Source organism: Sitophilus oryzae, unplaced genomic scaffold, assembly GCF_002938485.1.
Source record: "Sitophilus oryzae breed Bouriz unplaced genomic scaffold, Soryzae_2.0 scaffold_1307_pilon_pilon, whole genome shotgun sequence".
Classification (NCBI taxonomy): Eukaryota; Metazoa; Arthropoda; class Insecta; order Coleoptera; family Curculionidae; genus Sitophilus; species Sitophilus oryzae.
This window is the reverse complement of record NW_022145957.1, coordinates 1,032,609-1,094,045: the sequence shown is the minus strand read 5'-3', so window position 1 is coordinate 1,094,045 and position 61,437 is coordinate 1,032,609. Positions and strand designations below refer to the sequence as shown.

Here is a 61,437-nt window from a genome sequence, read left to right as displayed (position 1 = left end):
CGGGTAGTTCCAGCCATTTCTTTAAATAACATGTTTGCGACTTGCAATCGGGGTGTTTATTTTCCACTTTTATGGTAGGTAGGGACTAACCGGCCACTCTCGAAATATACTTCAAAGTGACTATTCTTTATAGAGTAACATTTTAAGTGGCAGAGTGGGCCTAAGAGCTATACTTTAGGGGCAGTGACATTTTAAGAAGGACTGGGAACTATATTTGCTAGTTGGGAAGTTAAACTTCACCTAAAGAAATGCGGGCTATATTTGTGACACTACTGACACTATATTATATAAACAATTCTACATCGATGTCTTGTTAAATAACCAATATATTAATAGTTACTTGGTTTGTAGCACAGAAAATACGGAATAAGCAAGTTTCAGTCTCTGAAAAAAAAGAAATGTTTAGTTAAATAAAAATATGAACAAATTTTGACTAACGTCTCAAAAAGTTTAGCCATCCCTGGATTAAGATCTATACAAAGAATGGTATCTCTAAACTATACGTTACATTTTGATCTGTTATATATTATTTTAACGTATTCGCTCTAATACTCTACATCTTTTCATTTTTTTATATGTGAATAGCTAATAATTAATTAAAATTAGTTTTTTTAAGCTTTGTCTTTATTAAATGTTCAAAAGATATAAGAGATAACTATAATATAACTTATAACGTTAAAGCCTTCAATTCTAACTAGAAGTCCTTTAGAATGTACGTTTATACACCCAGATGCAAAAAAACGCAAAGGAAACATTTTTGTTCAAATCTAAAGTGTTATATTTTTGTTATTTTTAGCCCTATTTTTATTAATTTTTTAACAAACTGTGTATAATTATATGAACTTTAATTCACAAACTAAGTGTTTTATAAACTTTAGTATTTGGCATATTATACAGGGTTAATTGAAGGGCTGCTTTTTTACCCTAACTTTAAAACACCCTATGCAATAATTTTGTTTGTAAATTTTCCTAAAGTATAATTTTACGGTCAGAACAATGACTCCTGAGTATTTTGATTTTTGATTCATATCAATATCAATACATGCTTTGGTTAATTTTTAAGAGCGAAATGAACTGATCACGATCAATTTGTAATTTTTTCCAATTATCATTATCTTTTGATGTAATTTTTTAATATGACGAGATGGTTTTGGTGACTATTGTCGTAATGTCAGAAATGTAGATACTTTATACTAAAAAAAAAGGAACTTTAACGAGTAACGATACAGTCCTGGTTTTAATAAACATTAATGACGATAACAGAACTAACAATATTAAAGAAAGCATCTGTAATACTCAAGTATACAAACAGAAAAAAAAAAATAAAAAGTACCCTAATACTTTGCATTGCTTCTCTTGGCTGCTATAACTGGCTGTATACATCCGTTCATACTGTCATTGAGGCTGCATATATCATATTGCGTTATGCTTTCCCATTCTTCTTTAGGAACCAAGCGGAGTTAATTAATGAAGCAACCTCTAACCCTCCTGCCAAGCATCCAAACGTTGAACATGATGGGCAGTTCAGAGCAGTAGGTATATAGTTCACAATAATTACCAAAGCCGGCTTATCATATTGAAAAATAACTTCAAAAAGAAATGATAATTGAGAAAATTGCAAATTGTTGGTGTCAAGTTTATTTCGCGCTTAAAAATTAACCAAGGCATATATTGACATGATCCATAAAACAAAATGCTCAGGAGACATGGTAACAACCGTAAAATTATATTTCAGGAAAATTTACACACGAAACTATTGCACAGAATGTTTTAAAGTTATGGCAAAGAGTAGATAAGACAAGAGACGACAGTGAACAAAGAAGTCGAATTTCGCGAGAGAGACGCAGATATTAAAATTTAAAGGTCCCATATTGGGTCCCATCAAGTCCCATTTTGTCTGTTGCCAAGTATATTTCTTCGAAAAATAAACCAAATTTCCTGAAAATAAATTAATAATATAAGAAGGATATAAGTAATGTATGGTAATACGGAAATGCAAATTTTTTGTTTAGGTTGGTTTAGGTTCTTTTTTCGCAATGTACTGATAATATCAAAGAAACAGAATGACTAAGTTGATCGATTTCAAAGATAAACAGATAAAATCTGACAACGGCGTATTTTATTTATTCTATCCAAATTCTAACCTATGATTTTAGGACGCTAATCAGCTGGGCTTATCAAGTTTAAACATAAACAAATCTGATTAGTTGTTTTTAAAGTGTGTTTTCAGAGTTTTTCAATATATTATAATTTTGAGAGTTTTTAAGGTTTAATTTTAGTATCGTTTTTGTTGCGTACTAATTTGTAATTATGTTAAATATGAATACCGAACAGGACACGAGTAGCAGGAAAAGACGAGTTGGTGGCAATGTGTGTGCTTATAAAGACTGCAAAAATAGGTCTTATTCTTCGACAAACATAATATTTCACTCTTTTCCAAAGGATCCTGAAAAGTATTTTTATAGAAATATACTATTTAAACTAAATGTAATCCATAGATCGAAGATATGGTTAGAAGCTTGTAATATATTTTTACAAAAAAAATTGAGCAACTCTATTTTTTGTACATAAACTCCACATTGTGATATTACACTTGTTCAAGTCCATATATAAAAAAAATACACGTAAATAAAACATTTCTTACAAATCGACTTGGTCACTTTATCTTTGTGTACCACGATATACAAAATATTGCTTTTATTATCTTTATTCCCCCACAAATATGTTTCTAATTATAATTTATTTTATATAATATTTAGAAAACTAATTTTTTTTCGTTTCTATTTATTTCTTTACCCATACAGTAACTATTTATAAGCTATACAGGCAAGTTTTAATAATAGTCTATTTCAAATTTCCCGCGAAAAAATTACGCAAATTTAAAGGGACAAGCGAGACGAGGTCACTCTCCCCACCACTCAAACATGAAAGGTACCGCGCGAACTGTCGTCTCTTGTCTTATCTACTCTTTGGTTATGGTAAAAAATCAACCCCTCGATTAACCCTGTATAATATGCCAAATACTAAAGTTCATAAAAAACTGAGTTTAAAATTGATATAATTATATACAGGTTGCTAAAAAGTTCATAAAAATAGGGCTAAAAATATCAAAAATATAACACCTTAAATTTGACCAAAAATTTCTCTGGTGCGTTTTTTTTGTATCTGAGTGTATAAACTTTCAAATCAGCTTAAAATACTTTTGGAATTGTAATTACCAGAATAATTAGAATAACTTATCGAATTTCGATTTTTAAATCTGGATTATCTTCAGCAATGGAATATAATATTACCGAAACAGCTGCATCCGTGGTAACTGGTCCAATGCCAGGAATCGTTATGGACAGTGGTCTTTGGCATCTAAGTAACATTATTTTAATCAAGGTGGCCGATTCTTTATCCATGTTGTACCAGTGTGTTTCGTAAATTGCCTTGGACAAAGCATCCGAACTCTAGAAATAAGTTTTGTCTAGCTATAGTTTTATCTAGAAATTAAGTGGAAGTCTAATTTGAATCATCCTATACAGGGTGTTCCAAGAAACATGTAATATTTATTCCTCAAGTAAAAATTATAGATTGCAGATTTATTGTTCATATCAACATAGCATAGGTCCGATTCTGCTTTGTTTCGGTGCTACAAAGCCTTATTATTATACGGACAATACAGGGTCTCAGAAATAAGTACAGATATTTTAAGGGGTGGTAGATCTCGATAAAAGAAACATATTTTCTCTTTACCGTTTTTCAAAGAAGTCCAAAATAACCGAGTTATTTTACTTTGAAACGAGGGGTAAACCGCAGAGGAATTATGGTGTACACTATGAAGGAATTCTACAGGAATTCCAAGGAATTACGAGGAATTCCAAGGAATTCCATAGGAATTACTAGGAATTCCAATTATTTCCGTAAGAATTCCAATGAATTCCAAGGAATTCCTTAGTTTTTTTAAATTTAGAGGAATTCCACAGGAATTAAGAGGAATTACAAGCAACTTTATAAAAAATTAACGAACATTAGTAAACCATGAATACTATAATAGGTAGTACTAAATTTAAAGAAAAACGTTTTGCAGGCGATTTTTTATTATCCGTTTTTCGTTTTCGCTTCCAAAATTTCCCAATATCAAATATCTACAGGTTAGATATTCTTTTAATTTAATATTGTACCCTCGATTATATATCTAAAATATTTTCCAATAGTACGGCCGAACCACCCCCGAGAGATCTACTTATAACGTTCCTTGATTTCGCCATTTTAAAGAAACCCTCATAAGATTTTTTTATTAAGTACTCAGAAAGTGTAAAGTTGATTTTTTCATTTCCTCGGAATAATACCTAGGTATAGGGAAATTAATACAACTGTAGGTTGCACTTCATCAATGATACCATGCGTAATCTTATGGAATTTACTGGTGATCGTATTATGACGCGCAACTGAAGTTTTATTAATTTCCTTTCCTATAGATACGAGTATAACTAGGTACCTATCATTTTCAAAAAATCCCGAGAAAAATTAATTTTAATAAGTAAGTGCCGACATATTTCCAGTATTTTTACCTCATGATCCCCTATTAGTCCTAAAATTTAACTAAAAAAACGTAAATCTCGTAATAGTACTTTTTATTGTTAGATCTAGTACTTATAGAGACATTAGACATTTATAAAAATCACCAGAAAATTCATAGCGGAACTGCGAAACCGAGGTGGCAACGCTGGTTCAGACTGAAAGAGTTACCGAGTTCCTACCAAGGAATTCCAAGGAAGACCTTGAATGATTGACCTTGACCTTGAAGACCAGGAATTCCAAGGAATTCCGAAGGAATTACGAGGGATTCTGAGGAATTATTTGAGTAAAAGGAATTACGGTGTACACTTTTCCCTCTGCGGTTTACCCCTCGCTTTGAAAGTTTTAAAAAAATGATTTTTTGGAAAGAAATTCAAATTTTCAATTTTTTTTTGCGAAAAAACCTCATAGGCGTGTTTCTGGGGTCGAAATATTCTACCAATTAAAATATCTGTACTTATTTCTGGGACACCCCGTGTAAAGTATTATACAATTTGACTTTGAAATAGATAGCCACATGTCTTCTCTTTATGTCACAGTGTTTGTAGCAATCACTAAATTTGATGTTTAGGATATACAAATTCTTTTGACAGGGAGTTTTTTTTCTCTAAAAATTTAAAATATTTTTTCTCAAAAACGGTTAATGTTAGATATAGGGTGTTTGATATCAAAATCATCAAATTTAACAGATAATTTAAATATGTAATGAAAAATGGGGGTATCCATTAAAATAAGAAAGTTCCTGTCAAATTCGGGTACGTTCGGAAGCGTCGTCATATTTTTAATCGACAGATCGTGAAACAATGATGTGCAATAAATCTCCGATGTAAATATTGTCGTTCTTTAGAAACTTCTAATGTATGCTCAGTCTGGAACACCTTGTATACGTACCTCAATTATAATTTCGTTTGCATTCCATGATAAAGTAAATAGCTGCAAAAAGCTGAGTATAAAGAAACTGGTATTGAACCATACCTTAACACCCTGAAATTTATTATGTTAATAGAAATAATAAAAAAAAATAAATTAGAAAATAAAATGATATATTTTTATTACTTGTATTATTTGCACTAAAATAGCTGCTAGCATTAACGAAGTAACACAGTACTCCAAAAGGACTATGTATCGAAAGGAATTGTTGAAATCTTCAACCCACCTAAAATTAAATCAGAATTATGTTAGTCTTATATTCATGCAGAATACTAAAAAAATAAAACTATTAAAAATAGTTTTGGTGATTTTAAAAACAGAACATTTTACGAAATAAACAAATATATCAAGATATGTTTTTAAAATCATAGACGCACATTTGCTATCCGTTTTGAAAATGGTTTCTAAGTTTAAAGCTTGTTGAAAAAAGTCATGGTCTTTATACAGGATGTTTCAAAACTCTGAGATTCCTCATGTAAAAATAAGATTTATTTTTTATATCAACATTGGCCCGTCCGATTCTGCCTTGTTTCGTATAGATACAGGAGGTTAAAATCTTATTTTTTTTTCCATTTATTATAATTTTCTTCCAAGTACTTTTAGCGATTCGAATTAAATTTTGAGAGTAAAAGTTACTATAAGTGCGACATATTTTAATGGTTAAAAAGTGTCGACATATTCACCATAGACGTGCATAGGGGCTATATATAAATATCAAGATACAACTTTTAATCGGTATTCAAGATTAAAATAAAAGTCAGTGGCGCACGTTTTTTTAGAAAAATATTCCAGTGATAACCCATATGCATCTCTATGGTGAATATGTCGAAAGTTTTTTAGCATTAAAATATGTCAAACTTATAGTAACTTTTACCCCCAAAATGTCATTCAAATCGCTAAAAGCACGATCAGAAAGTTGAGTTGTACTTTGACCTTGGCCTACTTCGGGTTATTTCGCGAGGACAGTTTAACAATATCCTTAAGTGACTGACAGACTGATTAATCACGATCCTGCTCAAACCACGCAACGTAAGAAGCTCAATTTTGGCATACAGATTGATTCTAGGGTGTAGAGGTTCGATAAGAAGGGATTTTTCGAAATTCCAGTTCTAAGAGGGTGAAACCACTCCTCAAATATTACAATATTTTTTACTTAAAAAACGGTCAAGTTTCCAAAAAAACGCTTAAACACGTATATTTTATTTTGTTTTTTTACAAATTTTAAGATGTTTTAAAAATGTATACAGGGTGTTTCGAAAAATCTGGTCATTGATTAATCACGATCCTGCTTAAAGCGCTTGATGTAAAAAGCTGATTTTTGGAAAACAGATTGACTTTATGGTGTAGAGGTTCGATAAGAAGGGATTTTTCGAAACTCGAATTCTAAGGGGGTGAAACTATCCCTATCCCTCAAATATTAAAATATTTTTTATTTAAAAACCGGTGAGTTTTTCGGAAAAACTCTTAAACACGTATATTTTATTTTGTTGTTTTACATATTTTAAGATTTTTTTATAAATTTATACAGGGTGTTTCATAAAATATGACCATTGAGTAATCACGATTCTGCTTAAACTGCTTGACGTTTAAAGCTGATTTTTGACAAAAGGATTGACTGTGTGGTGTAGAGGTTCGATAAGGAGGGGTTTCTCGAATCTCAAATTCCAAGAGGGTGAAAACGCCCCTCAAATATTACAATATTTGTTATTTAAAAAACGGTTAGTCTTTCGGGAAAACATATAAAATTGCATTGAATACTTACGCAGTAATTTTTTGATACTTCTTTATAGCAACCTTTAAACATTCCTGCATTGAAATTTTTTCATTTTCCTTGCGCTGCTCAACGGTGTTTATAATATGCTGCAGAATTCTCAGGTCTGCTTTTAGGTATATTAACACTAAAAACAATTTTTTTAACTAAACGTTCATTTTTTTTTATTGATTTGATTGGTGACACCCTAGATCATATCTATTTTTCTAGATGCCGCTACATTATAATATTTGTAAAATAAGTTTTCTTCATCTCAAGAAGTAACGAGAAATGTTTTGATGTACCTATACAGGGTGTCCCAGAAATAAAAATAAAAAATATTGTAACTTTAGCTGTAGATCGTGTCAAAAGAAACATATTTTCTCTTTTCTGTGTGTAGAATTATTGCATAAGTGCATCAAAATATCAATAACTTTGATTGGTAGGATACTAGCTAAAAGCTGCATAAGTCCATTTTAGACCCAATTTTTAAGATAACATGGCAAAAAATAAAATTAAGTGGTAAATTAAATTAAATTAAATAATAATACTTTTTAAACTAGGTTGATTTATTATAAAAAGTTAAATAATGCATTTTTTACCTTATCTATGAAAATAAGTATAAAGTATAGTATATTTTTAGAAAGCTCATAATAAAAAAATATTTTATTTGCCTTATAAAATAAAAAAAAAAGAATAATATACAGGATGTCCGATTTAAAAAAGTTTGAGTCATATTTTCAGAATGGCAGCTCTCACCGAAAAACTAGTTACACTGCTGGATTCTACGTGAAAATCTCTATGAAACTCAGTGTTCAACTTTTCTATAAATTACAGGATAACCGAGATACGAGAGTAGTCAAAAGAGCTGAGACAAATCTATGTGTAGCATCTTTAGCTTCATGAAAAAGTAGCGCAGTGATGTGAAAACTGCATATTTGTATGTCTACTTCTAAGGAGAAATCCCATAAAATACACGAAAATGGGACACCCTGTGCAAGAATTTAAATTTTAAGAAGCTAATAAACAAAAACCGCATCTCTTATGCCGGGTCCAGACCAAGGCAACAGAAAGTGAACACGTTTTTGAGTTTTGACACAAAAACAAGACAAACTGGCGACAAAAATGAGAAATTCAGACAGGACAAAAAATTTGAGACAAAGTGTCTATACCGCGAGGACAAAACTACAACAAAGTTCAGTATATACGAATCAGTTTTATTAATCATGTGACCTTTCTACCAGGAAAAAGATAAATATATATTACTAGCAGCCAGTAGTGTTGTCAGCAGACTCGCCATCCCATGTTGCAAAAAGAAACCCCAGATATATTTTTTTCTGTTTCTCTCGTATACTATACAGGGTTGTTCACCACATACGACACGGAGTATTGTAGCTAAACGATTAGATTTTTACAAATTGTAAGTTTTGGGTTCGTTGAAGAACTATTAGTTCTACAATTTAAAAATATGTTTACAATATACAGAGTGTCCCAAATAAGTAAAAAATATTATAGTTGTATTTTTTTAAATGGAACACCCTGTGTATTATTCTATTTTTGAATTCTACGATTGAAATAAAGGTAAATTTCATTAAGGTTTATCACACTTAAACCTTACCGTTTTGAAATATTTTCAATTTTATGAAATTGCAGTAAAAATGTTGAGGCTTCATTTCTCCAAGGGTATCAAAGTTTTTAATACTAAATATTTACTGAAGATTAATTCAGTAAAGATCATTTATTGATCAGATATTATGTAGCAATAATAAAATGTATCCAAAACTTACAATTTGTAAAAATCTAATCGTTTAGCTACAATACTCCGTGTTCCTATGGTAGGTTATTAAGATCGGCAAAAAAAAAATTAATTTCACTTAAAAAGAGTTATTTGACCTAAATACAAAATATTTTCATGGTGTCTGTCTGTCTGTCTGTCCGTCTGTAACGCGATAACTCAAAAACCGCTAAACCGATTTTAACCAAATTTGGCACAAAAATACTGTGGCACCCAAGAATCTGGCTATTAGTTTTTGGTGGGGGTGGCGGGTTGGTAAGGGGGAATGGGAGGGGGTTAAAAATTCTTTGAATAAGAAGACTAAGGAAGGAGCATAATGCTATCCATGTATTCATGCATGGTGGGCGGAAAAGCCACCATAAAAGCTCTCTAGGGTGGGGATCCTTGACAGTTCTGTTTGACGATTCATTTGACACATTTGAATTTGATTTGAAATGTTGTGGATTTGTCAGTTTTTACGGAGCTTATTTTATGTTATTTATTATTTATTCTACTACTGATAGTTGTATAAAGGTAGTAAATCTAGATGGAAATTGTGGCAGAACTTAAATTAACAGTGAAACTATCGCGATTTATCGAAAAAGACTCTAAAATAGTTGGTTGTGTAGCGTGCGGTAGATCTCGGCAAAAATTCAAATTTCAAACTTTTCGCTAGTAAGTGACTATATAATATACATACGTGTAGTAAACCGATCATTTATGAAATTCACTTATATTAACTAAATTATATATTTTTCTTGCATTTTAGCTTTTATTTATTACTTGTCAAAGATTAGATGTCAAAGAATTTAGATACGTTAATTTGACTTACCTGCTTCAGTAGCGTATCGGATGTTTGTGGTAATAAATACTTATTATAACTTATCTATTTTTATTAGAATTATATATTTTTATAACAATTTTAATAACTACCAACATTTATTCACAACATAAAATAAAACAACAAATTATTGAGTCTACCCCACGTCTACCCTACATCATAGTTTTACATTTTTTAAATAAAATTAGAACGACACTGATAAACCGGAATTTAAGTCGGCCATACTTGAGGCCCATCGCGGTGTACCTAACATTTTTGATATGCTCCTTCCTTAGTCTTCTTATTCAAAGTAAAAATTTTAAAAAATCGTAACTCAAAAATTACAGTAGCTAACGAAACGCGGTTTTTAATTTAAGATTAGGAATAATATTTGCAACAAAATTTGTAATAACATCAAAATCAGTCAAAGTCGCAGTTTTTGAGATAAAAAAATTGGAAAAATTCCTTTGCTTTGAAACTAAAAGAACTGCCTTCCAACTTTTTATTAACATATTTTAGTATGGGCGGTTATACGTGCCTCCCGGAGCCAATTTTTTTCTTCTTAACGTCATCAACCGAGTTTATATTTAATGCTAAGCAAATCTCCTCTAATGCACCAGCTTTCTGTAACAATTTTGTAGTCTTTGTTTTTACGCTCGCATAATAATAAATGCGCTCTATAAAGCTCTATTACCCAGAAAAATCCGTATAACATTTCAGCAGGTATTCTCCGTGTTCTACTATTCTGACATTTTTTTTATAAAGATGGAGCATTCCACCATATACCGTATGATATAAAAACGGCGTCCAGTTGGCTTGAAAATGACGATTCATGACATTTCCCATATAAAATGACAACGATCTTCATTTCATAGCCATCGCTGACTCCGTTTTTTTCGATCATATAGTACTAATGTCATATATTAGCAGTACAAGCACTCCACAGTACTGTAATGTAGTTCATAAAATTTCTGGGCCACCCTGTATATTGTGTTAATATTATACTAGAATAATAGAGACTTCATTTCCTTTTGATAATGACAGTCAATGTATTTTATTGTTAACTCATTATTGTAATGAACTTCATTAGTGTTCCTATTGTTGAATTAAATAAGTTAAATATTTAATTGCCATTTTGTAAGAGAGTTTTGATCGGTTTTGGTCGCTATAGTTTAATGCGAAAAACCGAACCGTTTGCGCCGCTCGCCCTACTCTGCTAGTGCAGGCCGAGTGGAGGGGAGCGTCAGTCGAGTACCTTGGCTGCAGCAGCTCCAGTTAGTTAGTTTGTGGTCGCACGCGATACAGTGAGGTTCGAGTCCGGAGTGCCCTGCCAAGTGATCGAGGGTAGGTCGTATTATTTTTATAGTTATTAAGCGTTTACTCGACTACCTGGACGTGTTATAGGGATAAGGGAGTTACTTGACAAGATTGTTAGGATATTAAAAGCGCGGGAGAACAACCATTGCCGACCAGGCAAAGAGGGACTACGCTGTGCTACGGGTAGGTCGTCATGAATGGTGGCCTTTTCTTTTAAAGGTTCTGTTTGACTATCTGCTCCGGTATGGTATATCCTTCGGGTGCGGAGACGAGAGTTTTTAGTTTTCTTTATTAATATTAAAAATTAACAGGGTTGCCGACCAGGCAAAAGGGGGACTACGCTGTGCTACGGATAGGTCGTCATGAATGGTGGCCTTTTCTTTTAAAGGTTCTGTTTGACTATCTGCTCCTGTTCAGTGTATCTCTAGGAAAAGCTAATTACGGGCTAATAATTAATTCATCTTCTTAAGGGACAGTCAGGGTAGTTCAGTAAACGCACGGGTCGCGAATGTTCATGGAGCTAGAACAAGATCTCGCCCAAATCCCGAAGCTGGTTTTGTAGCTCCCGTATTTTTCTAGGTGTGTCGTCCGGACGACACCCTGCTTCAGTGACGCTGGACGGGATCTCGCCGAAATCCCGAAGCGGTCCTGACCGGGCGGTGTGTGTGCGGGCTGCGCTCATCCGAACGACGTACAACTCGCCTAGACGTCGCTAACGTTAACGTCGATCCGGGACTTGCATTTGTATATCCCTCGGGATGCTGTTAACTTCGCGGTAGATCCGGGACTCGCATTTGTGTATCCCTCGGGGCGCTGTTAACTTCGCGATCGATCCAGGACTCGCGTTTGCGTATCCCACAGGACGCTGTTAACTTCGCGATCGATCCAGGACTCGCGTTTGCGTATCCCACAGGACGCTGTTAACTTCGCGATCGATCCAGGACTCACGTTTGCGTATCCCACAGGACGCTGTTAACTTCGCGATCGATCCAGGACTCGCATTTGTGTATCCCTCGGGACGCTGTTAACTTCGGGATCGATCCAGGACTCGCGTTTATGTATCACGGGACGCTTTTAACTCCGACACCGATCCGAGGTCCGTGTTTCGCTGTCAAAACGGACGCCGTTCCGATAAATATTTAGCTGTGACCATCGGGACGCCTGTAACGACTTAGCCGCCGTTTACAGTCGCGTCGTAGTAGAGTGTGTTGCTCCGGTATCTACCTGTCTATGTTCATTAGGACGCCGCTAAATTCGACGCCGATCAGGAACTCGCGTCGTCTTATTTAATAGAACGTCATTTCGGGAACGCGTTTTGAATTCGCGTGATAGAATCAGTCAGAGAGTTACGTATCGGGATTAATCGATCAAAACTCTAGAGGTACACGGTTGTTAGTGTAAATCTTGTGCTACGAGGTACTGAACATTTATTTCATTTTTATTCTTGTTACAATTAGAGAACGCGAACTTTCTTTGATTACTTTTGTACATAACGTGAACATAAAAATAAGTAATTTATTAAATAAAAACCTAGTGTTACGTTGTAGTTAATTGTGAGTTTTATTTTCTTTTCATCTCATTACTCCCTGGTATCTCCACTGTATAAAAGCTACCCGTATTGGCACTAGTGGTCTCTCAAACACTTTAAACGTTGGGGGTGGTGCCCGAGGAACCGAACCAAGGCAACTCGGCGTCCGTGAGCTTTCTCAAAAACGGGGGAGTTCTCACAGTACTAACTTTGTGTGATATTATTGGTTCCCTACTTTTGGCAACGCACGATATCTACACTGCGCCGACAACTTGTAAAATACACGACAAAACAGAGACTCTTTAAACTTTACCGAGACGGTATTTCATTCACAAGTTTCCGAATTTGGAAACAAAACAAAAATGAGACAAAAATGTCGCAGAAATGTATTGGATTTGTCGCATCTTTGTCGTAAAACATGAATGTTTCTGTCTTGGCTGCTTGGTCTGGACCCGGCTTTATTCGTAAGAGATGCGGTGATATCTGTCTTAGATCTTAAATGGAATTGGGTAGGATATGTGGCTAGTATAACAGATGAACGGAGGACAAAGAGACTTGTGGAATGGAGACCAAGATACGAGGCTTATACAGGGTGAGTTTCCTCCGATGTTCTCTATGGGTATCTCGGAAACTACTGGAGATAGAGAGTCGGTTAAATGGGGAAAGAATTGCAGTTTTGTAGGGTCATAAATATGCGTCTTTCAGTTATTTGAAAAAGTTTATCGCTTACTGGATGTTTCGAAAAAAAAAACAAATTTTGGCTATTTTAAAAATTTTCCATAATTCCATTATAATCAATTTTATAGACAAAAAGTTTTCAGATAAAAGTTGTAGATAATCACTTTCTTAATGAGTTTGTGTTCTCCGATTTTTTCTAAAGTCTGTCATCTTTGACATTCGACACAGACATGTTTTTTTAAAATGCAAACCATAGTTGACCATGACTTCATAAAAAGCGCCATTTTATTTTAGAGTTATAGCCAATTCTTATCTTTCTTGACTAATTTCATTTAGTTAGCCATGGAAACAAGTTCAATCGTTCTCTCAGAAATGTGAAACTGTCACATCAAAACTTTATAAATTAAAATAAACAAAAACTGTAAATATGAATTTTTCAAATGAAGAAAAGCGTGTAGGATTATTGGTTCAACTTTTCTTGGCCATACAGTTTCGAGGATACGTTACGTTTTTTAGAGAATGGTTTTATACCCGCGCTTAATAGAGTGATTCCAACATGACTTTCATTATGACACACCGAGAGGCACTCGAAGAGGCAATATAGGAGAAGTTTAATTAAGTCTACCGGTCGTTCTGTGAGAAAAGCTAGGAATTCAGTTTTAAAAAGTAAAAGATTAAAAAGATGCATTTATGTATTTTTTTAATTTTTCGTTTGTGTACTTAATGTAAATTGTAAAGAGTAAAGAGCCTCGTAAAGGGCCGTTTAATAATATAATATTTTGTCTTTTTATAAGTTTTAAATCATAACAAAATAAGAACACCATGCCAACTAAGTGAAATTAGTCAAGAAAGATAAGAATTATTGTCTATAACTCAGAAATTTTTTGAGAAAAAAAACGTATTATAGCTTATATCACTGAAAAGCTTAAAAATGGCGCCTGGCCAACTATGGTTTCCATTTAAAAGAACATATGTTTGTGTTATATGTCAGAAAATGACAGGCTTTAGAAAAAATCGGAGAACACAAACTCATTAGGGATGTGATTATCTACAACTTTTATCTGAAAACTTTTTGTCTAAAATATATTATAATGTAATTAGGGACAACTTTTAAAATAGACAAAATTTGTTTTTTTGGAAATATAAAGTAAGCCATGAACTTTTTCAAAAATTTCAAAGGCGCATATTTATGACCTCACAAAACTGCAATTCTTTCCTCATTTAACTGACTCTCTATCACCAGTAGTTTCCGAGATACCTGAGAACATGAGAACATCGTAGGAAACTCACCCTGTAGAAGCAGAGGACGACCTCCTAGTCGATGGACAGATATTAAGAGAGTGGCTGGAAACTGGATAAAACATTAAAAAAACAAAACAACACCAAAAACATTAAAAAAGTAATAGATATAGTTAACTTCGATCAGAATAATACCTGATATTATTAACTGTTGTGCAGCACTATTGTACACTACAGTTGATGTAATATGGAACACCTCGTAACAAATTGCTGGGTTATAATGTTTATTTTTATCGAATGGAAACCATACTGGTACTGGATGTGGTCTTGCAAGTAATGTCTTATTATAATTATATTCTTTTAAATATTGTTTGAGATATGCTTTATTTTCGATATATCCTAAAAAGCCACAGAAAAAAATATTTCAATATTATTTGAATTTTTAAGAGTTTTTCTTAATATTTTTTTTTGTTATGATTATTATATACTAATTAGGATAATCCATTTTACAGATATTTCAAACTCTTCTTTTCTAGAACCTAAACAGATAATTTAGTCTCAGAAGGCCACAACAAAACACGAGGAATTTTTTAACTTTGTATGTACTTAATTGTAACTTCTATACAGTACAGGGTGGCGCTTCTCATACGCCGCGGAAGCTCCAAGGAGAACGGTAGTTTATATGGAAATAAAATATTGGCAGCATATGTAGGTTAACTGAAAGCATTTTATAAAAATATATAGAATTATACAGGGGGTCCCCGAAAAAAAGTTACACATCAAAGTTGTGTTTTTTCTAATAACACCCTATATATTAATTGATTTTCGGATTCTAGGATAAAAATAAAGGTGAGTTTTATTAACGAAGCATATACCTAAAATCTAAGGATTTTGACATATTTCACGTTTTGTGAAAAGGAAGAGTAAATTTTAAATTTCGATAACAGCTATCTAAATTTTAGTTGACCTTGTATAGCCGGATATTTAATTACATACATTTGTATGTTAAACCAAATTGAAATTAGACCCGAAAAGTTATACAGGGTGAGACAAAATTAATATGGAACATTAGTCACTTTTATATATACCCAGTATATTTTTTCGGTATTCAATGGGGAATTTATATATTTTCAAAATATTATTAAGGATGCCTACCCCTCAGAAAAAGATTTTCCCAAATATTTTAATTTTTATGATTTTGCGTCAGTAAATCTTTATTATTTGAAAAAATCTAGGTGGCTGTGTGATATACCTTTTGTTATTTAACAAAAATTAAATATTGCAGAGTAAAATACTCAAGGGTAATAAAAAGATACACGTTTAAGACATATTTTAATTATTACAGAATTGAAACTAGATATAAACCTATAATTAAGCGACAAAAATTAGCTAGATAAAATCAAGTGCTCAAAATGATTCCTTTTCTGTCAACTGCCTAAGATTATTGTCTTTTCAAAAGGATATTTTCATTTAAAAGGCATATGTGGAGTTCTATCTCGAACAGCAGCTACAATAATTTCTCTCACGTTGTCGACACTAGTTGGTCGAGTTTTGTAAACACTGTCTTTAACATATCCCCATAAAAAAAACCAGACTAGATAAAATCAGGAGCACTTAAGTATTCTATTAATTGATAAATGCACACTGCAGTCCCCAACTAATAGAATCATATCAATTCTTTTTGATGTAGAATAAGTTTGCGTTTTCGGCAAATTTCTCAGAAATTTTTTTGTTTTAACTGACACAAAATTATAACTAGTTGTTAAAGTTGGACTAATTAGACAGCTATGTTGAAGTAATGTCAGACATATCACAGCCACCTAGATTATATCAAATAATAAAGATCTACTCAGATCAAATCATGTAAATGAAAATATCTAGGAAAAATCTTTGTTTGAGGGGTAGGTAACCTTAATAGTATTTTGAACAGACATTAATTCTCCATTGAATATCGGAATAATATACTGGTTGTTCCATTTAAAATAAGAGAGTAACATGCTTTTAAAGGTGACCAATGTTCAATATTAATTTTGTCTCACCCTGTATAACTTTTTGGATCAAGTTTTAATTTGATTTTAAGTACAATAGTTAGTTTAACTACATATTAGGCTATACCGGGTAAATTCCAATTTAGGTAGCTTTTATTGTAATTTATAAAATTGTTCATTATTTCTAGAAAATGTTAAATATCTCACAAACCTTACATTTTAGTCATATACCTACTTCTTTTATAAAACTCACCTTTATTTTCCTCCCAGAATCCGAAAATCAATTAATATATAGGGTGTTCCATTACAAAAAACACAACTTTGATATGTAACTTTTTTGGGGACACCTTGTAGGACTCTCTATATTTTTAAAAAGTGCTCTGAATTAACCTACGTATGCTCACAAAATTTTATTTCAATACAAACTGTCGTTCTCTTTTGAGCCTCCGCGGCGTATGAGAGGCGCCACCCTGTATATCCCCGGATAGTCTTTACAAGAGGAAAAACTTTTTTATTATAGACATTTTGAGAAAAATGCATTCTTCATAAAAAAATTGCTTCTTCTAAAATGGTTAATCCCGTTTATACTTTTCCAAATTTCTATACCGTTTTAGAGAAAACTAATAAAACAAGGTAATATATTTTTTTCAATGGTAATATAACTTCGTTTTCATTCTTTGATAAATTGTTATTTATAGAATTTTAATTAATGTAATATTTTTTGTTTTTAATTGTCAAAGAAGCACAAAATTTATTTAGTTGAATGCTATGGAAAAGGCGATGATGGTTATCGTAAGACTTTAACAACAGTAAAGAATATAACGTTAATCAAAATCATTAATAATAACCATCTATCAAAAAATGAAATCGAAGTGATATTACCATAGAAACGCTTTTTCATTTTAAGGACTTTATATTAAAAATTGAACTATATTTTCATCTTTTTCTTAATTTTCTCTAAAACGGTATGGATATTTTTTGAGAAGTATAAATGGGATTAACCATTTTGGAACAAGCAAAATTTTTTATGAAGAATGTTCCCCAAAATATCAATAACAAATAAGTTTTTCCTCTTGTAAAGACAATCCAGGAACATACTGTATAGGTACTAATATGAAGTATACCACGTTGTACCTATAGTCTTTTAAATGTATTTATTTTTTAGATATTTAATTTTTTCTACAATACTTACCATCGATGAGATACAAAGCCCCAGTAGCATACAAGAAAAAAAGAATCACTGCGCATACTTTATTACAATATTTTACATGTTGGCTGTAAATGTCCAGAGTAGCTTTATCCTTCACTTGATTAATAAGGTCTTCTTCTTTAAAAGCCATGTCAATTATATTTGTCATTTTTTTCGATTGTAGTAAAATTATTTTTGCAGTTACAACGGAGACAAATGTGAGACATTCTAGAACAGGCGGTGCTAAAAGAATTCATATTAATCAATTTAGATTTTATCACAACTGTTTACTTGTATATTTATAAAATTATAGACATAAATTTTTAAACTCTATAGCTTAAAGTCAGTTTACATTGATTTTGGACTTTTCAATATCTTTAAAGAATAATATTACTCTACTAATTTATTTTCTATAATCCATTGATTAAATTGTAGATATGTTAACTATAGTTCAACGAATTTGAAGAAACCGGGTCTAACAATTTTCACTTTCTTACTATTTACAACCTAACAGCTCAATCGCACTGACGACCAGCCAGCGGCCAGGTCATTAAATCAAATGATAAAAAAATTAAGCGGTTACAGCTTGGTCGCTGCGACCAAGCTGAGACCAGTAATACCATTAAGTCAAATGCTGGTCGCAGCCAAACAAAACCAAACCAAACCAGACCAACCAACGACCACCAATCAAATCATACAACGCGCACTAACGTCCACGCCTAAAGGGGCCCACAGACGGTCAATATGTTTGCGCAATAATATTACCCAATAATATTGTTAGTTATCTCCAAACAGTACAATAAATTTGTTCAATAACTAGTTCCGTTTTGCACTTTGATTAACATGGATAAGAAAAAATAAGCTGCTATTGCGTTTCAATTGTTTTCTATCAGCGTCTGTGTATATAAGGAAAAATACTATTTTTCCTTATATTTCACAAGTAGTTCATCATATTGTTCACTTTTTTATTTCTGTTGCTATATTCTTTGCTTTTTGTATTCCATAAAGCTGGCAAAGAATGGTTCATTTCGATGAATTCTAAAATAAATCGTCTTTCTTCCTTTTTTGCTTTTGATCCCATATTTGCTGACAAACCACTGATCTAAATATTCTAAATAGAACCGAGCAGCGAGACAAATACGCAGAGAAAACAAAAATATACTGAACTATTATCCACACAGGATACAAACTAATCACTATTGCACAATAAAAATCAAACTGTTTTTGATTGACACAATATTTCGTGCAATCTTTCAATGTAAACCCAGCACAATATGAAATATTGCGCAATAATATTGACCGTTTGTGGGCCGCTTAAGCGGCCCTCACACGATCAATAATATTGTCAATATTTTGTATTATTGACAATATTATTGAGCGTTTGAGCGTACATATTGAAGTACTTTCAATATATTGATGGATTTTCGGGACCCTGAAAATACTCGACAATATTAAAGGCGGAGCTAGTCGTATTGACAATATATTGATCGTTAGGTCGCATGATTGACAAGATTTGACTAGTTTATTGGTAACCATGGCGGAAGACGGAACATCGCTGTCGTTGTTTTCACCAGTTTTAGATCGCAATCATCAGGATCTTGTTTCTTAACGTACAGTACGTCTGTCCGTTTTGTAGCTACGGGGTATCCGTGAGAGGGCAAACGATATTCACTCCATGTTTTTCGTAAAAAATTAGACGACGCATCCCATCAATAAAAATTCGACAAATTTGCAAGTAGCCAGTAAAATGAGTGGGCGGAGCGATTTGCGGTGACGTACTCGTCAAGTCGACGTATAAAATATATTGTTGTTTATTTAAATGTTTTTTGTCCGCATTCCTTTCATAGACTCAGGTCCAGCAGACGTACTGTACTCTAGAAGATTTAGTTGGCCAAACCTTTTTATTTTTGAAATCCATTTTTGATCCAACGCCTTTTTATAAATTTTTACCTCGATTTTTTCTCACTTACATATGCCAAAATGATGGCAATACACGCTTTTTTTTATCTTTTATTTTTTGGTATAGGGTATAATTCACACTTAATATCTGCACAAAACTTAATATTGATATATGTATTGACCGTGTCAGGCCACCTTTCAAATATTGATAAAATATTGACAATAAAAAATATTAGCAATATTATTGATCGTGTGAGGGCCGCTTTAAGGCTGAGAACATAGTGGAGCGACGAGGAGAGCGGCGAGCAAGCAGCGCGACGTCGCGTCGCGTCCAAAACCAACCTGTGAAGACATGTACGCGTAAACATAGTAAAGCGATCTGCTCGAGCGGTTAGATCGAGCGGCGAGATCGATTCAAATTATTTTGTTTTCGTCGCTTTGTCGCGCTATAGAAAATGATGGATTTCCAAAAATTAATAGATTTAGTGTTTGTAAGAGAGTTTTGATTGGACAAAAAGATAGTAATCACCATAACCGGTATATTTTAGATAAGTTATCTCTCCGACTTTTGACAATGTCATGTTGTTGTGTACAAATTTCATGTACACTACATCTTTTCGTTTGTTGGTTTCGAATAAAAGTTTGGTCGCGATCATTTGCATATGTTAGATATTTAAAAATTATCATATTATAAGAATAATATTATGGATCTTACAGATTTTGCTAACAGTTGCTTTTAAAAGGTCAACTACCTCCAAGCGTCTAATATAGGCAATACTTCCTAAAAAATGGCCTGGACATAACAGACGGACTAGGACGGTAAATTTGTAGGCTTGGTAAAGTTGTCTAATGGTTTAACTATCAACTTAACTTTATTTAAAACTGAAACCTCATAAGACTTTTTTCTGCTAGTTCATGAAAAAAATGTATATTCTAATAATTTAAAAATTAATCTAACCATATCAAAATTATTTACTCATATTTAATACTCAACAGAAGAACATTAATGTCAAAAAACTTACCAACAACAATTGCTCTTTCCATTTTAGATAGTATTAATGGCATATAACTTTTTGCACGGAATACGCAAATCAAAAACTTTATTCATGTGCAAATAACAAGATTATTTAGTTTAATTTGTCAACTATACTACATTTTCAATCAAAATAACAGTAAATTCGCAACGACCTTTGACATATTTGTTAATGAAATGTTCTTAGCAACTATTTCAAAGCCTACTTATGGAGTTTTTGACGCCGCTTAGCCTCATCAGATTTTTTAATATTTTCCAGTTAATTTTTAAAAATTGACCACAGTGCGACGCGACGCGACGTCTTGCTGTAATACGTCTGTAAGGCTGTAGGTATTATTGTAAATGTAACAAATGGATTTTGAATTTGTAGCATTTGGTTTGTAAAAAGAAATGTTTACACTAATGGTGATTTGAGGTATAAGATTAGCTGTAAACTGAACTGACAGTAGTAGTTGCCAAAGGAGATAAAAATAATGTTTTGAAAGATGTGTTTTTGATATTTATTAACAAGTTAAAGTATGATGTGACGTTTTTAAACCACTCTCAAACTATGATTAAGTAGCAGTATGTACATAATGCTGCAGATATATTTCAAATGGTAGGTAGGATATAGGAAGTCCAGTGGTACGATTTTAACAACAGGTTTCCTGAATCGTTTCATTTGCAAAGCTTAGTGAAAATTAATATTTCTGTTAAAATAAGGCTAAAAAAATGTGAAAAAATATATAAGGTGTGGGAAAGATCAATTTAAATATTTGAAATAATCCAATGGCGCATTCAGAGATTGAGCTGGGAGGGGTAGTGGCAGTATTTAAGTAGAGTATTAAATTTAAATTAACGCACTTTCAGTATACAGGGTGTCATTGAAATGGTGTAAAAAATCGGGGGGTGATAGTACTCCTAAAAATAGTAAAAAAAGTTCCTATAAGTATAGAGCGGAAAATGCATATTAAGGGAGTTGGGGGCACTGAAAGGGTGAATTTAAAAAACGGTTGTTTTAAAATTGTAGGCTTAAAAAACGAGATAAAATTTCGAAAAAAAAATCCTCTGCCATAAATTTTGATCCTAAATCAAATGGTGATACTTAAAAATTATTTGGAAAAGCGGAAAGGGTAGTTTTTGCAAGGGTGGGGGGTTGTTTTGTGAATAACTTTTTTGAGGTTATTTTTTTTGCAACGTGGGTTCATTTTTTTGAAAACTACATACTTTTTCCTACAAAAAAGGTACTCTTGTTGCATATCGCTCAGAGCGATGGTTTTCGAGAAAATTGAAGGCAAAGAGTTTGCTCTGATGGGTTGCTAACTATGGTTAATCAACATAAACTTATGAAAGCTATGGCGGTTCAAAAGTAATCAAGTAGTTATCAAATAATAATTGAAAAATCAAAATTTCGTGATTTTTAAAACATCTTATTGCTTTAAAAAACGAAATAATCCAATTACCAAAATTCCTTATTAAAATAATGCATTCCTTAATTCATTCATAGTAAATGTTCAAAGTGACCACCATTCATTTCAATGCAGACATCTGATATTCTTATTCACGATCTGCGTACCCTGTGGAATATCCTTGGTGTTGTCCGAATTTGATTGGAACAGTCAGTAATGTGTTGACGTAGTTGCGCTTCAGTATTAATTGGCATTAAAGTAAACCAATTTTTTTTAAAACCAAAAAAGTTTATTTCGTTTTTAAAGCAATAAGATGTTTTAAATATCATGAAATTTATGATTTTCCAATTAATTATTTAATAACTACTTGGTTACTTTTGAACCACCATAACTTTCATAAGTTTATATTGATTAACCAGTTAGCAACCCATCAGAGCTACGCCCTTTCTTAATCTGAAGTTCACACAAAGTTGAAATAAAACACAAAGTTTACTTAATCTGAATGAGTTGCATAGAGGCCACTAGCTTTTTAATTTTAACAGCCGGGTGGTCGGGGTTCAAAGATGTTAATAAAAGGGCGCCACGAGATTATACTCTATGAACTCGGCAATAAAGATGTAACTATTAAGTAGACTTCAAAACTAACCTCGAACTGTTGAGTGTAACTACCATGAACTTCAAATCTTACTATAACTATTTGTACTTAAGTGACTCTAACTTAACTATGAAACTAGACTGTAAATAATACTACTACAAATGATTAAGCAATTTATTAAATATCAAAAGTTAATATTTAAAGAAATGGAAACGAATAAACGTTGAAAAATAGAATAAAATTTAAATCAAGAAAACTAACTAAAAGTATGACGTCATAATCCTCCTTACTTAAACTAAGTACAATATCCTGGGTGTATTACAAATATCAAACTAAATCTAAACTAAAATTGTACAGTATTACTCTAACGTAATGTCTTGACAAGTACTTGCAAACTACTGAAACTTCCTTCGGCTTAGCTATAGTGCATAGCTACAGGGTGGCTACGACGGTGTACAGCAGCTCGATGCAATGTCACTGGAGCCCGCAGCAAATGTACAGGCAGGTGTAGGACTTCAAATGGTGAACACAAAAAACCCTAAATAACATTGGTTGTCTTAGAAAAGAGCCTCAATTATAGAACAAGGACTAGCACAACGTGTAGGAGTTAATAAAGGTAATAAAGAAGGACTAATCAAATCTGAACTTTACCTCAACGAGGGTTTATGATGTCCAACGGGTAACTCTACACACGGGCAACAGGAAGGGATGGAATTCTGGACTGTTCTGTGCACTACGGTCTGGATCGGTCTTCTTGCTCTACAGTTACGAACAACCAAATAAGACTTAAGAAAGATAACACTCAACTAATCTTTCTACACCACGTGGGCGTGGAAAAGTCGAAAACCAGACAACAATATGAACAAAAATCAGTTGAGCATTGACTTAGAATAGGCAGAAGAATTATAGCATACCTTGGAACTGTTCGGGGACTTCTTGGGCACGTGGAATCGGGATATCGGTCGGAAAAATTTGGCTATTTAATCCCTTACGGAAATTGGTCGGTGGTCCATGTAAATTAAACAAAATCCAACCACGTCTCTGACCAAATGTGTTTCGGAAGCCTTAATCCTTCTGTACGAAGACCTGGTATTCACCAACAGGGAATGCTTCACGAAACGGCAGCCAGTTCTTCACGACGATATTCTGACGGTGGATACACAAGAAGTGATGCAAGGATTCGATTTCCTTCACAAAATCAGATTTCAACCGGAAATCTCCCTCCAGGATCCACATCAAAAATAACCAATTTAACTACGAAATTTTATCTGATTATTATAAAATTTCAATAACCAAAATAAAGGATAAATAAATCCAAAAACGTCTGATTTGATCTGACAGTGACAAGTGACGGAGGTGATGATCAAAGATATAGAGAGATGGACAAAAAGCCTACTGCTGGTCGGCATCAGTGACAATATATGTATAATATCGCGGTGTATATCGGGTTGCATAATTGTAAAATTTAAATAAAATAATATTTAACAATAAAATTATAGTAAACATGATGCAAAAATAATAGTTATTTGCGATAATTTATGAGCTAGCATACAGAGGTCGTTGCAAGGAAATTTGACTGTTACAAGAGCAAAATCTATGCCTTCAATTTTCTCGAAAACCATCGCTCTGGGCGATGTGCAACAAGAATACATTTTTTGTAGGAAAAAGAATGTAGTTTTCAAAAAATAAACCCACGTTGCAAAGAAATAACCTCAAAAAAGTTATTCGCCAAACAACCCCCTACCCGTGCAAAAACTACCCTTCCCGCTTTTCCAAATAATTTTTCACTATCACCATTCGATTTAGGGTTAAAATTGATTGCAGAGGATTTTTTTTCGAAATTTTATCTCGTTTTTAAGCCTACAATTTCAAAACAACCATTTTTTAAATTCACTCTTTCAGTGCCCCTAACTCCCTTAATATGCATTTTTCACCCTATACTTATAGGAACTTTTTTTACTATTTTTAGGAGTACTATCACCCCCCCCTCCCCAATTTTTTTACACCATTTCAATGACACCCTGTATATTCTTCTTCTATGGCACTGACTAAACAACCTCCGCGCCGGCACTATTATTAGTGTATACAAAAAGTACCGTCAATCGGCGGCATTTTATTTCTATAATAATCTTCAGATTGTCATGGGATTTTTAACAGAACACTGTCTTCTCAACGACCACCTCAGTAGGTCGAAGCTTAGAAATAACTGCGAATGCAGATTCTTTGAGGAAAATGGAAAAACAGCAGAACACCTCATCATTGACTGCGCCGAGACAACCATCTTTAGTGCCATAAACTTTGGTACGACTGATATCGGAGATGGAAAATTATAGCCTCTGTAAATCCGTCTCAGATACTAGCTTTTGTCAAAGCCCTGAGACTGTATGATGATAACTCGTTACAACTCAAGAAAGCAGGTCACACAATAGATATGTAAGGTCGCGGTGATTAATCCCCCTTCCAAATATTCTACTCAGATGCAAAAAAAACGCAACGGAGAAAATTTGGGTTAAATTTAAACTGTTATATTTTTGTTATTTTTAGCCCTATTTTCATGAATCTTTTAGCAAGCCGTATAAAATTATATCAACTTTAATTTGTAAACTCAGTTTTTTATAAACTTTAGTATTTGGCATATTATACAAGGTTAATCGAAATGTTGTTTTTTACCCTAACTTTGACACACCCTGTGCAATAATTTCGAGTGTAAATTTTCCTGAAATATAATTTTTGGGGTGAGAACTATGTTTTGTTTTTTGGATCATGTCAATACATACCTTGGCTAATTATTAAGAGCGAAATGAACTTGCCGCTAACAATTTGTAATTTTTTCAATTATAATTTATTTTTGAAGTTTTTTTTTCACTATGACGAGGCAGCTTTGGTGGTTATTGTAAACTATATACTACTATGAACTGCCCATCATGTTCGACGTTTCGGAAATGCTTGGTAGGAGGGTTAGAGGTCCCGAAGCGTTACCAGCTTCATTAAATGAACTTCGCTTGGTTTGGTTTTGGAAGAATGGGAAAAAAATGACAGTATGAACAAAGGTATACAGGCAGTTATAGCAGCCAGAGGAGCAATACAAAGTATTAGGGTATTTTTTACATTTTTTTAAGTTTGTGTTACAGATGTTTTCCTTAATATTGTTAGTTCTGTTATCGTTATTAATGTTTATTAAACCCAGGACTGTATCATTAGTCTTTAACGTTTTTTTTTAAATTTAGTATAGATTATCCGATGCATCCGTAATATGACGTTACAACAATAGTCACCAAAACCATCTCGTCTTTTTAAAAAATTACATCAAATGTAACGATAACTGAAAAAATTGCAAATTGATCGTGATCAGTTCATTTCGCTCTTTAAAATTAATCAAAGCATGTATTGATGTGATCCAAAAAACAAAATGCCCAGGAGACATGGTTCTTACCGTAAAATTATATTTTAGGAAAATTTACACACGAAATTATTACACAGGGTGTTTTAAAGTTAGGATAAAAAACAACCCCTCGATTAACCCTGTATAATATGCCAATTACTAAAGTTTACAAAAAACTGAGTTTACGAATTAAAGTTGATATAATTATATACAGTTTGCTAAAAAAATCATGCCAATAGGGCTAAAATTAACAAAAATATAACACTTTAAATTTGACCAAAAATTTCTTTCTCTGTTGCGTTTTTTTTCCATCTGAGTGTACATCTCCAAAGTTATAAGTGAATTTATTTCTTGAATTACAAAAATTATTTATCTACTCTACATAACTATACTCTTGTTAAACACAAATTGTATTAGTTACCTGCTTGAGTGTCTGTTTTAATAACTATCATCAATTCGATTGTAAAAAGCACAATACATGTCCCATATACTGCTTGCATCCCCAAAGACATCCCTCTGTACATATTTTGATAAAAAGCAGGCCATTTGATTTGGTGCAGCGGCATCAAACCAGTGACAAGCAACAAATGTTTCGAAAACCTGAACAGCTCTGTTTCGCTTGCCATTTTGAGACTGTCACTGTAAGAACTATGCAACAGGAAAAAAACCATACGACGTATAGTCGAACTATTGGCGCAATTAGGTTGAAAAAAACTGCTTATCTAATGGCAGGTTTTATTAGGGGTTTGCCTTGCTGGTTTGGATTTACTACAGCCCAGTTTAGAGGAAGGAAAAGATACGGTCAGTGGCGGAGTGAATTTTTATTAGAATTGCTTCTTTGTATTCCAGATTTATATTGTTTAACAAATACGTTAAATGCCGTTACTATTTTTTTTAGTTCTTTCCCAATTTTTATTGCTTAAAAAGCTTTTAAAATACATCGGAAAATGGTCGATCCTTGAATTTTTTTATGTGAATATTTATTTCTCTGCATTACCGCCACTGTTTTTTCCATGAATAATTTTTATTGGAAAATCGAGAAAGCTTTTTATTCCAGTAATTATATGTTTTGTGCAGCAAGAGTTACCAGTCAAATAATGGATATAATGACTTAATGTCCTCTTAAGAACTGTGGCTATCATACAACTTGACATTGAAGAAAAGATAACGCATAAATAGCTTGTAAAACTGGATTTCTAAAATACTCATATTATAAAATTGATAATCAAAATTTAAAAATTGTATTAAAGTTTTATATTAAAACTTTTATTCACAAATACTTTTAGTGGTAAATTATTTTTTTCTATATTAATATAATAATTATATATATACAATAGATAATTAATACAAGTAACTGGCAAAGGAGTACGATGCGATATCCCCAAAGCTGTTTACAGCAACACTAGAAGAAATCTTCCGTCAACTGGACTGGACCAACAAAGGATAAAAATAGAAAAATAAAGATTCGCTGATGATATAGTCCTAATAGTCAATAATCACAAGCACAAATTGACGAACCAGATACAGCCACCAATAAAGTAGGTCTCAGAATGAATTTAGCAAAAACTAAAGTAATGTATAACGAACTAGTAGAGAGAAAAAACTTTCTAATGAATAACACAATACTGGAAATAGTAGAATATCTATACAGTAGGATGAGCCAATAAAACTAACCTATGGAATTTATGGGTTAAAATGAACTACATTTAATAACAACTTTTTTGAACAGCGGGAAGGTACAGCAATGGGTAATCCATTGTCTCCATTTTTGGCTAATTTATTCATGAGCAGGTTTGAAGTGGAGGCTAAGAATCAGTTCGAGTATTTTCCAAGAGTATGGTTTAGGTATGTGGATGATATTTTTGCTGTTTTTGACACACATTCAGACACCATAGATAATTTTATTTCTAAGTTAAATGATCGTTTTCCTTCCATTAAATTTACACATGAAATTGAGAACAACGACAGATTACCATTTCTAGCTGTATTAGTTATTAGAAATACTAATAATTGCCTGGAATTTGATATCTATAGGAAAAATACCACTACACGCAGATATATTCCTAATGAATCATATCATAGTGTTGAACATAAAATGGCTAGTTTAAATTTCTTAGTTCATATATTACTTAGTTTTCCACTTACTAACGAAAGATATGGAATAGAAAGAGATTCCATTAGGAATGTAGCTGAGTGTAATGGATATTCTCATTCACTAGTTGATAAAATAATTAGAAAACGTAGGTATAGGTTAATGATTTCTGAAAATTCGACTTTTTGAATGGAGAAAGATACGTCAAAATATTTTTCAATACCGTTTGATAGAGAGTTATCCCGTGGTTTAAAAGGAATTTTTAAGCATGTCAATTATAAACTTGCGTATAGTGCTAATAATAAATTACAACAATTATTAGGTAATCCAAAGGATAAAACACCTCCACTGGAAAGGTCGGGTATTTATGAAATTTCTTGTAAAGATTGTAATCAGAAATATGTTGGGCAAACTAGAAGATCAATATTATAACTAGATTTAAAGAACTCAAATAAGATATAGTAATAAAAAAACTCAAATAAGGTATGGTAGACCGGATAAATCTTGCGTTGCCGAACATATTGTTGATAAAGAACATTGTATAGATCTTAATAATTTAAATTTAATTAAGTTTTAAATTACAGGCAATTAGATGCATATGAAAGCATCAGAATTAATAAATGTAAAGATAGTATGAACAGAGACAACGGTTCAATTCCTTCAAGTTCTTTGTTCCTACTACTCTAGTGGGGAAAATCTAACTGTTACGCTCGGTGGGCTCTGACTCGGTTGGCTAGATCTTGCCACGCCCACCCGGTGCCCACTGAGCGAGTATTATTGCAGATTGTAGTTTAAATGTAACGTAACCGATCTGGCTCAACAGTGCGCATACCCAAAAGGTAGACACACAACTAAATGAGACCATGAGAATAATCAGCGGAACGCTAAAATCGACTCCTACCGATTGGCTACCAATATTGAGCCATATACCTCCTCCAGATTTCCGGCGCAAGGCAGCGCTTCTCCGAGAATATAAACGTATACAAGGCAACCCTCAACTTCCCATACACCAGGATACGGATAAAGCATGCAGAAACAGATTACGATCCAGAAGACAACCTATAAGAACTGCAAGAGAACTGCACACGTCACAGTTTGACCCCATAGACTTTTGGGAACGAAAATGGACAGACAACCGCCCCCCGCAAGGCAGAAATCTTCCGTGCATAAGAATGAAACCTCCTGCCTTCGAACAGCCCCGTAAAATATGGACATCACTGAACAGAATACGCACCAACCATGGCATATGCGCGGACTCATTACACAAATGGGGTAGGGCGCAATCTGCGAGGTGTGACTGCGGAGCGGAAAAACAAACCATTCTACATATGGTGATGGAATGCCCAAATACAGCATATAAGGGAAACTTTGACGATTTCCTGATGGCAAGTGACGCCTCAATTGACTATATATACAATTTAAATGTTTGTTTGTGAATTGGAATAGTTTTTATACAATTCTATGCATTTTATGTCATGTGCAGCCATACGATAAATAAATAAACGTAACGTTAACGTTTAGGTACGTTAAAATTGTAGATTGTAGTTTAGTTTTTAATCATCTGCTGATTATGCTAACATGGTTAGCGAAACGCGCGTCCAGTGTAAAAGTAAAAGTGTTTTGGTATATTGTGGTGATTTAGTGTTTTATTTTGCTGTGTAACATCAAAGGTTCCAACCCCCAACTGTAATCTTAAATTTTATGCTCTATAAGTATGTAATTTATTTTTTATCGTAAACCGTTTCAAAGTTATGGTACTTTTAATGGAAGAAGATTTTTTTACGTGTTGAATGTTCCCCGACACCTTTTAGAAGTGAGCTAAAAATCTTGCTTTCCGGTGATATTTTTTTCTCGGCTATTAGCACATTATTTGGTTCATTTTAACCCATAAATTCCATAGGTTAGTTTATTTGGCTCACCCTAACATGCAGGGTGTTCCTTAAATACATGCTAATAATTTAATGGTGTGATTCTTGGACCTATTCTAAGAGAAAAACTTCATATGAATGTATGTCCTAAAAATCTTAATTTCTGAGATACAGGGTGGTAAAATTTTCTAATTTTTTTTAATAACTCTGATTTTATTATAGATATCTTTATGAAACTTGATACAACGTGTTCTATACATCAAAATACCTTTTTTTGGCGTACAAATAATTTTATTTATTTTAACCAGTGCCGTCCATACGGCTTTTACATTTGGAGTAAAAAGTGATACACCATTGACTTCTCTTAATATAAAAAAATATTTTCAAAATTTCCATTCATTGCTAAATATTTTTTTCACTTGATTTTTTCGTCTGAGTCATAGTTTTTGCTTAAATACATAGTTAGTTTATTTCAGGGTGAAATCGCTGAAAATCTGATGCGGTGACTGTTGTGTGGAAATCATTTCTTCATCGGCTGAAAGGAAATTAAGGAATAAAACATTTTTTTTGTGTATCAAAATTAGCATTTTGATGCATGGATGAAATGTAGTATCAAATAAGACATTAGAGATATTTTGAAAAAAAAATAGAAAATTTACCACCCTGTATCTGAAAAGTTAAGAGATTTAGGACATACCGATTTGGTCATTTTAGAAGTGTGGTCTGGATTTTAACGTGTACGATAGTGATGTAGGCAGCTTAATGGAAAATCAAATGTATTAAAAAGATATAACAGTTAGGTTGATACATTTCTTTTATGCGGTATTGCCGGATTACGCATCAAAAGTTCAAACCGCACAAGAAGGCGTTTATGGAAAATGTTGCATTTAGGGTTGGAACTTTATTTTTCACAATTAGTTACATTTTACTACAGATGTAACAGATTATATTTAGCTTAGATATATTATCTTCATTTCAGTAGTACACATGAAAGTTTTTAAAATATTTTTTTTTTCTACATAAATTTTCATACAAAAAAACCGGCAACACTGTATGCCACTTTTGATTTTGTCTCTCTGTCTGTCAACCGGTCATTTATATTATTCTCTGTCTTACAGTTCAGACCACACATCTAAAATGACAAAATCGGCATATTCATATGAAGTTTTTTTCTTAGAATGGGCCCAAGAATCGCCTCCTTAAATATTAGCATGTCATTAAGAAACACCCTGTATATTTGAGACAACTAATACATAGCTCGGGATCTCTACTACTAGGCTACACCATAATTGGAAATGGTTGAATAACTTGAGAATGATGATGATGATGATGATGTTATATTTGCTTAATATGTTATATTTTAATTTTGAAATATTGTAATTTACATACATATATTTTTTGTTGATCGTGCCAATATTCCTATAAACAAATCTATGGAATAAATACATTTTGATTTTTTCTATGACTCTTATTTGTTAGCCTAACTTAAAAATATTGTAAACACAAGTGTTAAATTATTTAAAATCTCTACGCCTGTGTTTTACATAATATATTTTTCATAAGGTTTCGGAACATATTTATAAATTATTGGTGTCATAAAAGTCCCTATATTTTCAACGATTTAAGTAAGATTCTTCAACACTATTATTATTTGTAGTAAATCACAGTTTGTAACTGGTTAGTGTAATAACACATTGGAAATTATTTTCTATCATATTTACATTTATATAGGTAGATACTAAATAATATATTTTGACTTATGTTATTACTGTTTTAATAGACCTAGTATGAAATATGTGCTATTTTTGTTTGTTTTGTATTTTTTTTTGTGGCGAGGATGTACGTTTGACACTACAGGAGAGGCACAAAAACTCACTTCAACTCCAAATAGAACATGCTATTTTTTTCAAACGTCACATATAATGTTTTAAACAATTTAACACGTTTCAAATAATATAAAAAAGATTTAAAGTAACACCTTGTAAGTAATTATACAGGGTAAGTTTTAAATAAGTACAAATATTTTTAGGGGTTGTATATTTCGACCCCAGGAACACATCTATAAAGTTTTTTCGCAAAAATACGTTGAAAGTCGAGCATTTTCTTTTAAATTTTCCTGTACATTTAAAAAAATTTTTTAGAACTGCCTGTTCAGCGCAACGCGCTGTTTTAACTCTATGGTTACGGCACTAAAAAGTATGCAAATAGCGAAAACAATCCGGTAGCTTAAAATTTTCAAACTTGAATAGCTTGAGTTGCTCATTGTATGGTTACACTCTCGTTGAATTTGACACTTTATGTTGATTTAATAATATGTTTTCGTACTTTTATCTTTCGCAAAAGTGCTTTACTTATGTGCGTTAAAATGACATTTTTATATTGCCAATTACGTCATGAAAATTAATACTTTTGTGACGTTAGAAAAGAAAGAGTATATTGTTTTATTAGGGGTAAAAATACAAATAAAAACATACAAATATTTAAATGTAAAACTTCATTCAGAACCTCGCAATTAGTGGAATAAATTAGTGGTTTCAATTACCCTTAATACTTTTTAGTTTACGATTATTCACAATGTAAAAAACACAATTAAAATTAATAAAATGTCCTAGCAACAGCTTGTGTTAGTCAGTTGTGTCCATAAAATAATAAATACAAGGAGAAGTGTCAAGTCAATGTTAAATTATGGAAACAGCGTGGCTGCCTGGGTAACTAATTTTCAGATATGGCGGCTGGGACATTTGACATGACATAGACATGACAATTTCAATTTTATGAAATTTATTTCCATTTCCGGTTTTTAATGGCGGGCTGTTCAGGAGGTTTAAATGAGGGTTAATATACTTTTTACTCTTTCTAGTAGTAAATAATACAACAAAATTACTCAAAAATATTTATTTGGAATTTAGAACAATGTAAATATGCAAATCAACACAATTAAAGAGCTTAATACCTTGCAAGTAATTATATTTCGAGAAACTATGGCTACACTCCTTGAATTTTACACTTTTTATCAATCATAGATATCAGTTTAATAATATATTTTCCTACTTTTATGCCTAGTCGTTAAAATGCCTTTTTTACATTATCATTGTCAATCACTTTAAAAAAAGATATTTCTATTAAATTAGGTTTGGACTTTTTACAAAAGCCTCAACTATTTGATAATTATAAGGATGGGAAAAATAAAAAAATCTTTGAAAAAATAAAAAAATACATTTTTCTGCTGATATAATTTTATTACATGTTGACTACATAATATGTACATAGCTTTCATATTAAGCGGTCTTTCCTTACAAAAATGATAAATATGTGTAGGATAACGTAAAATATTTTAAACTTATATTATATATTTTACAATTCCAAAAATACTACCTAAAAGAATATCAGTATTCGTTATTAAAATAGTTTGGGGTGAATTCGAAAAACTAAAGTCCCAAAAACACGGTGTTGTAGACTAGAGGTTTTATTTTAGATGCGTATTTTTCGTATCGGGCTAAATCGTCAACGGTATCGACGTGTAGGCTAGGAAACGTACGGGAGTACATGCCAACCAGTGCTGTAAACTCTTCCTGAAATTTGTCGAAATCCTCCAAAAGATCACCCACTCTTATACCGTTCCTGGTAGCTTTGGAGGAATATTTTGGACTGATTCATTTTTAGTCGTGCCCAATCTCTGAGCTTTCTGATGGTCTTCCTGCTCCTGAAGACCGTCTACAGCTCGATGAAAGTCGAAAACCAGATATAATGAATCTGTCTTCCCAGTTCTTCAAACCTGTCTTCTCATTTTTTTTATAAAAAAGATTTAAAGTAATACTTTGTAAGTAATTATACAGGGTAAGTTTTAAATAAGTACAAATATTTTTAGGGGTTGTATATTTCGACCCCAGGAACACATCTATAAAGTTTTTTCGCAAAAATACGTTGAAAGTCGAGCATTTTCTTTTAAATTTTCCTATACATTTTAAAAAACTTTTTAGAACTGCCTGTTCAGCGCAATTTTTTTAACTCTATGGTTACGACACTAAAAAGTATGCAAATAGCGAAAACAATCCGGTAGCTTAAAATTTTCAAACTTGAATAGCTTGAGTTGCTCATTGTATGGTTATACTCTCGTTGAATTTGACACTTTATGTTGATTTAATAATATGTTTTCGTACTTTTATCTTTCGCAAAAGTGCTTTACTTATGTGCGTTAAAATGACATTTTTATATTGCCAATTACGTTATGAAAATTAATACTTTTGTGACGTTAGAGAAGAAAGAGTATATTGTTTTATTAGGCGTAAAAATATAAATAAAAACATACAAATATTTAAATGTAAAACTTCATTCAGAACCTCGCAATTAGTGGAATAAATTAGTGGTTTCAATTACACTTTTTATACTTTTTAGTTTACGATCATTCACAACGTAAAAAACACAATTAAAATTAATAAAATATCCTAGCAACAGCTTGTGTTAGTCAGTTGTGTCCATAGAGAATGCCTACTATTTAGCTTATAAAACAATACACTTTTGATTTCTAACTACAATTTCTCTGGACTGAACCGTTGAACCGAAATTTTGAAGTATAATTAGTGAAAAAATCAAGTTTGATAACTTTTTCTACTAATCGAAAATTTCTACCACTAATTTTGACGTTCTGAATGCATACATTGAAATTAAAGGAACAAACTTATACGCTAATTGAAACCACTAATTTATTCCAGTAATTGCGAGGTTTTGAATAAAGCTTAATACCTTGCAAGTAATTATATATCGAGAAACTATGGCTACACTCCTTGAATTTTACCCTTTTTATCAATCATAGATATCAGTTTAATAATATATTTTCCTACTTTTATGCCTAGTCGTTAAAATGCCTTTTTTACATTATCATTGTCAATCACTTTAAAAAAAGATATTTCTATTAAATTAGGTTTGGACTTTTTACAAAAGCCTCAACTATTTGATAATTTTAAGGATGGGAAAAATAAAAAAAAAATCTTTGAAAAAATAAAAAAATACATTTTTCTGCTGATATAATTTTATTACATGTTGACTACATAATATGTACATAGCTTTCATATTAAGCGGTCTTTCCTTACAAAAATGATAAATATGTGTAGGATAACGTAAAATATTTTAAACTTATATTATATATTTTACAATTCCAAAAATACTACCTAAAGGAATATCAGTATTCGTTATTAAAATAGTTTGGGATGAATTCGAAAAAATAAAGTCCCAAAAATACGGTGTTGTAGACTAGAGGTTTTATTTTAGATGCGTATTTTTCGTATCGGGCTAAATCGTCAACGGTATCGACGTGTAGCCTAGAAAACTTACGGGAGTACATGCCAACCAGTGCTGTAAACTCTTTCTCAAATTTGTCGAAATCCTCCAAAAGATCATGCACTCTGATACCGTTCCTGGTAGCTTTGGAGGAATATTTTAGACTGATTTCTTTTTAGTCGTGCCCAATCTCTGAGCTTTCTGAAGGTCTTCCTACTCCTGAAGACCGTCTACAGCTCGATGGAAGTCGAAACCTCAGATATAATGAATCTGTCTTCTAAGTTCTTCAAGCCTGTCTTCTCGTTTTTTTTTTCCGATTTCATCAAAAAATTGGGTAAGTGGATGACAACACTGTTGCCAATGACAGATTTGGCGTTTGGTTGAATAATGCCACTGGGTAACATATGAAAATCGAATTTAACATATGAAAATCGAAGGCCTGTCTGAATTTGGCAATGATAATTTGACCTGTAGTTCCAGCTACTGGCACCAGAAAGTGGATACATTGGAACCCTTTTAATAGACAATCTGGAATCATTAGAATATAGATGATTATGAAGCCTTTAATTCTTCTAAACGAAGACCATTCCGCCTCATCTTGAACCTAATATACTGCACTTTTATCTGATTCGTCACTACTATAAACTGTGCTGACCCAAAACTTGTATATTACAAACATCAAAGTAACTCCTTCGCATTCCAGTATCTCACAGTGCCGTATTCATGGTGAGTTAGCAAAAATTCTCTTCTAGGTTGTGCATCCTTTGAACACAATAGTTTCCCACCATCCATGGGTTACTTTTAGCATTCGTCGTAGGGTCCACAACTACAGGTTTTATTTTAGATGCGTATTTTTCGTATCAGGCTAAATCGTCAACGATATCGACGTGTAGGCTAAGAAATTTACGGGAGTACATGCCAACCAGTGCTGTACACTCTTCCTGAAATTTGTCGAAATCCTCCAAAAGATCACTCACTCTGATATCGTTCTGGTAGATATGGAGGAATATTTTGGACTGATTCCTTTTTAGTCGTGCCCAATCTCTGAACTTTCTGATGATCTTTCTGTTCCTGAAGACCGTCTACAGCTCGATGGAAGTCGAAAACCAGATATAACGAATCTGTCTTCTCAGTTCTTCAAGCCTGTCTTATCGTTTTTTTTTCGATTTCATCAAAAAATTGGGGTAAGTGGATGACATCACCGTTGCAAATGACAGATTTGGCGTTTGGTTGAATAATGCCATTGGGTAACAGATGAAAGTCGAATTCCACTCCTTCAACAACAACTTAATTCAAATAGATATAGGCCTGTCTGAATTTGGCAATGATAATTTGACCTGCAGTTCCAGCTACTGCCACCAGAAAGTTAAGAAAAAACATTGCAACCCTTTTAATAGCCAATCTGGAATCATCAGAATATAGATGATTATGAAGACTTTAATTCTTCTAAACGAAGACCATTCCTCCTTATCTTGAACCTGATATACTGCACTTTTATCTGATTCGTCACTACTATAAACTGTGCTCACCAAAAACTTGTAAATTACAAACAATCATCTCCTTCGCATTCCAGTATCTCACATTCATGGTAAGTTAGCAAAAATTGTCTTCTAGGTTGTGCATCCTTTGAACACAATAGTTTCCCACCATCCATGGGTTATTTTTCTTCAAAATACAATTGGCTGGTCTGAGTACGACCAGCGTCTCTAAGATATTTCCATGATTCCACTGATATACCAGATAGGTATGGCGCACCGGCGCGGCGATGAATGCCAATGCCTGTACTGGATAAATCGATAAACACCAATCCATCCTTGGCCCAGACAATATAATCGTTCGGTTGTTGGTTGGTCCTGGGCATCGTTAGAAGTTATATGTTCGTTGTTTTCTTCTTTTTCTTCATCTTCGTTTTCATCCAACTTCGGTTCTATTAATAAAAATGCTTCTTCTTTTTAAGGTGCCGTGCAGATTCCTGCATAGGCGTTCATCTTTTTCGTCCTCATCAGATGGTTCTATTAATTGCAGCGACTTGGAGTGCTTGGAAGTGCTGTCTACCTGTCCAATGACGAATATTTCTCATATTCCTCAGCCAGGATAACTTCCTTCGGCCTATTCCCCTTTTGCCCCCCGAGGTTTTACCCTGGATGACGCTGAAAGTCATAACGTTCACCACAAAGTATGTATCTCAAATAGGATATTTTCCGCTATTCTTCTTGATGATTTCGAAGAGTTCACATTCTCCTAGACCAGCCCTTCTGAGAATGTCTTCATTCCTTACATGGTCGATCCAGGAGACTCATTCGTCGTAGGGTCCACATTTCGAAGGCTTCATTTCTGTTTATTGTTGCTACCTTCAGTATCCATTCTTCCACACCATATAACAAAACGGACCACACATAGCACTTTACCATTCTGTATCTAAGGCAAGAAACCTTCGATGTTTTAGAAAAATAAAAAAGGCTGTAACCTTAAAAAAGCAACATGATTATCTTCATGGATAACGGATACTGCGTATTTGTCACTATACTTTTCACCAGGCAACCTGTCAGAAATTACTTACTAATTCTTTTTCTTTCTACTCGATATAGTTTATAGGATAGACGTCCGCATGTAGATAGATGCTTACTGTAAGGTTTGTCAGGCCGGTTTACATCCTCTTACATACAGTTGCCTTCATTATGACTACTAAGGATAATATCGTCGCTCTGCCAGCATACCAACGGCTGACTGGAAATGAATGCTTTAGTAGACCCGTCTTCTACTCTGTTCCAGAAAAAAAATGAGTCCTCTGTTGTCTATGAGATTGCTGTTAGGCTGATCTGGCTGTTCGATAATTTATTCTAGCTAGATAGAAAACTAGCCTTTACTGGCCTCAACCTTGGGACACCAGGGGGCAACTCATTGTTTTCTCGTCTCCCATATTTCTACATGCGTGGCTCTGTAGAAGTGGAACGACTAACATTTGCGGTGTACCACCAGCTTTGCCAGAACTACAATGTAAGGACATCGAGTTGGCAAGTCATCAACTCGAGAGAGGAAGGCCATGTTGTTGGCATCTTCTTCGGTGGAGCAAACCATAAACGTAGAAGATGTTTTTCATCGCCATTATATTGCTTTTCCGAATAAAGTGCTTGTTCTTGATCAGAACCATTTTCAGATTTTTCATATTTACTTTTCATAAATGGAAACTTCCTACCGAAGGAGAATCTTTCTTTTTTTTAATTTTTTTTCTTTCATTTTTCTATCTTTTCTATCTAATGTAGATTGCTTTTCCAGTATGTTAGGCAAATATTTTTGAAACTTTTCCCACCGCTTCTTTCTGGGCACTCGCCAGACATCATTAGCACTCTACCGATTTGTTACCACTCGTCATCACTGGCTTTGGTAACGTGGAGAATGTATCATACTGGAAGGCCACATCCCGAGATGGCAGACCGTCATCCTTTATGATTAAAGAGAGCTCTGATAAATGCAACCTTTTCTGTGAGGTCCTCAGTAGCGTATCTCTCGTTACGGTGTACGGCATTTGTTGTTTCATATAATTTATCTTAGCTTCGATTCTGTTATACTCCTCAGGCCTGTACTGCACTCATATTTTCACTAACTGACTTTTCCTACTTACTTTGAGTTCATGCGCGATTTTCTCGTGAGTAGTATTTCGGGAACATTTACCTCATTCACGCTGATGACCTGGTCGTTCATTTTCAACTCATAGCTGAGGTCAGTCCGGTCACCGTCAAACCTCTGTTGCCTTTGTATAGCGTCACTGTTTGGATCTCTCTTTTCAATTTGTTCTTATTGTTAAACTAATGGTAAACGACTTCTTCCTTTTTGATCATTTTATTTGAATTTACAATAGCATGAACTCTTCACTCAGCATAAAAAGACACTTTGTGGCAGTTTTAAAGTAAATATAAGAAAGGCATGTTTCGTATTTTTTCTTGAATAGTAGACGAAAGACTGACCAAACTCTCGGTAAAAAACGTTCTGAAAATGCCAACGTCACACTTTATGACTCACTTTAATTCTGCGTTACGTTCGTCATTGAGGAACAACACTCACATAGAGCAGCCGAAGAGTCCCATGCTGTTGATTCGTGCGAAAACCCATGCTGAACAGTCCTCCCATATAAAAATTATTATTTTTGTAGTTTCAGCGGTTTTGCTGTTTGATGAGCCTTCCCTTTATAAACTTAAATATTTTACGTGTTCTATATATATATAGACATAGCCATAATTATTTTTCCTTGGAAGTGGTGTTTTTTAATTGTCTTTTACATAGAATAATACGTTGATCAGAACCATCTTCAGATTTTTCATCTTGGCTTTTCATAAATGGAAACTTCCTACCGAAGGAGAAGTTTCTATCTTTTCTATCTAATGTCGATTGCTTGTCCAGTATGTTGTAAGAGAGAGTGTAAAGAGAGTTCTGATATATACGACCTTTTCTGTCAGGGGTCCTCAGTAACGTATCCTTCGTCACAGAGTACGGCATTTTTTGTTTCATATCTTTTTATCTTAGCTTCGAATCTGTTATACTCCTCAGATCTGTACTGCACACATATTTTCACTGACTAAGATTTTCTACTTACTTTGAGTCCTTGCGCGATTTTCTCGTGAGTGGTATTCCGGCAACATTTACCTCATTCACGCTGATGACCGGGTCGTTCATTCTCAGGTCACCGCTGAGGTCAGTCGGGTCACCGGCAAACCTCTGTTGCCTTTGTATAGCGTCACTGTTTGGATCTCTCTTTTCAATTTGTTCTTATTGTTAAACTAATGGTAAACGACTTCTTCTTTTTGATCATTTTATTTCAATTTACAATAGTATGAACCCTTCACTCAGCATAAAAAGACACTTTGTGGCAGTTTTAAAGTAAATACAAGAAAGGCATATTTCGTATTTTTTCTTGAATGGTAGACGAAAGACTGATCAAACTCTCGGTAAAAAACGTTCTGAAAATGCCAACGTCACACTTTATGACTCACTTTAATTCTGCGTTACGTTCGTCATTGAGGAACAACACTCACATAGAGCAGCCGAAGAGTCCCATGCTGTTGATTCGTGCGAAAACCCATGCTGAACAGTCCTCCCATATAAAAATTATTATTTTTGTAGTTTCAGCGGTTTTGCTGTTTGATGAGCCTTCCCTTTATAAACTTAAATATTTTACGTGTTCTATATATATAGACATAGCCATAATTATTTTTCCTTGGAAGTGGTGTTTTTTAATTGTCTTTTACATAGAATAATACGTTGATCAGAACCATCTTCAGATTTTTCATCTTGGCTTTTCATAAATGGAAACTTCCTACCGAAGGAGAAGTTTCTATCTTTTCTATCTAATGTCGATTGCTTGTCCAGTATGTTAGGCAAATACGAGGGCAAATATCTTTAAAACTTTTCCCACCGCCTCTTTCTGGGCACTCGCCGTTACCAGCACTCTACTGGTTTGTTACCACTCGTCATCACTGGCTTTGGTAACACATCCCGAGATGGCAGACCGTCATCCTTTATTGTTAAAGAGAGTTCTGATATATGCGACCTTTTCTGTCAGGGGTCCTCAGTAACGTATCCTTCGTCACAGAGTACGGCATTTGTTGTTTCATATCTTTTTATCTTAGCTTCGAATCTGTTATACTCCTCAGATCTGTACTGCACACATATTTTCACTGACTAAGATTTTCTACTTACTTTGAGCCCTTGCGCGATTTTCTCGTGGGTGGTATTCCGGCAACATTTACCTCATTCACGCTGATGACCGGGTCGTTCATTCTCAGGTCACCGCTGAGGTCAGTCGGGTCACCGGCAAACCTCTGTTGCTTTTGTATAGCGTCACTGTTTGGATCTCTCTTTTCAATTTTTTCTTATTGCTAAACTAATGGCTAACGACTTCTTCCTCTTTGATCATTTTATTTCAATTTACAATAGTATGAACCCTTCACTCAGCATAAAAAGACACTTTGTGGCAGTTTTAAAGCAAATTTAAAAAAGGCATGTTTGCATGGCTTTACTTTTTGGTTGTCGCTGTTAACTGAATTTACTATTCTTCTCCATTGCGTTCTAATGTAAGCTGCTTCTTCCCACTCATTCTGCATGTTGATCTTCTTTATTTTTTCGTGGAAAATATCCTTGTACCTTTTCAGCTGTCCACTAAACCGTCTACAAACTCACCGTAAAGCAGAGATTTTGGTATACGGTTTTCTTGCATTCTAAATACGTGACTAGCCCATCCTAATCGGGATTTTGTAACCATGACTTCAATACTCTCGCAGTTAGCTTTTTCAAGGACCGATGCGTTTGAGATATGATGATCCATCTAATTCTAAGAGTTGTCTAAGGTGTCTCTGTTGCAATTTGTTTAATGCGTTTCTGTGTTGGCGGAACGGCACCCAGGTTTCGCTTCCATATAACATCGATTACTCTATGTCATGGCTTGTCAGCATGACATAGAGTAGACTCATGTCATTCTCATTTTCTTGAACTGATTCTTCTCTACATAGCTCCATTATCTAAAGAATGCTTTGTTTTTGCTGTGCTAATAATTTCGTTGCTGTCTGTTATAGAAGACTCATTTCTGTCGTTCTTGCAGGAACAGGCAAATTACAACTATAATACGTTGCTTGTGTGACTGACAAAGATATCCTCTGCAATTCCGAAGAGGAATAGAAGTATACAGCTTCAGATAGTTTTGTAAAAACCAAAGAAAATAATCCCATTAATGTCAGTATTTATAGTATTTTAAATCTGGAATAGTCAGTATAAGACAGTCGCTCAACTTGGTAAAGCACAAAACGTCTACTTCAAAATAAGACGAGTTATCCTCTGGTAATGTGAATTCAGACACAACACAAATACCAACCCTCTTACTCTCACTCCTTCATGTGCAGTAAGTTTGTACTTTCCGTAATGTATTAAAGATGACAACGTGAACTACTCTTCCGATGTGATGATCATCCTGTACGCTACGTGGTATCTGGGTGTGGTGCTAAGTCGATCTTCATTTTGAAAGGTTTTGGCAGAAGTATATGCCTATTAAGCTCTGTATTTTAATTGAATTTGCTTAAGCAGATGGCAGGTCACATCATCAGATATTCGATTTGACATCAATTGTGCCAATATGGTAAAAGCATACACCAGGCCACTACTTGTTCCAGCCCAAAAAGGTGGAATAGTGTTTTTACATTAACAAAGAAGGTTCTGGCAAAGTACAAACATTTGACAAAAGAATTTATTGCAATCAAATAAGGCCAGTTTGTAATTTTACACTCTTTACTAGATCAATCAGTAAATCAGATCATCATATAACTCGTCGGCTAAGACGGATGTTGCTTGGTCTTGTCATCGTTTGAAATAGCATTTTCGTAGTTTTTATCTTTTTTCCATCTTCATTTACATCCAGCTCCGGATCAACTAATTAAAAACCTGTAAGTTAGGTTAAAGATGAAATCAAAAGCAAGATTATTATCTCCATGGATAACGGACAGGGCGTATTTTTTATCGTGGTTTCCTCTAGTCAACTTGCCAGAAAATACCAACAATTCTTTTCCATCCAACTGGCGTGATATGATTTTTAGGATAGACTTGCACGCAAATGGACCACTTGTAAATGCATGTTCACTGGAGGGTTCGTCACACAATCCATTCCATATTCCTTATGACTACTAAGGGAAATGAGTATCGCTCTTTTAACAGAATTACTCCATTACAGCTCTCATTCTAATTGCTGATTTTAAATAGTGTTTTTCAGTGAACACATTTTTTACTTTACTTCAGAAAACCACGAGTCCTTTGTTGAACATATAAGGATGTTGTAAGGCTGTTCAGGCTGCAGGATAGTTGATCTAACGGGACCAGGATTTAACTTGTAAATTTAAAGCACATTTTTATAACAATTATCTTGGTAAATTATACCTGTCATCATAGTAAACGTATTTACATCCAATACGCAGATATTACTGCCTTCTGTTTCGAGCAACATATTCTTTTCTGTTGATCCTAACCACACAGAAGTGTTATAATATACGTTAAAATATCAATTTTGATACGGCTACGGGATTTTGATGCTGCTCTTAAACACTCCTGGTTGACCCAGAACTTTAATTGCTCCCGGGACTGTTTCAATAAAAAGCAGCAAACAGAATAGATCCAATGGTTACTAATGCATGTAACTGCATTTTACTAATGCATTGTAATTGTTACTGCATCAAGCCTACGAAGACCATCAAGCCTACGAGTCCGGCGATATGAAAGTAACTTTTTCTATACTTTAGGCCATTTTGCTATTTGAAAAGGCTTTTCTTTTATAAAGTTAAAAATGTTTACGCGTTCCCTTTTCTATCTTGTAAAATACAATTAAAAACCAAAGACACGGCTTATATATTGGGTTTGTAAACTCTAGCCCGTCATCTAGGCATATCAGTTTTATATGTATATTTAGCTCACTATTCCCTGTTGGTAGGCCCACTATTGCTTTGACTGTATTTATGTCTTTGCTGATCAGTTTTGCCGTAAATTTTGGCGAATGTTCTACTATGGGAATCCAATGTTCATAAATTTGACACTATTCCTCTATTGCTGCTTTACTAGCGGGTGATTCTTAGCCTCCTATAAGTATGCTGTCCGCGTTCAGCAAATCATTTATGCTCTGTTCTTTGGGCTTATTAGAGAGCAAGTCATATAGGACTTCCCTATATAATTCTGTAAACGAAGTAGTCACAAAGTAGTCACACACTTTTCCATTAAATCTAATCTCTCACGCTTCTTTGCGTTTATTGGAAGTGTTTTGGAGTGTCGTATTTAACGCGGCAGCAGTTATTTAAGACATTATTTTGTTTTTAGTCTACACTAAATGTATCTTTGATATGATCAAATATATCCTGAATGGCTCTTGGTATAACTCCAGAATTCTCATCCCCATTATATGAAGTTCCCATCGAATGGGTTTTCCCAGAACCCGTCTGTCCATAAGCAAATATCGTTACATTCAGCCTTTTCAGTCTGTACTTTCCAGTTGCGGAACCTACCGATATCTTCGCGCATTTGCCTCAAAAGTTTAATCTTCATTGATTTCATAGAAACGATTTCTTGATTGAGCTGTTTTATTTTAAGTTCGTCCTTTTCATTGAATTTTATTAGCCTAGACTGTTCGTTGATCTTTTTCTTAAGGTCTTTCAGCTGTTCTTCCAGTTCTTGAACGCGCTTTCTACGTTGTTCGTCAAGTGTGTATATACCTTGCGTTTGTTTGAAGCTGTTTAGCCAGCTGTTCTTCAAGTAATAACTGTTTAGATATATCATGCAGCTCTGAATTTAAAACAATCTGTCTTCTTGTATGACATTCTTGTTTCTCGGTCGTGTATTGTAATCTTTTAAATCATTTATGGTACTACCTTCGGCTAAAAATGCCGGATCGGATTCGTCAGTATCTGGTATGATACACTAGGTCTTTAGTTCGCCTTAAGGATTGCCATTTTGCTCTTAGCAGAATTTACAGGCACAGTTTTCTTTTCCATTAGGATTTTGTTACCTTGAGCTATATGAGCATTTTAAATGCTCCTTACACAAATTTCAAGTCTGGCGTTTTTCTCTTGCCATTATCCAACCTCTTTGTTGGTATATTGACTGATATAAATACGAGATCGGCCTCCAAATTTGCTGATTACCATCATGAGAATCTTCGCTCATAAATAGGAAATTTATCACTATTCCATTAAGCTATTCTCCCCTTACTTTTTTAAATCAACGTTACTTGGATTTCAGGATATTTTAAAGCTATGATACTAAAAATGGAGCCTCATACCCAGTCCTAAGACAACATATATTCAACCACCAAACTGTTATTAAACTTTGACTGTAAAAGGTGATTTCCCAAGTTAATATTATTGTTTTCCTGCCAAGAAATATTAAGTTTGTCTCTGGAATCTACCAGGACTTATCCGTATTAACGGAATATCGTATATTATACACGTATTCCATTCATCACATTTTGGTATATTAATTGTTGGTACTCTGTAAGTTCTTGATTTTCAAATTTAATCTAAAGAATAATCCGCATTTGCTTAAGAATGGTAGATTGTAGATTTTCGAATCTCTCCCGTTCCAAGCAGTAACAGCTTTCCTGCAGCTGTTTGTTCTACTCGATGTTCTCGATGATTTTGTAGATTTCCTGACTTTTATAGCGTGGTTCTATTTCTTTAAGACTAATCACCTTAAAGCGGACATTTTTAATTACTAAAAACTTTTTAGATTTTAGTAATTTAAACCCACTAAGAGGTGACTTGGTGCACCCTGAATATCCTGCATCAACAGCAGCTCTATAAACTCAAACTTTTTCTTCTGCTACCGTATATGTCTTCAGGTGATATGACGGTTTCTGGTCGTGCGGTAGATACTCTAACCTGTTTTCGCTCATTCCATCCAGAGTTTGATTTTCATTCAAACACACAGCCTTGAGACTGCGCTGAAGCCTGGTATGAAGACAACCTATTACCTGCTGTGTCTAGAACATGTAATCCCTTGCAGTTGTCCAAGGTATCAGGCAATAACGTCAGTCTACATTCGCAAACTTAACCTAACTCACAGAAATTAATTGTTTCTTCAGATATATTGTCAAACTATTCTTTAGACACTCAGGTTGCCTATTTCTCTAATCAGTGGGCGGATATAATTTTACTTTAAAATTAACTGTTGTAAATTGTGACAGTGACCTATATTAACGTTCAGTGACGTAAGTCTGTTTTGGTCAATATTTATTATTGTAATAAGCTTCTCCAACTTACCACTACCGTTAGGCAGATTCTCTAACATGTTTTGTGACGCTGACTTCTGGTCCTGGGGTAGATACTCTAACCTGTTTTCGCTGAGATCCATAAAGCTCGATCTTTTACTGCATGAAATAGCGTTTGCACTCCTAGAGTTTGGTATTCATTCAAACATGCAGCCTTAAGCCTGAGCTGAAGCATGGTATGAAGGCAATATATTTCCTGATGTGTCTAGAACGTATAATCCCTTGCAGTTGTCCAAGGTATCAGGCAATAATGTCAGTCTACATTCGCAAATTTAATACTCCTAACTCACATAAATTAATTATCCCTTCAGATATATTGCCAAACTATTCCTTTCGACGCTCAGGTTGCCTATTTCTCTAGGCAATAAGCGGAGATAATTTTACTATAAAATTAACTGTTGTAAATTGTGACAGTGATCCACATTAACATTCAGTGACGTAAGTTTGAAATTGAATTAGGCCACCTGCAGCAAGTCGAGGTGATCGATGCTCTCCAATATATCGGGAATGTCATTTCGGAATACTTCCAGGTCTACCAAATTTTCAAAATTTTAAATGTCTGGAGGTAGTTTTTGAATTTCATTGTCCCTTAAGCCTAATTTTCTTTATCTTTGGATCCGAAATATATTCTTTGGAAGATCTTTGATATGATTTGTGTTGAGCAAAACTTCTTCTGTGCTCCTAGAATACCGTAAAAACATCCTCTGTAACTATAGGAATATATAGTCTTTATCGTCTGAATGATCGCTCAGTGCTGTCACATTGAAATATAATTTAGGTGCTATTCTGCCGGTTTTTCAAAGTTGATTTCGAATAATGGTTGGCTGTTGACTTGGCTCCCTAATGTCTGGTTTAATTCCATCTTCAAGCAAACTGGGAACACAATATTCTTCGTGGTTGAATGGTGGTGGAGACGTGGCTATCTTTGTGACAGATGGCGTGTGCTGCGTAATGGCCTCGTTGACATGTTCGCTTGGCGGGTCTATGGAATTCGTGATAAAATAGATTACATCGTATTGGTGCGAATCTGAATCTTCCTGCACAACGGTGCCACTTTTACCAAACAGTTTGTGATCTTTGACGTCTAATTCCCGAGGATCTTGTATATTTTGATATACAAAAGGCGCTTCTTTTTTTCCTGTCTTGGAGATGGGTAAAATTGAGGCTATGCTTGATCTCCTATTCCTGTCAATCGTCCGACGTAGCATTATCGCCACGCACCGTCGTAACTGGGATGCAGAACAAAGGTCAGTTGCTAACATCCGCGTCGTAGCGATACAAGCGGTGGTCGAAAGTTATAGTGGGCTGATATTCCTGTTGTGACAACAGGAAACAAGTGAGTATATTTATCTCAGTGTCTGGACAGAGTGTGACTGGGTCAGTATAAAACGCCAGCAACGGTTGAGCTCAATCACAGGACACTTAACACTGAGGTGAAGTTAGGTATAATGCAGATGGGGAAACTAAACCTATTGCCTGATACCTGTTAAACCTGCAGCCTCTTGCAGTTGCCCAAAGTATCGGGAAATAACATCAGTCTATTGTCTCTCAAATTTAATACTCCTAACTCACGTAGATTACCTATTTCTTCAGACATATTGGTTCTATCTACATTTTCCAGCTTACAGAATTCCATTAGGCAGAGTCTCCAACCCGTGTGATAAATTCAGTGCAGCAACAATTTATGGTTATTTAATTTTCTAATATATGAGGCCAATTCTTCTCGTTATCACCCAAATCCTCCCGGCCTCAACTCTTCACGTAGATGACCGAAGACTGCCGAAAGCTTCTTGAGCGGATTTTCCCTCAATTCCGCTAACGTGAGCCACTAGTAGCCAGAGGGTTTGTGAGCCACGTGTCGTTGAGCCCGAGTATTTTGCCCGTATCAATCATATTGATGATGCATAACAATCTGAGTTTGGATTACGTCTTATTCCAAAGATTTTAAATATCGCTGTGCGCCAAGATGCTTTTTTCTGCTCGTCGCGACGTCTCTTCAGATGGTGACAAACCACTTTCCTGTCTTCACCAGTTAAAAGACCGTCTTACGCATACGATCGCCCATACTCTTCCTTGCTGGGTCATTGCCCAGGTTGGTATTTCAACTTGTTCTTTCTCTTGGCAGTTCACTGAGAATTCTCCGTAAAATTAACTCTTGTAAATTGTGACAGTGGCCCTTATTTACGATGAGGTAAGTCGGTTTTGGTGGAGCTTAGGCATAAGTAAAGGCGTGCGGCAGACGAGCCATGGGTTAGAATTGATGTAGGAAACCCGCAGAAAATCGGGGTGATCGATGCTCTCTAGTATATCGGGATTGTCACTTCGGGATACCTCCAGGTTTACTATATTCTCAAAATTTTGAATGTCTGGAGCTAGTTTTTGAATTTCATTGTCACTTAAGCCTAATTTTCTTAATCTTTGGAGCCGAAATATATTCTTTGGAAGATTATGATTAGCGTCGAGCAAAACTTCTTCTAAACAAAAATATCCTCTATAACTATTACAATATATTGTGACAGATGGCGTGTGCTGCCTAATGGCCTCGTTGACATGTTCGCTTGGCGAGTCTATGGAATTCGTGATAACATTGATTCCCGATATTGGTGCGAATCTGAATCTTCTTGCACAACGGTGCCACTTTTACCAAACAGTGTATAATCTTTGATGAATTCCCGAGGATCTTGTATATTTTGACATACAAAGGCGTTTCTTTTTTTTTCTTGTCTTAGAGATGGGTAAAATTGAGGCTATGCTCATCTCCTATTCTTGTCAATCGTCCGACGTAGCATTACCCCCACGCACCGTCGTAACTGGGATGCAGAACAAAGGTCTGTTGCTAACATCCGCGTCGTAGCGATACAAGCGGTGGTCGAAAGTTATAGTGGGCTGATATTCCTGTTTGGTGGAGCTTAGGCATAAGTAAAGGCGGGCGGCAGACGAGCTATGGGTTAGAATTGATGTAGGAAACCCGCAGAAAATCGGGGTGATCGATGCTCTCTAGTATATTGGGATTGTCACTTCGGGATACCTCCAGGTCTACTATATTCTCAAAATTTTGAATGTCTCGAGCTAGTTTTTGAATTTCATTGTCACTTAAGCCTAATTTTCTTAATCTTTGGAGCCGAAATATATTCTTTGGAGGATCTTCGATATGATTAGCGTCGAGCAATACTTCTTCTAAACAAAAATATCCTCTATAGCTATTGCAATATATTGTGACAGATGGCGTGTGCTGCCTAATGGCCTCGTTGACATGTTCGCTTAGCGGATCTATGGAATTCGTGATAACATAGATTACATCGTATTGGTGCGAATGTGAATCTTCTTGCACAACGGTGCCACTTTTACCAAACAGTTTGTAATCTTTGACGAATTCCCGAGAATCTTGTATATTTTGACATACAAAGGCGTTTCTTTTTTTTCTTGTCTTAGAGATGGGTAAAATTGAGGCTATGCTCATCTCCTATTCTTGTCAATCGTCCGACGTAGCATTACCCCCACGCACCGTCGTAACTGGGATGCAGAACAAAGGTCTGTTGCTAACATCCGCGTCGTAGCGATACAAGCGGTGGTCGAAAGTTATAGTGGGCTGATGTTATGCACTATGTTGTGACAACAGAAAACAAGTGAGTATATTTATCTCAGTGTCTGCACAGAGTGTGACTAGGTCAGTATAAAATGTCAGCAACGGTTGAGCTCAATCACAGAACACTTAAGACTGAGGTGAAGTTAGCTATAATGCAGATGATGCCAAACCAAACCTGTAGCCACTTGCAGTTGCTCAAAGTAGCGAGAAATAACATCAGTCTATTGTCTCGAACATTTAAAACTCCTAACTTACGTAGATTATCTATATCTCCAGGTATTATATTGTGTTGTTCAGGTGTTATATTTGGTGTGTAATTATTGGTTCTATCTACATTTTCCAGCTTTCCAGCGAATTCCATTAGGCGGAGTTTCCAACCCGTGTGATAAATTCAGATCTGTCAGGGTTTCTAGTCCTGCCGCTTCCTCCGGTAGATACTCTAACGTGTTTTCGCTCAGATCCGGAGATCTCAGATTGCTCAGTTGTCTAATCTGTGCAGGCAGAGACCGCAATCGGTATGGTCTATTAATAGTTCTTGGTTATTTAATTTTCCAATATATGGAGACAATTCTTCTATCTCGTTAACACTCAAATCCTCCCGGCAACCTTCAGTCAGCTCTTCACTTAGATGACTGAAGACCACCGAAAGCTTCTTGAGCAGCTTCTCCCTCACTCCCAATAACGTGAGACACCAGCAGCCAGTAGGTCTGTGAGCCACGTGTCGTTGAACCTGAGTATTCCGTCCGCATCAATCATATTGATGATTGTATAACCATCTGAGTTTGGATTACGTCTTGTTCAGAAGATTTTAAATATCGCTGTGCGCCAAGACGCTTTTTTCTGCTCGTCGCGTCCTTTCTTTAGGTGGTGACACACCACTTTTCTTTCCTCACCAGTTAAAAGACCGTCCTTACGCATACGACCGCCTATACACTTCTCTTCCTTCGTCGCGCGCGAAGGCTAACAGACCAACTGAATACTCCCCGTATTCAATTGGTCTGTTATCATAATGACTGAGAGTGTGTAACGAATTGATGTCTGCTGACGACGATTGTCCTATCTTCTTATCTTCTGTCTTCTTTATCACTGAAAGATTATTGTTTTTTGAGGGATTTTTGGCTTTCCTCTATAACGCTTTCAAAGAACTTTTCCCCAAAGAACCCGAGTATTTTGTCCGCATCAATCATATTGATGATTGTATAACCATCTGTGTTTGGATTACTTCTTGTTCCAAAGATTTAAATATTGCTGTGCGCCAAGTTGCTTTTTTCTGCTCGTCCTCTTTTCAGGTGGTGACAAACAAATTTCCTTTCCTCACCAGTCAAAAGACCGTCGCATACAACCGGACATGCGCTTTTCTTCCTTGGTCACGCGCTAAGGCTTACTAGTGTGTTGAGATTCAATTGGTCTGTTATCAGTTATTATATTAAATGACCAAGAGTGTGTCACGAATTGATGTCTACTAACGACGCGCGACGGTTGCACTATCCTCTTATGTTCTATCTTCTTTACCACTGAAAGATTATTGTTTTTGACGGATTTTTGGCTTTCTTCTATAACGCTTTCAAAGAACATTTTCCTTTCGTTAACTAACTGTTTGACGCTATATTTTGTCGGTTTCTGAGATGAGATGCTAAAGTATCCTTTTTCACAACAACTATCGGCGTTTTGGGCTCAGAGTTTGGCCCTAAAATGTTGTCTCAAGTGTGACCCGTCAAGTCTACCCCATTCACCTTAATATAATGGCCTGTCACAGCAAGCTCTGCGAGAACCCCAGAGATAGAGAATACGACGCGGAGCACTTGCTGCCCGCTTGTAGACAGACGCAGGCCCGCTCAATCAATCGCTCAATTCGTATCTCGTGTTTTTCTTTTCGCGAAGATTGACTGTGGGGTCAATGGTAATAAAAACAGATCACTTTCTCCTTGTCTTTTAGCGTGGTGACTCGTTTAGTTTTGTGGGGGTGTCATAAATAAAATATCCGCTGACAACTGAAATAATAATTGGTTACCTCAACTAACAATAATTTTGGCACTAGTCAGTTCTTAATTCTTGACCAATAAGTGTAACAATTAAGTACAACACCACCCAACAGGTATTTTTTCTATAATTGCTGAACCTGACCTAAATTTGAAGTCTCAAAGCTAGTCTTTTTAGCAAGCAAGTTTTGTCAATTGGTCCGTTATCATAATGACTGAGAGTGTGTAACGAAGTCTGCTAACGACGCCGTTGCACTATCTTTTTTATCACTGAAAGACTATTGTTTTTGACGGGTTTTCCTCTATAGCGCTTTCAAAGAACTTTTTCCTTTCGGTAACTGACTGTTTGACGTTGTGCCTTGTTGGATGCTAACGTATCCTTGTTCATGACAACTATCGGCGTTTTGAGCTAAGAGTTTGGCTTTGAAGTATTAAGCACCTCCATCACTTCATAATGCGACACATCCGTCAAGTCTACGACGTTCACTTTGACATCCCTTTCTGCCATAATAAGCTCTGCGAGAACCCCAGAGCTGCCCTTCGCCATCCAGGATAGGAATTTTTTTGGCCATTCTGGGATGATGACGTCGTTGTTGCCTAGGAATACGACGTGTAGCCCTTACTGCCCGCTTATAGACAGACTCAGGCCCGCTTAATCAATCGCTCGATGCGTATCTCGTGCTTTTCTTCATGCAGATTGATTGTGGGGTCAATGGTGGTAGGTATTACTCAACCTAAAATATGACTGAAAAGTAGATCTTATTCTTAAAAGATGATAATTTTACCTACTTTTACTTCCTTCCCATCTGCTTCGATAGGCTGCTTTGCTCGCATTGCAGCACCCATACAAGCAGGACCTCCTCCAATAATTAATATGTCTGTCTCATCTACATCTCTTTTCATATATTAATCTAAATGAAGGGACAATGTGCACTTTTGTCTTCTTAAAATTCTGTTTACTTAGGTTCTTTCGATTACAGTTTTTTCACAGGTTCAATACCAGATGACCCACTCAAAGTAAACATTAACTTGTGGTAATCACCTAATCACCAGCTTGACTACTTGTACAACTATGATCTCCCAATCATTTTGCATTGATAAAAACTGATCCTATCAGATTCGTTGCCTACTTCTTTTCGTTTTAGAGTCTGCGTGATGATATTCGACACCTTCGCCTTGTCCTTTGTGCGGTGTCGTTTATTTTTGTGGTGGTTTGGTCAGTCAATAACGTAGTGTCAATATCATGTCCGCTGTTAACTGAAATAATAATTCAACCAAACCTCAATTCACAAACTTTTGGCACTAGTCAGTTCTTAATTTTTGACCAATAAGGGATGAGAATTGAGCATACACGTCTCAGTAAGTATTTTCCAATAATTGCAGAACCTGACCTTCAATTTCAAAGCTAATTCCTTTATCACTTAAACATTTATGGAGTCACTCGTTTGAATGGCCAGCATATATATTACAAATCAAAAAGTGTCTCTACAGATTTAATTCTAATAATATATATAGGTGGTACATCCAATTTACTTGCTTTGCTTGGAATTAGTGTTATGCTACTCTTGGAATTAGATTATAATGCTGCTCTAGGATATAATCTCAGAGTTTTATGATTAACTCTTGATAACGGTTAATGATGCATCAGACCAAAACGGGATATTTTTTTATTTTGTCCAAGGGACAACCCAATAGTATGTTCCAAATGACCAGGTTTATGTTTTGACGCGTTAATATCCCATAGTCCTCTTTTCATCATGATCATTATTTTCAGCTTATTCAACCATTTCTAATCATGGTGTGGCCTCCCTCACATATTTAAAATACGCTTTATAGTTGGGCACATTTTTGTCGACTGTTGGCAATGCGGGGCCAAGTTATCCCTTATCATGGTCCCATCTCAAATTTGGTCTTCATTGCTGGGTACAATCCTATAATTTTTGTGGTCCATCTGTTCTCTGTCCTTCTTGCCAGGTTTCCTGCCCATTGCCACTTGATTTGATTCTGTGCATGACATTAATTACCTGGGTCTTTTGTCGTATCCGCTCTATTTTTTCACGGTCTCTCTTGGTTATTCCCAGCATATTTCGTTCCATTGAGCATTGTGCCACCTGCAGTTTTCTTATAATGTCCGTTTCAAGGGTCCAGGTCATGACTGGTAGTACACATTGGTCGAAGGTTCTCTTCTTTAGATAAAGTGGCATTCTAGATTTGAACATGATTAAGTTTCTTCCTTAAGAGAGACCTATTAATATATATTTTTGTATCAAACTGTAAGAATTATGAGAAATATTTACATATCTATCCCGTAAGTTTGAGGTTCGCATTTTTTTCTTAGGTTAAATTTGTTGAGATTTGTTTCGTAATATGACCATGGCAACCATCACCAAAAATTTTGCTGGTAAGCTGCTTTGCTCGAATTGCAGCACCCATACCAGCAGGGCCTCCCCCAATAATCTCTTTTTCATATATTTATCTAAATCAAGGGACAATGTGCACTTTTGTCTTCTTAAAATTCTCTTTACTTATTTCTCTAGGTACTTTCGATTACAGTTTTTTCACAGGTTCAATACAGATGACACACTCAAAATAAACGTTAACTTGTGACCACCTACAGATATAATAATATCCGCATTCAAAAAAGTTTCTTTTTCTTTAGGCACTTGAACAAAGATTTGATTAATCAACTTGAAATTTTGAAGGTCTTCCTCCATTTTACTTTTAGTATATTACTCGGTATATTACATTTAATATGTCCAGGTGGCTGGTAAAGGTTTAGCACTGCCTATCGTTTTCGTAATATTACGAATTTCGGCTGGAGGTGGCTAGGTTATGTTAAGTTCAAAATTGTACATTCTCTTTCTAAGGTCCATTCCTCTTTCAAAGGTATCTTTTGGGCTTCCATCTTTGGCTATACCGACATCACTGGTGGCAATGCCTATTATTAAAAAAAGTAAAGAGTAAAAGTAACGAGAAAATATCGGGAAGTGTTTGGCTATACGACGATCCAACCAATAAGAATTATTTTTTCTGTCATCATACAGGGTGGCGCCTCTCATACGCCGCGGAGGCTCCAAGGAGAACGACAGTTTGTATTGAAATGAAATTTTGTGAGCATATGTAGGTTAATTCAGAGCACTTTTTAAAAATATAGAGAGTTCTACAGGGTGTCCCCCAAAAAAGTTACATATCAAAGATGTGTTTTTTGTAATGGAACACCCTATATATTAATTGATTTTCGGATTCTGGGCAAAAAATAAAGGTGAGTTTTATAAGAGAAGTATATGACTAAAATGTAAGGTTTTTGACATATTTAACATTTTCTAGAAATAAAGCACAATTTTTAAATTACAATAAAAGCTACCTAAATGAGAATTTACCCGGTATAGCCTAATATGTAGTTAAATTAACTATAGTACTTTAAATCAAATTAAAACTTGATCCAAAAAGTTATACAGGGTGAGACAAAATTAATATTGAACATTGGTCACATTTAAAAGCATGTTACTCTCTTATTTTAAATGGAACACCCAGTATATTATTCCGATATTCAATGGAGAATTCATGTCTCTTCAAAATACTATTAAGGTTGTCTACCCCTCAAACAAAGATTTTCCTAGATATTTTTATTTACATGATTTGATCTGAGTAGATCTTTATTATTTGATAAAATCTAGGTGGCTATGATATGTCTGACGTTACTTCAACATAGCTGTCTAATTAGTCCAACTTTAACAACTAGTTATCATTTTGTGTCAGTTAAAACAAAAAAATTTCTCAGAAATTTGCTGAAATTGCAAACTTATTTTACATCGGAGAAAATTGATATGATTCTCTTAGTTATAAAGAGAATACTTAAATGCTCCTGATTTTATCTAGTCTGGGTTTTTTTATGGGGATATGTTAAAAACAGTGTTTACAAAACTCGACCAACTAGTGTCGACATGAGAGAAATTATTGTAGCTGATTTTCGGAGGTAGAACTCCATACAGGGTCCGGCAATAGTGCGTCGGGCATCTGTAGCTTCTAGAATAAAAAACTTGAGAATTTTGTTTAAGTGCGAACCTAAAGTATGTGCCAGGATGTATTTCAAGAAAATATTTTAACTTCTATAGGGTGGCTCAAAAAAGTGTGAGTGGACCTTGATGATTTTTTTTAAATGGAATACCCTGTATATTATTGCAATTTTGGCTTCCTTTCAGATCACTTTACATAACCCTAAGATATGAATAAATATATTTTGATAGTTTCAGAGATATTAAAAAATAAATAAAAAATATGTATTTTCAGCCCTTCTTAAAAAAAATATTAAAAATACAAGAACTGTCCTGAAATCAAAACTATATTAGGTATTTACTTTAGATGGTCTGTACTTACTTTGCTATAAATATGAAAATCGTAAATTATACAGAATGTTCAAAATTCTGCGCCAAACTTTCTAAAATATAAAATAATATTTCCTCGTTTTTTTAAATAGAACACCCTGTATATTATTTTTTCAATAGACGGAGAATTAAAAAATGAACATTTTTTGTATTTAGAATATTTCAAAATTTTTAACGGTTTCGCAGATATTTGCGGTTTTATATTTCATATGGCATTTTCCACAGTAAATTTTTATCAAAGCTACCTATTGATTTTTCTCTCGTATTTTACCATTGAAAGCGCCATATGAAATAATACTGCGCGTATCTGCGAAACCGTTCAAAATTTTGAAATACTCTAAATACAAAAATGTTCATTTTTAACTCTTCATCTAATAAAAAAATAATATACAGGGTGTTCCATTTAAAATAACAAAGAAAAATTATTTTATATCTTAGAAAGTTTGGCTTAGAATATTGAACATCCTGTATGATATACGATTACCATATTTATAGCAATGTAAGAACAGACTATCTAAAGTAAATACCTAATATAGTTTTGATTTGAGAACAGTTCTTGTATTTTTAATATTTTTTTAAGAAGGGCTGAAAAATACATATTTTTTATTTATTTTTTAATATCTCTGAAACTATCGAAATATGTTTATTCATATTTTAGGGTTATGTAAAGTGATCTGAAAGAAAGCCAAAAATGCAATAATATACAGGGTGTTCCATTTAAAAAAAATCATCCAGGTCCACTGACACTTTTTTGAGCCACCCTATAAAAGTTAAAATTTTTCCTGAAATACATCCTGGTACATACTTTAGGTTTGCACTTAAACAAAATTCTCAAGTTTTTTATCCTAGGAGCTACAGATGCCTGACGCACTATTGCCGGACCCTGTATATGCCTTTTAAAATGAAAAGATCCTTTTGAAAAGACAATCAATCATTTTATGCAGTAAACAGGAAGGGAAGCATTTTGAGCATTTGATTTCATCTAGCTAATTTTTGTCGCATAATTATAGGTTTATATCTAGTTTTAATTCTGTAATAACTAAAATATGTTTTAAACGCGTATCTTTTTATTACCCTTGTGTATTTTACCCTACAATCTTTAATTCTTGTTAAATTAACAAAAGGTATATCACACAGCAACCTAGATTTTTTCAAATATTAAAGATTTACTGACGTAAAATCATAAAAATTAAAATATCTGGGAAAATCTTTGTCTGAGGGGTAGGCAACCTTAATAATATTTAAAGATATATAAATTCCCCATTGAACACCGGAAAAATATACTGGGTGTTCTATTTAAAATAAAGGAGTAACTTGCTTTTAAATGTGTCCAATGTTCCATATTAATTTTGTCTCACCCTGTATAACTTTTCGGGTCAAATTTCAATTTGGTTTAACATACCAATATAATATACAAGGTCAACTAAAATTTAGGTAGCTGTTATCTAAATTTAAAATATACTCTTTATTTTCACAAAATGTGAAATATGTCAAAATCCTTAGATTTTAGGTATATGCTTCTTCAATAAAACTCACCTTTATTTTTTTCCTAGAATCCGAAAATCAATTAATATATAGGGTGTTCCATTAGAAAAAACACAACTTTGATGTGTAACTTTTTTTGGAGACGCCCTGTATAATTCTATATATTTTTATAAAATGCTTTCAGTGAACCTACATACGCTGCCAAAATTTCGTTTCGATATAAACTACCGTTCTCCTTGGAACTTCTGCGGCGTATGAGAGGCGCCACTCTGTACAATGCACAGGTGACAAAACTTTTTGACCACATGATAATATATAGAAAAATTTATAGAAATATAATTATAATTTTTTATAGAAATATAGACAATTTTGACCAGATGAATATATAGAAAACATAACTACCTTTTGCACTGCTATACTGTTGATCAACTAATTCCGATGCTGTAATTCCTAAAAAAATATCCACACCCAACTCGTCAGCTTGTTTCCCTAACCATATAGGTACAACATTCCCTAACTTAACAATATAATTGCCATGATTATACATCTGGGTGCCTGTAAAAAGAATTAAATAATAAATCCGAATAGAAATACCATTAATTTATTGTTAGTTACCAGTGTTCCCAACTACTGCTTGTTAAAAATGCAAATTTATCCTCTGTTACAGGTACTAACTCAACAGGTATTACTCACCCTAAAATATGACTGAAAAGTAGATCTTATTCTTAAAAGATGATAATTTTACCTACTTTTACTTCCTTCCCATCTGCTTCGATAAGCTGCTTTGCTCGAATTGCAGCACCCATACAAGCAGGGCCTCCTCCAATAATTAATATGTCCATCTCATCTACATCTCTTTTCATATATTAATCTAAATGAAGGGACAATGTACACTTTTGTCTTCTTAAAATTCTGTTTACTTAGGTTCGTTCGATTACAGTTTTTTCACAGGTTCAATACCAGATGACCCACTCAAAGTAAACATTAACTTGTGCCCACCTACATATATAAAATTAGTCCCATTCAAAAAAAGTTATTCTTCTTCAGGTTTTCTTCTTTCTTTCTTCCTCCATTTTAACTTTTAGTCTATTACATTTAATATGTCCAGGTGGCAAAGGTATAGCACTGCCTATCGTTTTCGTAAAATTACGAATTTCGGCTGGAGGTGGCTTCTGTGAACCGGTTATATTTTCAGATTTTGCTTAAAGTTTATTCCTCGATTCGTCCCTTGCAACGCCAGTCAGTGATTCCTTATTGAGACTTTTCAGTAAAAAGTCTAATCGTCTATCAGCGTTCGATAGAGTCGGTCTTACAGCTGGGCTATTAGAACTGAGAACTGTAACAGACTTATTTTCTTTGCAACTTGTTTTTGCTATTGTTTGACAACGCTGGACTGTAAGCTGATCAGTAAGAAATGAATGATTTTTCCGAGTTCTGTCCCACAGAACCCTTACCAAAACTACTTTGGTTAACTAATTCCAGAGAACTTGGACTGATAGGCGTTGACGGCGGGTGTGTTAGACCTTTCGTAGCATCGTCTTTAACTTGGCAGTAGACTGATTCATTTTCGGTTGTGTTTGTTGCATTAGATTTTGTAGATCTTTCACTGCATCGACTTAAAAATGGTTGAATAATATCTGATGGTTTAGCTGCTACATTTTGATCTGCTTCTACTGTTGCTGGCGCATGCTGTTTTTGCCTTACCCTAAGCACACGACTTTTTCTTCTCCCGTATCTCTGACTGGGTTTCCTCTCCAACTGAACCGTTCTATCTCTGTTCTTGTACGTGTTTTGGTATTCTGTCGGATTATCAGAATGTCGAATTTTTCGAAAGAAATTCGGTCTAACAGATGGTTCCTTAACTTGTGCTCTTAATCGGAAGAATCCGTTTCGTTCTAAAAAACGTTTGCTCTGGTTTGCCTCTCTCTTTCCTTTTTCTTCTTAAAATTCAGTTTACTTATTTTAGGCCAAAAAAGAACCCGAGAGATTTCAATATTAGGTTCTTCAAAAACAAGAATTCCTGTATGAGACAATCCCAATTTATATTGCCTGCTATGTTTTCGAAAGACTGTGTGCATGTCAACACCGTACATTTCGATCGATTTGGCTTCGTTTAAATGCGCCAATTCAGCATTCCGTCTGGTTTGGAACTAACCTAAATTCGGACATTCTGTTCAGGCTGTAAAGCACTTGAAGCTAACTTTACTGATATATCTGGCGGGAAATCTAATCTGCCTTCTAAAATATCTTGTTTCAACTGTAAAGAAACAGAAGAATAAAACTTCACTTCCAATTGCAAAGTATAGGGTGGCTCAATTTTAATTTCCTTCTTAATGGTTTTTGTTAGATGCAGCCAATATTTCGCACTGCATTTCGTTGCATATGTAAATTGTAGTCTGAAATAGTATTTATCGATGAGATCTGACGAGTAAAAACTTGTTCGTATTCTACTCCTAGGCTTTTGCTTTTTTCGATAATTCCACATTTATATCTGAGCCATCCAGAAGTACAATTTTACACTGTATTAAATTTCTATTAGATTTTCTACTGGCGTTTCTGCGACTTGATGAATTTGTTCGAGATTCACTGTAATCTCCTAATTCAGGCTCTAAAACATACAAAGCCAACTTTACTGATATATCTGGCGGGCAATCTAATCTACCTTCTAAAATATCTTGTTTCAACTGTAAAGAAAACTGATATCTCGTTAGTTCCTTCCTCAGATTGTTGGGTTCAGAAGAATAAAACTTCACCTTCAATTGGAAAGTATAGGGTGGCCCAATTTTAATTTGCTTCTTAATGGTTTTTGTTGGATGCAGTCAATGTTTCGCATTGCATTTTGTTGCATATGTAAATTTTAGGCCGAAATAGTCTTTCTCGATGAAATCTAAGGAGTAAAATACTTGTTCGTATTCTACTCCCAGGCTTTTGCTTTTTTCGATAATTCCACACTTATATCTGAGCCATCCAAAAGCACAACTTTGTACTGTATTAAATTTTTATTACAGTTTCTACTGGCGTTTCTGCCACTTGATGCCACTAAAAAGGCTGTATAACAACCTGTATAGTTAGAATAACTATTGTTATTCTAACATCGTTGGGCATATTATGCCCCTTAACATCGACAGATCTTGAAAAGAGAGTCTTTATGCATAGCTCAGGGCCGATACATCGTTTTACATGGGTGACCTTCAACAAATTAGAGACAAGCTGCAATTTTGCATGGAGCTTCATTTTGTAGATCTTTAAACATCCTGAAACTCCAGCGATGAACCGTTGAGCTCGTCACCCCAAAACCACCCCTACAAGGGGTAAAAATGGCCCTTCTTTTACTTTTTCTTCAATAACTCTAAAACTACGGATTTTAAGAAAAAAAGTCAAGAGTAAAAAATTGAAGAGAAGAAAATTTCCTACCACATAGGTGAAGAACCAAAATTTTTAGAATTTCAGTGGCGCAGGTGCGAATTCTTTAATTTAGGAGGATTGTTTTAATAACCCACCATTCGGTGTTTAACTTCAAATGAAAGCATTTTTGAGATAAATCTCGAGACCAAAAAATTGTTTAGGATACAAGTTCCTATAAAAACGATCTTTTTAATAAAGATAAGTTACCAGTGGCGGAGATAATTTTTTTAAATGTGCGTTTTTTACATTTTAAAAACATTGAATAAGAAAAATTGCAGTTTTACAAATAACTTCAAATGAAATAGGTATATTGAAGAATTTACACGTTTAATAACAAAATAAGAAAAACAGCTCAAAAATAGGATAACTTATCTTAAGGATAGTCCTCATTCATTTCCACATTTGTTGGGTTCATACATCTAATGCCATTGCATTGACCACATGCCATAATGCAGGTGAGTCCCATTCGCTTGCATGCACATGCTTTTTTACAGCCTCCTG

At 34.4% G+C, this 61,437-nt stretch overlaps 2 protein-coding genes across 2 annotated transcripts; both read right to left on the bottom strand.

The window, feature by feature from the left end:
• Nucleotides 1–3,236: 3,236 nt before the first annotated feature.
• LOC115874882 (odorant receptor 30a-like) lies at nucleotides 3,237–26,699 on the bottom strand. The gene is made up of 7 exons (XM_030890181.1): nucleotides 26,495–26,699; nucleotides 17,780–18,019; nucleotides 14,795–14,998; nucleotides 7,256–7,391; nucleotides 5,620–5,719; nucleotides 5,455–5,547; nucleotides 3,237–3,452 (listed from the first exon to the last, which is right to left on the bottom strand). The coding sequence occupies exons 1-7, from the start codon at nucleotides 26,697–26,699 to the stop codon at nucleotides 3,237–3,239; spliced, it is 1,194 nt and encodes a 397-aa protein (XP_030746041.1).
• A 32,034-nt stretch (nucleotides 26,700–58,733) lies between these two features.
• LOC115874881 (band 4.1-like protein 5) lies at nucleotides 58,734–60,765 on the bottom strand. Its single transcript, XM_030890180.1, is given in 6 exon segments — nucleotides 58,734–58,896; nucleotides 58,898–59,441; nucleotides 59,444–59,670; nucleotides 59,733–59,788; nucleotides 60,042–60,284; nucleotides 60,592–60,765. Coding segments are annotated over 6 exon segments (1,407 nt in total).
• Between the last annotated feature and the right edge of the window lie 672 nt (nucleotides 60,766–61,437).

Bases quoted from the DNA above. Each gene is read 5' to 3' on its own strand.
- LOC115874882 (XM_030890181.1), bottom strand. From the start codon at position 26,699: ATGGCAAGCGAAACAGAGCTGTTCAGGTTTTCGAAACATTTGTTGCTT. The intron at 14,999-17,779 runs GTAAGTATTGTA...GTGGCTTTTTAG, and splicing joins GGCTTTGTATCTCATCGATG to GATATATCGAAAATAAAGCA. The intron at 3,453-5,454 runs GTACGTATACAA...ACTTATTTCTAG, and splicing joins CAAACGAAATTATAATTGAG to AGTTCGGATGCTTTGTCCAA.